This window comes from Mytilus galloprovincialis, chromosome 11 (genome assembly GCF_965363235.1).
Source record: "Mytilus galloprovincialis chromosome 11, xbMytGall1.hap1.1, whole genome shotgun sequence".
Classification (NCBI taxonomy): Eukaryota; Metazoa; Mollusca; class Bivalvia; order Mytilida; family Mytilidae; genus Mytilus; species Mytilus galloprovincialis.
The window spans coordinates 4284079-4345026 of record NC_134848.1 but is presented as its reverse complement, the minus strand read 5'-3'; the positions used below and the strand labels follow the sequence as shown (position 1 = coordinate 4345026).

Here is a 60948-nt window from a genome sequence, read left to right as displayed (position 1 = left end):
TTCCTGATGAAAAATTATTTTGTAAACATTTGATTTTAATAAGTTGATGAGAAAAAGTTGTAATAACTTCTGTAGTCAGATAATATTAATTCTACAGATCTAATGTAAAACATCTTTTAAAAATAACAAATATTTGACAGAATTATATAAAGTGGGGTCTTATTTTTCTTGTCTCTTCGTACTGAATCAGAAAATATAACTCGTTTTAATTTTTCTTGAATTTTTTTTTTTTTAACTTTTGATCATTGTACGTAATCATTGTTAATCAGACAGGTTTAATGGACAACAAATATTTGTTAAAATTAGATAAAGTGGGGTCTCATTTTAATTGTCTTGTCCAGCTGAGTCCATTGATATAAATATTGTTTATGTTTCTAGAAAAAAAGTTATTTTTTAACCTGACAGTTCTGATGAAAGTTCTGACATCTCACAATAAAACATGTTGTTTATTTGTTGTTTATGTAGAATATAAAAAAAAAGTGTGACTGGTCATTTTATTCAGTTTTGACCACTGATTCATGTGATATATATTTTGTTTATATTTATTACACAACATTGTCCAGTTTATGACACAAGTTTTGATGTCTGTTAAATGTTGATATTACAGGCTGGATTGACACCATTAATGTGGGCGGCTGGGGGAGGACACCTGGAGGTGATGACTTACCTAGTCACTCACGGCAGTCAGTTAGACGCTACATCCAAGGTAATGATAGATATAATCACCTTACTCTGACCAAACATCACTTTAAACAGAATCTACACAAAATCATTTTGTTAATCAGACATGTTTAATGGAAAACAAATATTTGTTAGAATTATATAAAGTGGGGTCTCATTTTATTCGTAACACAGAACTGAATCAGATAGTTAAGGTTTTATTTTGTTTCCTGACGAAAAATTATTTTGTTAACATCTGATTTTAATGAGAAGTTGATGAGAACAAGTTGTGTTAACATCATTAGTTGGATAATGTTAATTCTACAGATCTCATGTAAAACATCTTTTAAAAATAACAAATACTTGACAGAATTATATAAAGTGGGGTCTTATTTTTCTTGTCTCTTCGTACTGAATCAGAAAATATAACTCGTTTTAATGTTTCTTGAAAAAAAGTTTTTTTTTAACTTTGATCATTCTACTGAATCAACATAAAATCATGTTGTTGATCATACATGTTAAATGGTCAACAAATACTTGTTTGCCTTATATAAAGTGAGGGTTGCTATTATTTGACTTGTTACACTTATATAATTAAGAGTTTATTATTTTTTTACCTGTTTTGTTTCACTGAATTAGAAAATATGCATTGAATTTATATATCTTAATCTACCATTTAATAGTTTATACACTAATATAATTGGATATTTTCTTACCCGATGTTATATTTCTTACATTTGGTAAATTGTTTGACTCCTCTCATGATTTTGTTATCACACACCATAAACATGTTTATATTTTTATATTGTTATAGTATGGAGAAACAGCTTTACATCATGCTGCTGAGTTTGGACATATTGATGTAACAAAATGTTTAATAGATCAAGGATGCAGTCCTTGGGTGATATCATTGGAGGTAACATTCCGTTTTATTCTTATTAGATAGATATATATTTTATTCTCTAAAAACTTAATACAAGTCAACAGAGAAAGTACAATTACAGTATAAATACAAATACATGTCAATAGTTGAGGGTAAACAGCTGCAGATAATATATAATAAAGTACAACTTTATGATGAAATACCTGTATAATAAACAGGTTAAACTAAATATGAAGAAATCAGTCTGTGCTTAACGTTTACATGGAGGGACTAACCTTTTTATTAATACACTTAAAACTGATTGTTTTTTAGCTCACCTGGCTCAAAGGGCCAAGTGAGCTTTTCTCATCACTTGTCATCCGTAGTCCGTGGTCGTTAACTTTTACAAAAATCTTCTCCTCTGAAACTACTGGGCCAAATTAAACCAAACTTGGCCACAATCATCATTGGGGTATCTAGTTTAAAAAAATGTGTGGCGTGACCCGCCATACCAACCAAAATGGCCGCCATGGCTAAAAATAGAACATAGGGGTAAAATGCAGTTTTTGGCTTATAACTCAAAAACCAAAGCATTTAGAGCAAATCTGACATGGGGTAAAATTGTTAATCAGGTTAAGATCTATCTGCCCTGAAATTTTCAGATAAATCGGACAACCCGTTGTTGGGTTGCTGCCCCTGAATTGGTAATTTTAGGGAAATTTTGCTGTTTTTGGTTATTATCTTGAATATTATTATAGATAGAGATAAACTGTAAACAGCAATAATGTTCAGCAAAGTAAGATTTACAAATAAGTCAAAATGACCAAAATGGTCAGTTGACCCCTTTAGGAGTTATTACCCTTTAAAGTCAATTTTTAACCATTTTTGTAAATTTTAAATATCTTTTACAAAAATCTTCTTCTCTGAAACTGCTGGGCCAAATTAATCCAAACTTGGCCACAATCATCTTTAGGGTATCTAGTTTAAAAAATGTGTGGCGTGACCCGCTAAACTAACCAAGATGGCTACCATGGCTAAAAATAGAACATAGGGGTAAAATGCAGTTTTTGGCTTATAACTCAAAAACCAAAGCATTTAGAGCAAATCTGACATGGGGTAAATTTGTTTACCAGGTCAAGATCTATCTGCCCTGAAATTTTCAGATGAATCAGATAACATGTTGTTGGGTTGCTGCCCCTGAATTGGTGATTTTAGGGAAATTTTGCTGTTTTTGGTTATAGATTTGACCCCTTTAGGAGTTATTGCCCTTAAAAGTCAATGTTTAACCATTTTTCGTAAATTTTAAATATCTTTTACAAAAATCTTCTCCTCTGAAACTGCTGGGCCAAATTAATCCAAACTTGTCCACAATCATCTCTAGGGTATCATGTTTAAAAAATGTGTGGTGTGACCCGCCAAACCAACCAAGATGGCCACCATGGCTAAAAATAGAACATAGGGGTAAAATGCAGTTTTTGGCTTATAACTCAAAAACCAATGCATTTAGAGCAAATCTGACATGGGGTTAATTTGTTTACCAGGTCAAGATCTATCTGCCCTGAAATTTTCAGATGAATCATTTAACCATTTTTCGTAAATTTTAAATATCTTTTACAAAAATCTTCTCTGAAACTGCTGGGCCAAATTAATCCAAACTTGTCCACAATCATCTCTGGGGTACCTAGTTTAAAAAATGTGTGACGTGACCGCCAAACCAACCAATATGGCCACCATGGCTAAAAATAGAACATAGGGGTGAAATACAGCTTTTGGCTTATAGCTCAAAAACCAAAGCATTTAGAGCAAATCTGACACGAGTAAATTTGTTTATCAGGTCAAAATCTATCTGCCCTGAAATTTTCAGATGAATCAGAGAACCCGGTGTTGGGTTGCTGTCCCTGAATTGGTAATTTTAAGGAAATTTTGCTGTTTTTGGTTATTATCTTGAATATTATTATAAATAGAGATAAACTGTAAACACCAATAATGTACAGCAAAGTAAGATTTACAAATAAGTCAACATGACCAAAATGGTCAATGGACTCCCTAAGGAGTTATTGTCCTTTATAGTCAATTTTAAACAATTTTCATAAAATTTGTACATTTTTACTACTGGTAACATTTTCCACAGAAACTACTGGACCAAGTTCATTATAGATAGTGATAATTGTAAGCAGCAAGAATGTTCAGTAAAGTAAGATGTACAAACATATCACCATCACCAAAACACAATTTTGTCATGAATCCATCTGCTTCCTTTGTTTAATATTCACATAGACCAAGGTGAGCGACACAGGCTCTTTAGTGCCTCTAGTTTTATTAGGGGACAGCCTAGGCTACTAGACTTATATGTCAATAAATGGATTATGATAGTCTCCTGTCCTCAGTGAAATACTTAAAGGAATGAAAAACAAAAACAATGTTGGTAATGAAGAACCAAAAATTTTAAAAGACGAAGAAAAAAATATGAAGCATATTCAGGACCAAGGAAAACCCACATTTGTAAATATAAAATAGAAAGAGGAAATAGAAAAAAACAACTTGTTAATAATGAAAAGAACATTACATTTAATAAAGAAACAGATGCTCCAATAAAATACTCAGAAATAAAAAACGTCATTAGTAAGCTTAAAAAAAAAGCAATCATACACTACCGACCAACCTCCCACCAATTATATACTACAAACATACCTTCCACCAATCATACACTGCCAACATACCTTCCACCAATCATACACTACCAACCTACCTTCTACCAAGCATACACTACCAACCTACCTTCCACCAATCATACACTACCAACAAACCTTCCACCTATCATACACTCCCAACCAACATACCTTCCCCCAATCATCAACAACCAACATACCTTCTACCAATCATACACCACCAACATACCTTCCACCAATCATACACCACCAACATACCTTCCACCAATCATACACCACCAACATACCTTCCACCAATCATACACTACCAACATACCTTCTACCAATCATACACTACCAACCAACATACCTTCCCCCAATCATCAACAACCAACATGCCTTCCACCAAGCATACACCACCAACATACACTCGACCAATCAAACACTACAAACATACCTTCCACCAATCATACACCACCAACATACCTTCCACCAATCATACACTACCAACAAACCTTCCCCCAATCATCAACAACCAACATACCTTCCACCAATCATACACCACCAACATACCTTCCACCAATCATACACCACCAACATACCTTCCACCAATCATACACTACCAACATACATTCCACCAATCATACACTACCAACATACCTTCCAACAATCATACACTACCAACATACATTCCACCAATCATACACTACCAACATACCTTCCAACAATCATACACTACCAACATACCTTTCACCAAGACATACCACCAACATACCTTCCACCAATCATGCACTACCAACATACCTTCCACCAATCATACACCACCAACATACCTTCCACCAATCATACACCACCGACATACCTTCCACCAATCATACACCACCAACATACCTTCCACCAATCATGCACTACCAACATACCTTCCACCAATCATACACACTAACATACCTTCCACCAATCATACACTTCCAACATACCTTTCACAAATCATACACCACCAATATACCTTCCACCAATCATACACCACTAACATACCTTTCACCAAGACATACCACCAACATACCTTCCACCAATCATACACTACCAACATACCTTCCACCAATCATACACCACCAACATACCTTTCACCAATCATACACCACCAATATACCTTCCACCAATCATACACCTCCAATATACCTTCCACCAATAATACACTACCAACATACCTTCCACCAATCATACACCACCAACATACCTTCTACCAATCATACACCACCAACATACCTTTCACCAATCATACACCACCAATATACCTTCCACCAATCATACACCACCAACATACCTTCCACCAATCATACACCACCAACATACCTTTCACCAATCATACACCACCAATATACCTTCCACCAATCATACACCACCAACATACCTTCCACCAATCATGCACTACCAACATACCTTCCACACATCATACACTACCAACATACCTTCCATCAATCATACACCACCAACATACCTTCCACCAATCATACACCACCAACATACCTTCCACCAATCATACACCACCAACATACCTTCTACCAATCATACACTATAAACCAACATACCTTCCCCCAATCATCAACAACCAACATACCTTCCACCAATCATACACCACCAACATACCTTCCACCAATCATACACCACCAACATACCTTCCACCAATCATGCACTACTAACATACCTTCCACCAATCATACACTACCAACATACCTTCCACCAATCATACACCATTAACATACCTTCCACAATCATACACCACCAATATACCTTCAACCAATCATACACTACCAACATACTTTCCACCAACCATACACTACCAACCAACACACTTTCCCCAATCATACACTACCAACATACCTTTCACCAATCATACACCACCAACATACCTTCCACCAATCATACAACACCAACATACCTTCAACCAATCATACTCTACCAACATACCTTCCACCAATCATACACTACCAACAAACCTTCCACCTATCATAAACTACCAACCAACATACCTTCCCCCAATCATCAACAACCAACATACCTCCCCCCAATCATACACTACCAACATACCTTTCACCAATCATACACCACCAACATACCTTCCACCAATCATACAACACCAACATACCTTCCACCAATCATACACCACCAACATACCTTCCACCAATCATACACTACCAACATACCTTTCACCAATCATACACCACCAACATACCTTCCACCAATCATACACAACCAACCTACCTTCTACCAATCATACACTACCAACCTACCTTCCACCAATCATACACTACCAACATACCTTCCCCCAATCATACACTACCAACATACCTTTCACCAATCATACACCACCAACATACCTTCCACCAATCATACAACACCAACATACCTTCCACCAATCATACACCACCAACATACCTTCCACCAATCATACACTACCAACATACCTTTCACCAATCATACACCACCAACATACCTTCCACCAATCATACACAACCAACCTACCTTCTACCAATCATACACTACCAACCTACCTTCCACCAATCATACACTACCAACATACCTTTCACCAATCATACACCACCAACATACCTTCCACCAATCATACAACACCAACATACCTTCCACCAATCATACACCACCAACATACCTTCCACCAATCATACACTACCAACATTCCTTCCACCAATCATACACTACCAACATACCTTCTACCAATCATACACTACCAACATACCTTCCACCAATCATACACTGCCAACATACCTTCCACCAATCATATTCCACCAACATACCTTCCACCAATTATACACCACCAACATACCTTCCACCAATCATGCACTACCAACATAACTTCCACCAATCATACACCACCAACATACCTTCCACCAATCATACACCACCAACATACCTTCCACCAATCATACACCACCAACATACATTCAACCAATCATACACCACCAACATACCTTCCACCAATCATGCACTACCAACTTACCTTCCAACAATCATACACCACCAACATACCTTCCACCAATCATGCACTGCCAACTTACCTTCTACCAATCATACACTACCAACATACCTTCCACCAACCATACACTACCAACATACCTTCCCCCAATCATGAACAACCAACATACCTTTCACCAAACATACACAACCAACATACCTTCCACCAATCATACACTACCAACATACCTTCTACCAATGATACACTACCAACCAATATATCTTCCCCCAATCATCAACAACCAACATACCTTCCACCAAGCATACACCACCAACATACCCTCGACCAATCAAACACTACAAACATACCTTCCACCAATCATACATTACCAACAAACCTTCCCCCAATCATCAACAACCGACATACCTTCCACCAATCATACACCACCAACATACCTTCCACCAATCATACACCACCAACATACCTTCCACCAATTATACTCTATTAACATACCTTCCACCAATCAAACACTACCAACATACCTTCCACCAATCATACACCACCAACATACCTACCTTCCACCAATCATACACTACCAACATAGCTTCCACCAATCATACTCTACAAACATACCTACTGCCACTCATAATCTTTCAACAGACTTTCTACCAATCATATACTTCTTACATACTTTCCGCCAAGCATACACTACCAACCTACTTTCTACCAATCATACGCTGCCACCATACTATCAACCAAACATACCTTCTACCAAATTTACAAACATGCCTTCCACCAATCATATACTACTTACACACCTTCAACCAATTATACACAACCAACATACCTTCCACAAATCATACACCACCAACATACCTTCCACCAACACACCCTACACCAATCATACACTACTGACACAACTACCATCTCATCACACTCTACCAACACACCCTACACCAATCCTACACTTCTGCCACAACTACCATCTCATCATACTCCACCAAAATACCCTTAACCAATCATACACTACTGACACAACTACCATCTCATCATACACCACCAACACACCTAACACCAATCCTACATTACTGACACAACAAACATCTCATCATACTCTACCAACACACCCTACACCAATCATACACTTCTGCCACAACTACCATCTCATCAAATTCCACCAACACACCCTACACCAATCATACACTACTGACACAACTACCATTTCATCATACTCTACCAACACACCCTACACCAATCATACACTACTGACACAACTACCCTCTCAGCATACTCTACCAACACACTCTACACCAATCCTACAATACTGACACAACTACCATCTCATCATACATCACCAACACACCTAACACCAATCCTACACTACTGACACAACTACCATATCATCATACATCACCAACACACCTAACAACAATTCTACATTACTGACACAACTACCATCTCATCATACTCCACCAACACACCCTACACCAATCCTACACTACTGACACAACTACCATCTCATCATACATCACCAACACACCTAACACCAATCCTACACTACTGACACAACTACCATCTCATACTCCGCCAACACACCCTACACCAATCATACACTACTGACACAACTACCATCTCATCATACTCCACCAACACACCTAACACCAATCCTACACTACTGACACATTAACCATCTCATCATACTCTACCAACACACTTAACACCAATCATACACTACTGACACAACAACCATCTCATCATACTCCACCAACACACTTAACACCAATCCTACATTACTGACACAACTACCATCTCATCATACTCTGCCAACACACTTAACACCAATCGCACATTACTGACACAACTACCATCTTATACTCTACCAACACAACTAACACCAATCATACACTACTGACACAACTACCATCTCATCATACTCCACCAACACACCCTACACCAATCATACACTACTAACACAACAACCATCTCATCATACTCCACCAACACACCCACACCAATCCTACACTACTGGCACAACTTCCATCTCATCATACTCTACCAACACACCCTACACCAATCATACACTACTGACACAACAACCATTTCATTATAATCACCAACACACCTAACAACAATCCTACATTACTGACAAAACTCCAATCTCATTATACTCAACCAACACAGCTAACACTAATCAAACACTACTGGCACAACTACCATCTCATCATACTCTACCAACACACCCTACACCAATCATACACTACTGACACAACAACCATCTCATTATAATCACCAACACACCTAACACCAATCCTACACTACTGACAGAACTACCATCTCATCATACTCCACCAACACACCTAACACCAATCATACACTTCTGACACAACTAACATCTCATCATACTCCACCAACACACCTAACACCAATCCTACACTACTGACAGAACTACCATCTCATCATACTCCACCAACACACCTAACACCAATCATACACTTCTGACACAACTACCATCTCATCATGCTCCACCAACACACCTAACACCAATCCTACACTACTGGCACAACTACCATCTCATCATACTCTACCAACACACCCTACACCAATCATACACTACTGACACAACAACCATCTCATTATAATCACCAACACACCTAACACCAATCCTACACTACTGACAGAACTACCATGTCATCATACTCCACCAACACACCTAACACCAATCATACACTTCTGACACAACTACCATCTCATCATACTCCACCAACACACCTAACACCAATCCTACACTACTGGCACAATTACCATCTCGTCATACTCCACCAACACACATATCACCAATCCTACACTACTGACAAAACTCCAATCTCATTATACTCAACCAACACAGCTAACACCAATCGAACACTACTGACACAACTACCATCTCATCACATTCCATCAACAGATCTTACACCAATCATACACTATTAATAAAACAACCATCTAATTATACTCCAGCAACACATCTTACTACCATCTAATCACATTCCACTAACCCACCTCCCACCAATCATACACTACCAACATACCTGCAATTAATCATACACCACCAACATACCTCCCACCAACCATACACTACCAACATACCTGCAACCAATCATACACTACCAACATACTTTCAACCAATCAATGACATTCCACCAATACACCTTACACCAATCATACACTACCATCACAACTACCATCTAATCACATTCCACCAATACACCATACACCAATCATACACTACTAACAAAACTACCATCTAATTATACTCCAGCAACACATCTTACTACCATCTAATCACATTTAACTAACCACCTTACACTTATCATAAACTATTAACAAAACTATCATTTAATGACATTCCACCAATACACCTTACACCAATCATACATTATTAACAAAACTACCATCTAATCATACTCCACCAATACACCCTACACCAATCAAACACTATTAACAAAACTACCATCTAATCACATTCCACCAACACATCTTACATCAATCATACACTATTAACACAACTACCATTCAATTATACTCCAGCAACACATCTTACTACCATATAATCACATTCCACCAACACATCTTCATACACTATTAACACAACTACCATTTAATTATACTCCAGCAACACATCTTACACTACCATCCAACTACCAACTTATCATACTCCACCAACACATCTTACACCCGTCATTCAATAATTTTTTTAACAGCAAAATCTCAAATAGTATTCATTGAGCTCTTTATAATGACACTTCATATTTGTTGTTGGTTTAGGTTCACTGGTTTTTATTTCAAGTATATATAAATAAGACAACATTCTGCATTGTATAGGTAAAATTTATTCAACAGTTACCTTTTATTTAATGTTTTACAGTTTTTGAAATAAAAAATATATATGTGTATAATTAATGAAAGATTATTTGATTGTATTTCAGGGTAGGACTCCTTATGATCTGGTAAAAATAGAAAGCTATGATGATGAAGAGGTAAAAAGGAAGAAGGAAGAAGTGATGGATTTCCTTAAGGTAAATAGTCTTGTCTTACTTGAAAAGATATTCACAGATTATAAGAGACAAAACAGACTTGGTACAAAGAAATTACAATAAAACGGTTGCCTGTAGTTTTTAAGGTCATTGTAGTATTTGTTATCAGTTAACAATGTAAGTTGACAATTCCAAGTTTGTTGTCTAATACATGTTGGCATATGTGAAAGACAAATGTTTGAAATCTGTGTTCTCATCTGTTGGATGTCTCTTATTGTATGTGTCTTCTCCTAGGTTTATACATCAGATTATGTCCTTGTAGGTGTCATCAGTTTGGTATCTCCTAGGTTTATACATCACATGATCTCCTTTTATGTGTCATCAGTTTGGTATCTCCTAGGTATAAACATCACATCATGTCCTTGTATGTGTCATCAGCTTGCTATCTCCTAGGTATATACACCACATCATGTATGTGTCATCAGCTTGGTATCTCCTAGTATATACATCACATCATCTCCTTTTATGTGTCATCAGCGTGGTATCTCCTAGGTATATACATCACATCTTTTTTGTGTCATCAGCTTGCTATCTCCTAGGTATATACATCACATCATCTCCTTTTATGTGTCATCAGCGTGGTATCTCCTAGGTATATACATCACATCTTTTATGTGTCATCAGCGTCGTATCTCCTAGGTATATACATCACATCTTTTTTGTGTCATCAGCTTGCTATCTCCTAGGTATATACATCACATCATGTCCTTGTATGTGTCATCAACTTGACTTCTTTAAAGCTTTATATTTTAGAAGGTTGAAGACCTGGATGCTTCATACTTTGTATATGGATGCCTCATGTTACGAAGTTTCAGTTAGTCACATGTCCAATGTCCTTGACCTCATTTTCATGGTTCAGTGACTACTTGAAAAAAAGTTAAGACTTGTTGTAATGTTAATTTCTCTCTTATTGTAAATAATTGGATAACTATATATGGTATGTGCGTACCTTGCAAGGTTCTCATGCCCGTCAGACAGTTTTCACTTGACCTCAACCTCATTTCATGGATCAGTGAATAAGGTTAAGTTTTGTTGGTCAAGTCCATATCTCAGATACTATAAGCAATAGGTCTAATATATTCGGTGTATGGAAGGACTGTAAGGTGAACATGTCCAACTGGCAGGTGCCATCTGACCTTGACCGCATTTTCATGGTTCAGTGGTTATAGTTAAGTTTTTGTGTTTTTTGTCTGTTTTTCTTATACTGTATGCAATAGGTCTACTTTATTTGGTGTATGGAATGATTGTAAGGTGTACATGTCTAGCTGGCAGGTGTCATCTGACCTTGACCTCATTTTTCATGGTTTTGAGTTTTTGTCTTTTTTTCTAATACTATATGCAATAGGTCAACTATATTTGGTGTATGGAAATGTTTTATGATCTTTATGTCAGTAGCACAGGTTTTATTTGACAGTGACCTAATTTCACGTTTCATTGCTCAGTGTTAAGTTTGTGTGTTTTGGTCTGTTTTTCATAAACTAAAGCAATATGCGAATTATATTTGTTGTATGAAAGAATTGATAGCTGTACATGCCTGCCTGGCATGGTTCATGTGACCTTGACCTCATTTTCGTGGTTCATTGGTCGATGTTTAGTTTTCTAGGTTAATGTTAAGTTTATGTGACAGTTGTAATAAAGCTTTATATTTAGGACTATCAACATAATATAAATGATTAGTAAAGAAGGCGAGACATTTCAGCGTGTACACTCTTGTTAGACATAATTTACCTGCTCATGAGTTCGCATTGAAAGTTTAGGATTAATGCGCTCCATACTATATAAGTGAAAACATTAAACATGGATTAAAAGTTGGCAGATAGAAAGGTGATACATGTACATGTTTTAAACAAGGGAAATAACAATGAACATTCTGAAACTGATTATACTAATAAGGGAGACAACTACATATGACGAAGACTCAGGTAAATGTCATCGGTTCCTGGTCACACCTAAACTAAACCTTTTTAAATTACATACAAAAGAAATAAATCACATCATCATTAAATAAGCAGTGTGCGGTAAATTTTACTCTAGTGAGATATGGCATGGTGGTAAAGATGTCAGACCACCAATTAACTCACTCCAATTTAGAATGTAAAGTTCTATATTAAAATAGTCCTTCCCTAAAAAATATATAGTGCTTTTGATGTCATTGTTTACTTAAACTAACCAAAACATTTGCAAAAATGAAAGTTTTGGTGAAAGAGAAAAATATTTAAACCATTTTTATACTCCCGTCTTGTAGACGGGACGTATTATGCTATATGTTGTCCGTCTGTCCGTCCGTCGTCCACACTTCGGACAATAACTCAAAAACACTTTCACCAATTTCCATGAAACATAAGTGAATTGTTTATATCTATTGACGTAAGCTCCCTTTGTTTTTTTTTAATTTCAGATTTTAAGTTTTGGATTTATGGGGCTTTATTCATAAAAAAGGGGTGATTTTCAACACTTCGGACAATAACTCAAAAAGGCTTTCACCAATGTCCATGAAACTTTGGTGAATTGTTTATATCTATTGATATGTAAGCTCCCTTTCAATTTTTATAAATTTCAGATTTTACATTTCCGTGTTATGAATTTTTATGCTTAAAAAAGGGGGAGGTTTTCCAATTTTGGGACAATAACTAACACTTTCACAAAATTTTATGCAACTTTGATAAATTGTTTATATCTATTGACATAAGCTCCCTTTCCATTTTTATAAATTTTAGATTTTACGTTTTCTTAAGTAATGAATTTTTATACTTAAAAAAGGGTGATTTTATGAATCTTTGGTGAATATATTAATGTAACATCCCTTTTGATTTGTATATATATATTTCTAGTTGATCATACAAATTCATTTAAAGCATAAAAGACAAGTTAAAAGAGCAACGGGCGTATCATGCGCTAAAGCGCAGCCCTTAATTAGACATAATTTACTAGTTCATGAGTTTGCATTAAAAATTTAGGATTAATGCGCTCCATACTATATGTATTTAAGATTTCCAGAAAAATCAGGGACTATGTTTAGTAGTTACCTTCGGACCATTGGTATTTTACTACAAGTGAAAACATTAAACCTGGATTAAAAATTGGCAGATAGAAAGGTGATACATGTACATTTTAGGATATACCTGCTTTTTATGAAATTATGCTTAGGTAAAAAATTAAGAAAGCTGGGACAATTGAAAAATGAAAAATTTGTTGGAATAGGTAGGGATTTTGAATTGGTGGTCTGACACCTTTAGAGCAAGAAACTGTGAATCACAAAAATCAGAAAACTATTGATTTTTTAGCTCACCTGGTCTAAAAAGCCAAGTGAGCTTTTCTCATCACTTGGCATTCGTCCTCTGTCGTCCGTCATTGTTAACTTTTACAAAAATCTTCTACTCTGAAACTACTGGACCAAATTTAACCAAAATTGGCCACAATCATTAGGATATCTAGTTTAAAAAATGTGTCCGATGACCTCGCCTACCAACCAAATTGTCCGACATGGTTAAAAATAGAACATAGGGGTAAAATGCAAGTTTTGTCTATTATTTTTTGAAATGTTATAAATAGAGAAAATCTGAAAGGAACAAAAATGTTCAGAATGATGAGCTCTACCAATTGCCCATATACATCAAAACTGTTAGACATATTCTTATAGGAGTTATTGCCCATAAATGACAAATTTTCCCATTTTTTTTCATTTTTGCCAATTATCATGAAAACTATGATATTTAGAGAGAAACATTTTTTTTTCCGTTATGCCTTATATGATTTAAATTATAATATATACTTTAAATCACACAAATGATCAGCAAGGCAAGATCTATTTAAAAGTCAAATTTTGTCTCTATAGTTTATAGTAGACTGTCACTCTTCATACATGTAGGAGTGATTGCTCTTAAATGAGGATTTTTTTTACCTTTTGTGTTTTGAGCAAAAACTAAAGAAGATAGAGTGAAACTAAACAGACTAAAAAATCAGTAATACAAGATCAACAAAAATAGAGATTTTTGTCGTGAAGTCTTATCTCGTCTACAACGTTGGAGAGTGTCTTTTGTTTGATGTGCACATAGACCAAGGTGAGCGACACAGTCCCTTTAGAGCCTCTTGTTTTCTTAACTGATCATTTCAAATGAAGGTAGCCACATTACATGCATTACAACACATATTGCCAGATTGGAGCCTAAAACCTGAAAACTTGAATATGTGCTATTTTCTTGCAATTAAACAATGGGAGAAATAAAACATACTTTAAGAAATGATGCATTTTCTCCACTATGAGTTTGGTTGATAACACTACTGTTTTCGAAATTGGCAATGACTGCATGCACCTGAGAAAAAAAAAATATGAAATATTTGAAAAAGGACATCCCACTAAAAATCATTAGTAAAATTTTATTTTTCGTCCATTACTTGGGTATTAGGATTTATGACCGAAGTCACCATCACACAACTCAAGTGCCAGTAAGTGTGGGTTGTATCGTCAGCCTGGTCAAACCAACAACTTGAAAATATGTATTCCCAACTTCTCTGTAAAGAATAATGTGTCTGACGTATGTATTTCTTGATCTTTTATGCATTTTCTAAACATTTTGTGCAAATTATGGGCAAATTTGAAATTTTTCTAAAAATCATTAATTTCATTGACAAAAATGGGCCTTTAAAATTAAGCTTTTTACTTAATTTTGTAAATATCAAAATAAACCAATGAAATTTGGTTTTTTAAACAGTCATCTACAATTAGGGCAAAATAAAACAAAACATTTGATTGTATGTTCTTGCACGCCTGAGAAAACATTTTCTTATACTAAGAGGAATAACTCAATGTGTTCACTCACTAATTTTATTAAGTATAGTCTGTTTCACCAATTATCTAGCAAAGAACGAAATCATTTTCTTTGTAATTTTTTTATACCACCGAAAAAAATCTATCTTGTCAAATGTGTTTGGTGAATTTATATATTTGAAATTTCAAATTAAGACAAAATGGGGATGTGGAATTTTGTTTTTTCGTTTTCGTTAAGCAATTGAAAACCAATAAATTAAAGGGAGATTTGCATTCTTTACAACTTTCATTGGTTGGACTGTATACTTCAAACCTCAGACAATTCAGTGCAATTACACCAAACCAGTCATATAAAATGTATAGGCCTAAGTCTGTCAAAGGAGGTTATAAATGATTTGTGACAATGCAAATACTAAAATTTAGAATATAAATGAATTTCTTTAACCAATGAATTTCAAAATACTAATATCTATTCAATTTCACAAATATGTACTGAATAAGCATCATGTAAATAATTAAATAAAGAAACATGAAATTTATAGTTTTAAACAAGGGAAAAAACAATGAACATTCTGAAACTGATTACACTAGTGAGAGAGACAACTACATATGCACTTTCATATTTAGTCAACGTGCATCACTATGCATTATCTATAAATTATGTGGCGAAGAGAAATGATTTTGTTCAATACAATGACTTTACCTATTATAACAAATAGATGCAAACAACTGAATCAAAGTTGGAAATAAGCAAAGAATTACAGTCCATTCAAGATAATTGTCTGTGTCTAGTTAAAATAAGTTGTGATTGCATTGCGCATTTCAACTTCCTGTAAAATATAGAGTTATTGTCTTTTAAAACTACATTGTAGTGGCAGGTAAAAAGGCTATTAAAATATATATGTATTAAAACTATTTGACAAGTTTTCACATGGGACATGATAGTCTTTAGCATATATTTTTTTGTAGACTGTCATGTCAAAGACATCCCCAGAAGTAACTCCTGACACCCATTTACAGGAACCTGCAGCACCAGTAGTTGAAGGTAATCATCTAATGTTAATTATTCAGATACCACTGAAATGATTTATAATTACCTGTTTCTAATATACAGAAACATTGATATCTGCTTATAATGTGATAATGAAAAATGATGAAAAAAAACAACAAATTGATGGGAAAAGTGAAGTAGGCTATTGATGAAGATTGATTGATTACAGATCACCATGATCACATTAACTTTAAAATCATTCTCATCTAATTTATTCTTTCCTCAACGTGCTGAATATATTTTGGATAATCATTCTTATTAGTTCCTCTCACAAGGCATGTGCTGTAAAAATCATTCTTACTAGTTGCTGTCACAAGGCATGTGACGTCAACATAATCATAAAGGCAACAGTAGGATACCGCTGTTCGAAATTCATAAATCCATTGAGGAGGCCCTAATATGAACTGTATGTCTCAGACCTAATATGTATAAATCGTTAGACGAGTATGACCTCTTACTAATGACTTTTTAGGATACACATTTATTTATTTACATTTCAGACAGCAAAATACCAGAACAAATAAAAAAGATGGATCATGAGTCGATTGCCATTTATCTGAACGCCCTTGAATCGGGTTCAGAAAGAAGACGGGATATAAATTTAATAATTGTTGGAAAAAAATCTGTTGGAAAGACTTCCTTAGTACGAAGACTGTTCGGGGAGGAGTTACAAAGCGTAAAAAGCACAAACGGTATAGAAATTCATCGGCGGAGATGTAGAATAAATCTAAGTAACTGGGAATGGAATAAAGTGTTAGGTAAATATGCGATTTTTTTCTCACTTTAATTTTTACATGTTTTATTTATTGCAAAGTTATCATAGAAAAACTAAAACATAGTAAACATAATTTTAATTTTTTCTGTGTATGCTGTTTTTATGTATTTACTCTTTTTTTTATTTTTCTATTCTTGGAAACACATTTTTGCTAGACCCTAGTATGAACCGTATGTCTCAGACCTAATATGAATATTCAATATTTAATTAATGGAATTAAAGATAGACATGTTGGATGTAATTTAAACTAAATTACAGACTAATGATCTCTACTACATTATCGCAAAATATTACTATGATTATGTAAACTTATCCTCGCAGCCGTTTTATTATATGTAAAAATGTTATTTTTTTTTTATAATTATACTGTTTTCCAGTGTACTCTTTCAAACTTGAGACTTAAAATGCTGTGTAATTAGGATTTTTTTTAATAAATTTTTAGTTCCTGCATTTCATGTTTATATGATCTTCAACGTCTTATTAAAAATTGTTCTCAAGAATACAATCCAATCAGCGCAAAAAAAAACTAAATGAAAATATCTAATCAGATGGATGTCTAATCCGATGGATGTCAAATATGATGAATGTCTAATCAGATGAATGTCTAATCAGATGGATGTCTAATCAGATAGATGTCTAATCAGATGGATGTCTAATCAGATGGATGTCTAATCAGATGGATATCTAATCAGATGGATGTCTTATCAGATGGATGTGTAATCAGATGGATGTCTAATCAGATGGATGTCTAATCAGATGGATATCTAATCAGATGGATGTCTAATCAGATGGATACCTAATCAGATGGATGTCTAATCAGATGGATATCTAATCAGATGGATGTCTGGATTAAGTGTTGTATATGGCAATTTAATACTTTAGCAAATACTTTATGTCTACTGTAATTTCATTATTTCCGTTTTGAATTTTCCTCAGAGTTCGGTATTTTTGTTAATTAACTTTTTTCTTGATAATGAATGACCTGTTGCCTTAACAGAATATTGTATTATGTGTTTAGTTTCTGAGAAAGGTATGAACGTGGTTTTCTTTATTGTTTCTTTATTGTATAACATATGAAATCGGTGAAGTTTAATCATAACTTCCATAGATTTCTTCTATACTATGAACACTTTTTACTATTTTTTTTGTAGATACAAGATTAGTGAAAGAAACAAGTATCAACAATAGAATGTTGCAGTCAATTGTCAAAAAGTTACATCAAGATAAAGAAAAACCAAAGCATGACATATTGGAGATATCTTCATCAGATCAGATATCAACAGATGATAATAAGGGCACAATCACCAAAAATATTGAACATGACGAAGAACCTCAACCCAAACGTGCCAAAATGAATTATCAGTTTGCTTATCCGGAGATTACAGAATCTCCGTTGTCTAAACTGGCAAAGGATGAGCTGTTAAGTATAATCGGATCTGCTGTAGACTTACAAGACGAAGACGGCTATGCAAATTTAACAGTGTGGGATTTTGCTGGTGACATTGAGTATTACAACACACATCAAACGTTTTTGAATTCAGAAGCAATTTTTCTTGTCGTAGCAAATTTACATGACATAGATGACAAAGTAGCTTACGGTTTGTAAAGTCAATTTGTGCTTCCTTATCAAATTAAAAGATATAATTATATTAAACATAGATACGAATTATTCTTGATGTTCAGATCATATAAAAACAATGAATCTAAACATTTAAGACAGCAAATTTTAATACATTGCTTTTTTTGTTAAATGATTTTTATTATTTGCTCTAAACGACACTACTTTTCGTGTTTCATTTAATATAGCCATTTACTATCTTGACTTGCATCTAGAAATTGACAATGAGGATCGGATGAAGACAAAAGTTCGTGACAAAAGAGATGACTTCAGCTTCCCAATTGTTCTTTCATTTTCTATGTAGCAACATTCTAGCAGTGTCTTCCCATGAAGCATATATCTCCAAATTGATACAATATTCTAGGACTTGTATTTCCTATCATGATGTCCTGATAAGAAGGTTGCTGCTCACAAAAAAGCCATCAAGCCAAGTGTCAAAGAGGTGCAGTTGAAATTATCCCTTCTAAATATTTACAGACGCCATCAATAGTTGGTTTAACGTCATTGAATATCTGTTTTAAAGATGAAGACGGATATGTTCCAAAAGTCGTAACTACAATCCTGCCACTTTTTACCTACCGAATTATACTTATCACCAGGTTTTTAAATACACGAACAACACAAAAGGTGCATATGTAGAGGAAAATCTTCCCTGAGTGTATGAAATCACCCACGGATTTTGGTTGGGTTGTCTGTTGCCCAGTCTTAAGTTTTCTACTTTGTGTTTTGAATACTTTTGATTGTCGTTTTAGTCTTTGGCGTTCTTTGTCATGTCTTTGTCAGTTTATTTTCGTCTAATGATTATAAATGTTCCTTTGATATCTTTCCCTTCTCTTTTACACGTAAAATCGTGAAATATACTTGTAGCTAACCTATTTTATATAGACGTAAAATCGTGAAATATACTTGTAGCTAACCTATTTTATATAGACGTAAAATCGTGAAATATACTTGTAGCTAACCTATTTTATATCTTGCTTAAAAAGATATCACCACAAATGTTGTTTTCTTCTTATTTCATACAAACATCCTTTTTTATACGACTGCAAATATCTTGCGTTGTACGAAGACATTTGATTTCCAAACAATAGCTTACATATTAGTGATTGGAAATTCATGAAATGTTACCACAAGGTTTCATATAAAAAAAATGAAGGTTGGGATTGATTTTTGGGGCAATGGTCTGAACTGTTATGAAAAACGGAACAAAAACAAAACTTTTCTAATACAAATGTATCAATTGTTCCTTTCTTGACCATATTCAATGGGATTTAATTCAAAGTGTAGGACATAGTGGGTTCAAATTGAATTTAGTTTGATTTTAACAACATTTGAATTCAATGGTGTTTTCTTTTTATATGCTTAATCTAACTATGCAGAACTTCATGGTAGGTTTGTTTATAATTTTGTAAAAGATAATTTTTAGACAGCTATATATATGTGTCAAATATTTTAATAGAATCCAAATTCAGTTCTGTATCAAGCTTGCATGAATGAAGTGTCGATTTTAGCCCAAACTGTTTAGGGTTCGACCTCTTCGCTCGTATCAAGCTGCGCCTCGCAATGTGTTTTATTAATGTATAGCGTTTTGCTTTCTGTACATGGAAAATTTACGGACTCCATCATTAAACTGGCTTTACTACCACAGATTACAGTAGGCATGTTCCATTTGTAATTACCACAATATCGTTCTATTTACGTCGACTCTGACCTACAAGTGAGACTTATCGCCGAATTTGTACTTTCCACAAACAACAAGACGGGTGCTGAATGTGATATAGGATCTGCGTACCCTTCTTGAGCACCTTGATTCAACCCTGATTTATGCAAATTTAATTTTGTTCTCTCGATTGTGTTCTATATAAAGTTGTGCATACTTTTGTTTGTCTATTCTTTGGTTTTTTTTATCTGCCCGATCATTATCGCTTTCTTTTTGACTGATGAAAGTTGATTCGCCTGTGTGTAACTTTCGCCTCTTTTTAAACACTGATTTAATAAATTAAATTTAAAATAATTAGTTATAATTTTTAATTGCAATATTATAGTGGTCTGCAGGATAAATCATTATATATTTTTTTATTGAACGAAGTAATTATATTCTTAAGACACATTTCAAGTGCAGTCATCCACCGAAATATTTAGATATTAACTTGTCTTTAATCACAGGCACATTCAATTTCTGGATGGATACAATACATTGTTATGGAAGCATAAACGACAAAACTGAAGCTGTATTGCTCGAAGGAGCTCACAACCTTCTAGATCCACCAGTTATTGCAATTGGTACACACAAGGACAAATTTCAGGTATTTATATCAAAGTAACAATGGCGTAGACATGTTAATTAGGTACTGTTTATAAAAACTTGACGACTGAATTTGCGTCTTTGAAAATATTTAGGTAATGTTAACTTGTGTTCGTATAAAAACGGTATTCTAGTTAAGTTTAGACTATGGACATTGGAAATACTTCACCAATGTATTGGATACTATTAGATCAAGTTTTGTATAGATTAGTTGCAATTATCATGGACATTGCTAACCATAGACTATTCAAACCCGTATCGACTTCATCCAATAGTGAGGAAAAACGTTATTTTTTTAAGGTAGAATTCGCCAATAAAGGTTTAGATGCTATAAATATTAGCAATATTTTCCATCAAAAATCTGTACAAAAAACTATACCTGATTACTTCAAAAATAAAGCTACACCTGTTATTTCTTATACTTACACCAAGTCTATTGCATCCAAGATTTTCAACCACAAGAGAGTTTTAGAGGCTTTTAACCTCAAAGATACAAAATCCAAGCCTCCGGATTGCTCATGTGCATCGTCACAATACAATTACAGTCCAGCTGGTCATATTATTACTGGAGACCTTGGCATCGTTACCAATGAACAACTAAGAGAGTTGTTAGCTAAGGGACCAAAATATAGAATCCCCCAGCCCATCAACTGGAAAAAGAATTTCAAGTTACTGATGGATGCAGTTGAGGACTATGCAAGAAAATGGGTAAAGCGCGAACCAGACGAACCAGAACTGGACACTTTGTCTGAATGGATCAAAGCTATTCGATCATGCATTCAGAGGCGCATACAAAAACTACGATGTAATATGAGTACTAAAGTTTCTAACCCTTTCAAGAATCCGGAGGTTGTGGATGCTTTATCCTCTTTGCATGACAAATATGTCGTTGTTCCAGCAGATAAAGCCTCCAATAATATTGTCTTCATATGTAAAAAAACATTATTTGCAATGTCTCACTACAGAGCTTGGAATTGATAAAACTACTGGTAATCCTACATATTCTTTAACATCATTTACCAAGGACGAAATTTTACAAAATCATAAATCTGTCCTTCTTTCTTTTGGTATCAACATCAAAGAAAACGAAGAAAACTTGCCTTCATTATACTGGATACCCAAATTACACAAAACTCCATATAAAGAACGATACATAGCTGGGTCTTCAAAATGTTCAACCAAACATCTTTCTAAAGTACTGACTACTATTCTTTCGACAGTTAAAGATGGGCTTCAAAAATATTGTGAGGAGATATATTCTACCAGTGATGTTAACCAGATGTGGATTCTCAAAAATTCGAAAGATCTACTGCTTAACCTTCAATCACAATCTTTGCAATTTTGCAGCAACATAAAAACTTTTGATTTTTCTACGCTATATACTACTATTCCCCATGCTCAGTTGAAAGATCGACTACACCATCTCATAAAACAGAGCTTTTTCTATAAAAATGGAAATCGTAGATACAAATTTCTTGTTTTGGGTTACAATAATTCATATTTTGTGAAAAATCACACTGAATCTCCCAGAAAATATACAGAAGATGATATTATCAAAATGCTGGACTTTTTGATCGACAATATATTTGTTGAGTTTGGAGGATTTATATTTCAACAGACAGTCGGTATTCCAATGGGTACTAATTGTGCACCTCTGCTGGCTGATTTGTTTTTGTACTCGTATGAAGCAGAATTCATTCAGAACCTTCTAAAAGACAAAAAGAAAAAGCACCTTGCGAAATTCTTTAATTTTACTTTCCGATATATTGATGATGTTCTATCATTGAATAACCCATTTTTCAGCCAATACTTACATCTCATATATCCAAGTGAACTTGAAATTAAGGATACCACTGATACTAGAAGGACTGCTTCATACCTTGATCTTTTCCTCAATATTGACGTAGATGGACGACTTCACACGAAAATCTATGATAAACGGGACGATTTCAACTTCCCAATTATCAATTTCCCATTTCTCAGCAGTAACATACCCTCTGCCCCTTCGTATGGTGTTTACATATCACAATTGATACGTTATTCACGTGCTTGTTCACACTATACGGACTTCATATACAGGAGTGTGCTCCTTACGCAGAAACTGCTCCAACAAAGTTATGAGGAGGACAGATTAAAATTGACACTCCGTAAATTTTATGGACACCATCACGATTTGGTGGATCCATACGATGTTTCGTTGACCAAACTAGCTAAGGACATTTTTACCACATGGTAGATTGTGTTTTGTCATAATGTCGTCTAATCTTTTACTTACCAAACGTGACTTATTCCCGATTGTGACTGTTTTGCCGAGTGTGAACTCGCATTACTATAAGACGTGGTACGGTACTTATCCATCCCAAATTCATGTATTTAGTTTAAATGTTTAATGTTATATTTGTAATTCTCATCGGATTTTGTCAAATGTGTTGACGTCTTTTCTATTATATTTATGTGTTATGGTAAAGAAAATTAATCACCCCCTTCATTTATCAGATTTGATTTCGTTCAAAGTAATCAGTACGATATTTTACGTTTGAAGTTAGATTCATAACAAACCTGACATAGTTTTATAATATAGTTAATTGCTACCTCAGTTTTATATTAATAAGAATTAAAATGTGCTTTGTTATTAAATGCAATATCAGTATTTAGTTCAAATATATAATCTTAAATTAATCTTAATTCTACCTTATTCATTCTTATGTGACGTCATTTTTCATTTTTTGATGCTCTGTTTTACTAATTCAAATGACGTCATTTTTTCGTCATTTTTCAGTTTCAAATAGGACGTCACTTGGCGTAGAGGTTTAAACGTATTCGGATGTGTCTACTTTTGTGTTTCAAATGTCTGGTTATGTAAATGAATTTCAGTTGTTTCCTGTAGTTAGTTAATACTTCAGCTTTATCATGTACATCTTTTGAATATTCATTTTATTAAATTTACTGTTTGCAAAAGTATAAATTACTCTAAATTATAGGGATTTTCTGGTAACTTAACAGAAAACCCTTGCCGTTTTTGGCACAACCTTTTTGATCTTTTGGTCCTCGATGCTGTTCAACTTTGTACTCGTTTCGGCTTTCAAACTTTTGTATCTGTGCGTCACACATAGGTCTTGTGTGGACAAAATACACTTCTGGCGTATTAAAAATTTTGAACTTGTTGCCTTTTGTTGGCTGTTTTTTGTGTGATTCTTTGTCAATTGTGTTCTCCAATTTATTTATATTGTAGTCCTGTGTTGTCATTTTGATGTTATATTTCACATGGCCATAAAAGTGCGAGGTTTGGCATGCCACAAAACCAGGTTCAACCCACCATTTTTTCCTTTAAAAATGCCCTGTACCAAGTCAGGAATATGGTCATTGTTATATTATAGTTCGTTTCTATGTGTGTTACATTATAACGTTGTGTCGTTTGTTTTCTCTTATTTTTGAGTGTAAATTCACATTGCGATAAGACGTGTCACGGTACTTGTCTATCCCAAATTCATGTATTTGGTTTTGATGTTATATATATATGTTATATTTGTTATTCTCGTGGGATTTTGTCTATATGTGTTACATTTTAGTGTTATGTCGTTGTTCTCCTCTTATATTTAATGCGTTTCCCTCGGTTTTGGTTTGTTATCCCGATTTTGTTTTTTGTCCATGGATTTATGAGTTTTGAACAGCGGTATACTACTGTTGCCTTTATTTACCACGACGGGTTGTTAATGAATCGCTGATTCACTGTTACGTTAGAGCACAGTTTAAATAGAGACTATGGAAATTGTTTCAGTCTAGATTTTATAATATCTATTTCATTTTACTGTACGAATATGTACCTTTGTCATATTGATAACAATGTATATCTGTTTCTGTCCTGACGGTCAAGCTTGTCAATGCTGATTGTCGTTTTTGTTTTGAAAGTTGTGCTTGATCTTTCTACTTGATGATTTTACATCTCAAGGACATTTTTTGAATGAAGTGTGAATGAGATGCTAGAAGTACTGGGGTTTTCTTTGATTAAAGAAAACTATTAAAATATAAGCTATGTTTATTTATCATCGAAGACATTTCTCAGATATATCGACCGCCGCCGATTTGTATTGATTGAACTAACTAGTAGACATTTCTCAGATATATCGACCGCCGCTGATTTGTATTGATTGAACTAACTAGTAGACATTTCTCAGATATATCGACTGCCGCTGATTTGTATTGATTGAACTAACTAGTAGCCCTAAGCTTTATTGAAAACTTAAAAGCAAAATTATTTTTGATGTGCTTTTCAAAAATTTGTGTCGGACCATTGAGTTTGTCGTTAAATGAATGTGTTTGTAAAAGATATCATTCATTAAATGTTATTGTATTTTTTTTAAGACTGACTAAACATAAACGTATTTGTTTCTAGTTGCCAGAAAATGAAAAGAGAATAAAGGAGTGCTACAATATCAACTCAAAGTTTAAAAAATGTTTTTATGTGTACCCACACTACTCGAAGATGTTATTACTATAACAGTGTAAGCAAATAAGGAGATGTGGTATGACAATGAGACAACTACCGACCAGATAAAAATGATAAGCACTCATACAATGTAGGTAACCGTACAACAACGAGAATAATACACACCGTATAGTCCGTGAAATGAAAAATTTGAAACAACGGAAAAACTTATGGCCTTATTTATAGTGATACAATTTATTAAATACTTATTGACAGACATGCTTGAATTATAGGCTACTGACGTCGGACAGACACATAGACACATTAAGAATGTTGTGGGGTTAAGCATGTTTGTGAACACGCGACCCTCCCCATTGGATCGGTACAAAGCACAAACCAATCAGCATAAAAACAAAAGACTCAAAGCCGGCTTAAAAACATCCTGATTGGAAACATATGAAACAATTCAATGCGAAAACTAACAACCTAACTTATATCATAACAATTTACGAAAGCCAGAGTATTTATACATCCTCTCTAGAAAAAAAGACACAGAAAAGTACAGATATGAGAATAGTAATAGTTACAGCCAAAAACATCTTATAACAAATCATGTATCTAAGACTGTTACGTTAAATGATAATGAATTAATACAATATCACGGTTTTTGTTTTTGCGAAAGGACGAAGAACAATGCAGAAAACGTCTCCAATCCTACATTGATAAAATCTTTAAAGATTCCAAGCTTCACCTGAGATCAATTCACCTGATCTCCAACACAGAGGATGTAGACGATGCTTTTGAAAAATTGAGGAATGATATATTTGCCACAGCAAAGAGTACCGCAAATTGGAATCGAGAATATCCTGTTAAATTTATTCAGATGGAAAAAGCCATCAACTCTGAACTTACGATTGGAAAACAAATAATTTCTTTTGAAAGATTAAAAGAACTAGGTGAGAAAATACCACTTCCGATAACTGATAACAAGGAGCTTCATCTCTTTCTCAGGTATCAACATGAAATTGGTAACGTGATATTTTTTGAAGACATTCCGTCATACATCATACTTGATCCCCAATGGTTAGCAAATGCCTTTAAATGCATTGTTACAGCCCAGCAGTTTCAATTTGAATTACCACACTTACAATGGGACAACTTCAAGAAAACAGGAAAGATGGATCCTAAACTATTGGAAGAAATATTCAAGAAACAATCAGCAGACATGAGAATTCATAAAGAGCATATACTGGAAGTAATTGAAAAGTTTGACATTATCATCTATCCATTGCTACTGACAGAAAGTGGAACTGTACAAAGGGAGCATAGTTTTTATGTTCCATGCATGCTTCAAACATTAAAAATTAAGGATATTGATGTATTGTTTAACGTTCCAAATGCTAGCAAATCTACATGTTTGTGTTTTGTCTTTAGTTTTTTACCGCCGTATCTAATCAGCAATCTGATTGTCTCTTGTCTACGAGAATATCCTCTAGCAGTGGTAAAGGGCGAGATAGGTCTCTTCAAGGATTGTTGTGTATTCAATATTGACAGAGCTGGCTGTGCAAAATTTGTATTAGCAAAGAGTAGCCATATGATTCAGCTGCAAGTATGGCAATGGGTTGAAGTAGATACAGAGGTAAACCAAGCTGTTTTAAAAGTTGTCGAAAGAGAAATCAACAGAATTGTCAACACGCGATACAAGTTGAAAACGGTATCTTTCGAGAAAAAATGGAAGTGTGAGACCACCAGTTTCTCCTTTGACACAGGATTCCTTGAATTTGATCAAGTAAATGATGGGAAAAATTATTATTGCGAAGAACATGCGACAGTTCATAAATATAAAAACTATTGGTCTAATGAGAAATCAAAGGTAATGTTTCTATTTGCTTTAGATTATTTTCATTTAGTGGGCATATATTTGTGACATGATGAAATCCAATTATTGGTAATTTGTATATTTATTCCTTTGAAGTGTATTCGTTGCCAATGTCAGTATCAGTGTGGACTGGTTGTGATAAAGACAAAAGTATTGGGTCCATTCGCAATTAATATGCGCGACTGTACAAAGTTGAAGAGCATTAAGGATCCAAAATTCCAAAAAGTTGTGTCAAATATGACTAAGGTTTTTTATAAATGTGTCAAATAAAGGCAACAGTAGTATATAAACTCATAATAGATACCAAGACTAAATTTTATATATACGGCAGACGCGCGTTTCGTCTACAAAAGACTCATCAGTGAAGCTCGAATCCAAAAAAGTAAAAAAAAAAAGCCAAATAAAGTACGAAGTTGAAGAGCATTGAGATCCCAAATTCCTAAAAGATTTGCCAAATACAGCTAAGGTAAGCTATGCCTGAAGTGGAAAAGCCTTAGTATTTAGAAAAATTCAAATTTTTGTAAACAGTAAATTTATAAATGTAACAATATCAATGATAATTCATGTCAGCACAGAAAGTGCTGACTAATGGGCTTGTGATACCCTCGGGGAAATAAATCTCTACCGGCAGTGGTTGTAAATAAACTCTTCATAGATACCAGGACTAACTTTTATATATACCACTGTTCGAAAGTCATAGAACTATTGAGGGAAAACAGATCCGTGTTACAAACTAAAACAGAGGTAAACACATCAACTGTAAGAGGAAAACCACAAAACTTTTGTTTTACAGGAAATGTGAGCAAAACCCGACCAACTTCAAACATTTGCGTAATTCACACTATAACTTATAATTTAAAGCTCACCTAACCGTATTCCGATCAGAGACAGAGTTTTCATTAATAAACTTGAAAAAGTCTTGTGAGGTTCTTATGTGTCTTCTTTTTCTGTTTGTTCAGAAGGATTTGTTCAACCTGTTCATTCACTATTGAGGGTTATAATTCATATTCAGACACAACACATAAAAAGTTACCAAAAAGGTATCGCATGAGAAAAGCTAAAAAACATACACACTTTTTACATTTTTTGTGGGACCTTCATATAAAATTAATGCATTGTAAATGTATGAAAAGCTTTTCATAGATCAAAATACAATTTGCGAAAAAAATACAGATTACCCTAGGGTCTTCATCGATTCATATTTCTGTTCTGGGTTGAAAAACAACATGACACGAAAAATATCACGAAAAGCGAAAGTAAAAGTTGAGTTATATCTATTTAAATGTTTGAAATTATAAATAAACTTTCCTAAAATTAATGTGATCGTCTACAGAATTAACGCTGTATAGCGAAAATATTAATACGATTTTTAAGCAAAGTATCCATCCTATTTCACTTGTTTATGATCGTATCATACTATGCTATATGAAAAATAAAGAAATGTTACTGACCGGTATGTTGCTATTATATTCTGAGTTGTTTTATGCATGTTCAAGGTAATGAAATACATGTAATAATGCATCTTCAATCAATTGAAAAGAACGCCATGTTTATTTGGTTGCGTTGAATATCATAGCATTTTGAATAGCCCCTAAATATCTATCTTTCTCGAACAACATACTAGGTAGCTTGCTCATTTAAAAAAAATGCTCCACTGTAAAATTATTGTTGAATGGAAATACTTCTAGCAAATCTTTAAGAACATTGTGTCATGCTTTGTACAGATCTCGCATGCTTGCATTGATATATGTATATCTTTTTTGTAGTTTTTTAATTATTCAAATAAATTTGACGTAATTTTGAATATTCTGACGTCAACATGAATTTTCTGGCTAGCATTAATTCTGTGTTCTATCATTTTTCACTGTCCCGGTGTATTTACTGTCTTGACTATATTTGGAGGTCTACCTACCTGTTAATAGATGGCAATTATATAGCATAAGTTTGTACCATTACATATTTCATTGATATTTTAGGCTTCCCGTAGAATAAGTAGTGATCAACAGAATTACGTCAGAATGTCAATGATAGTTCTAGAGGTATTATCAGGCGTTTTATACGATCGCTTATACATAGATACAAAGACTGGAGAAATACTTGATCGTGATAAGTTGGACATAACAGAAATGTGTAGGAAATATTGTGCTTTAAAAATAAACTTTCCAAGTAAAGGCTTTAGGAAAATAGAAAGGGTTGACGAGATTTCTACCATTGAAGATACTATTGGTGACGACATTCAACGGATACGTGTGATCAGAAATGAAATGCAGCATTCTTCTGTCTTTGGATTAGATGACACACGATACCAAACACTAATCACTATAGTTCATGATATGCTAACTAGATTTGACCAGCGTAACAATCCAGCAGGTGAATCCTACGTAAAACGATTAGACGAAATCAGGACAATGGAATTAGAGACAAGGAGTTTTGAAGAGATAAAAGAACGAATGAAAGCAGGTAACTTAAGTGATATCTTTTTCATGTTTGAAGTACAGGAATAAATCCTAAATATTGAAAGACAGATAACACCACGCCCAAATAGAAATCGATGGAAAAGAGTACAACAGTAAAAAATCACTACACTAAACAGTAAAACCAATGCTTTGAAGCCAACAAAAAAACGTTCCCCTTCGTTCTCGACTATTGACGATTACGATCAGAAAACGTGAATTCAAAAGTTTATTCTGTTTTCATTTCCTTGTTAATAAAGGTAGATAAACTACAACTTTCAATTAACAAGTCTCGTCAGATGATATCATACTTTTCTAAAACTATTAGAAAAATACTTGCTTTTTATACAGAAAAGAAAAATAGGAATGCAAGTATACAAAACCAAATATATCAACCCCAAATTTAGAACACCTAACCCTTTGTTTGCACGATGTGCTTGTTATTTTTGTCACGTTTTGTATAATATATTGGGCAATGAAGAAAGTGTCCATTAAAATACCTCCTAATCAAAACAAATGTTCTTAAACAGCTATTAGATATATTTAGACTGAATTGTCAAAGTGAAAACAAATCAATATTTACCACTTGTGTTTTATACCTTGTTGATCTATTGAACAACTTGAAATGAACAAATCATCTGGATAAAGCGACAACAACTAAGTTAGTCTTCATGTTTAAGTTAAGGTAAACGAATAAAGATATGTTGCTCTAATTAGGTACATTATATTATCTCAGTATCGGATGCAAACACGTTTTGCAAATGATTTTTTGACAGAATTTCTTTTAAATTTTTCAGGATTCCTAGAAAAGATGTATGCAGTTTTCGATAGTGTGGTATCTGATGCTTTGAACGATATTTGTTAACTCATTTTTGTATTCACCATTTGCGGTCAATGGGATAAATATTGAATATGTGAAAAATTCGCATATTAGAAAAATGTAATGAACTACTCAAACTATAATTTACTAATTAAATTGACAAAAAAGTCAATGGTAAACAATAAATATAAACAAGAAGATGTGATTTGAACACGTTCCATTAGAGTCCCAATGTAATAAAAGTTAACTATAGATCAAAGTACGAAGCCTCGGCGCACACCAATCAGCAAACTTTAAATTATAGTTAAAACCATTCATACAGGACGACTGAGGACTTATAACAGAGAAACACATATGAACCAAACCAACAAACCACATCCATCGAACAATACGTTACTGACTTAGGACAAATGCAGAATGTGTTTGATATATTATAACTAGTATTTCAAGTTAAAACATAGTTGTTAATCATAAAGTTAAATCATCAATATGTTTTATTATTAAAAGAAAGCTTTCTGTCGAAAGTTGTGAAATCAAGGATCTATGACATAAAATTGCTATTGAAGGCATTTTGATTTTTTTTTTTGTATAATTACATTCTTAATTTCAAGCTAGAGATGTCCATCAGAAACCAAAGATTACGTCAATGCTTCATGAAGGTCTTTATAACAACGTCTAAATTCAACTATGTGAAGATAGTCGAGGATAAATACGTTACACAATGTGTTATTGACCAGACACTATATACACGGGGTCGTTTATGGCATTAACCGATACTGATTTTATCGCTTAAGGTCAAAAGCACACTGTATCTGATTATATTCTCAGTTAATGCAGTTTGTGTATTGATTCTGTATACCTATTATTGTTTATTCTGTATACCTATTATTATTGATTCTGTATACCTATTATTATTGATTCTGTTTACCTGTTATTATTGATTCTGTATACCTATTACTATTGATTCTGTATACCTATTATTGTTTATTCTGTATACCTATTATTGTTGATTCTGTATACCTATTATTGTTTATTCTGCTTACCTATTATTGTTGATTCTGTATACCTATTATTATTGATTCTGTATACCTATCATTATTACTTTTACCTTTAACTGTTTAGCTTTTTCTGTTTTGTAATTGTTTCATCATTAGTATTATTGATATGAGTATACCACATCAATCATGTTACAGTTATAGTATCATCAATTGTGTCATCAGACAACATCTTTTCTCGTTCAGTTTGACTGTTATTGAAGGAAATGTTTAATGTTAAGTGAAGCAGTTTCTGAAAAGTCAATAAATACACCACGTGCACTTGAGTGTATTGATAACAAATTTGATTTCCTACACTTTTACAGATGAATAAGAAAATAAGAGTACAAAAGTTTCAATAAAAATAACAAAGTCCAATTTATAGCCAGTCATTAGAAAATAGAGTAAATGTTATTTGTATAGATATATACATAGTATACATGATTACAATTTTATTTAGATAGACCTGTAAACTATATATATACATACACACTATATATTTGTAAATATATCATATATCAGCTCATAATTCAAGTATAGAAACAAGCAGATGTCATAGTGTTGATAAAATAATAGACTATGTACTAAGTGTAACACTAACGCTATTGAAGATGAATACCATTTTATATTTGAATGTCAAATATATAATGAAATCCCAGAAAAGTAAATTAAAAAGCATTATTAAAGAAATCCATCTAAAAAACAGAATTAGAGGTGAACAATTGTTCAGGGAAATATCCTTTTGGGTAAATAAAGGCAACAGTAGTATACCGCTGTTCAAAACTCATAAATCCATGGACAAAAAACAAAATCGGGGTAACAAACTAAAACCGAGGGAAACGCATTAAATATAAGAGGAGAACAACGACATAACACAGAAACGGACCAAGCATCAGACAAAACACCACGAGAATAACAAATATAACATGAAAACCAAATACATGAATTTGGGATAGACAAGTACCGTGCCACGTCTTATCTTAATTTCTCAAAAATAAGAGAAAACACAAACGACTCAACGTTAAAATGCAACACACACAGAAACGAACAATAATATAACAATGGCCAGCTTCCTGACTTGGTACAGGACACTTTTAAAGGGGAATAAAAGTGGTGGGTTGAACCTGGTTTTGTGGCATGCCAAACCTCGCACTTTAATGGCAAAGTTAAATATAACATTGAAATGACAACATAATATTACAGGACTACAATACAAATTAATAGAACATATTAGACAAAGAAAAACATGATTAATAGATAACAAAAAGCATCAGGTTTAAAATCCACACAAGACTTACAAGTGACGCCCAGATATAAAAGATCGAAAGTGAAAAAAGTACAAAGTTGTACAACACTGAAGATCAAAAGTTGAAAAGGTTTCGCCAAATACGGCATTGTTTTTATGCCCGGGATAAGAACATTCTTATTATATAGAACAATTCATGCTATTGCAAACAGTAAATTTTATCAAATGAATATGAAAGAGATATACATAAAGAAACTGAAGTATTAACTAATTACAGAAAACTAAACCCGAATACATAACGCCCAGATATAAAAGATCGAAAGTGAAAAAGGTACAAAGTTGTACAGCACTGAAGATAAAAAGTTGAAAAGGTTTTGCCAAATACGGCATTGTTTTTATGCCCGGGATAAGAACATCCTTATTATATAGAACAATTCATGCTATTGCAAACAGTAAATGTTAACAAATGAATATGAAAGAGATATACATAATGAAACTGAAGTATTAACTAATTACAGAAAACTAAACCCGAATACTGTAAGACTGTTGTTCATGTTTACTATACAATATGGGTTTTGCCCATTTTGAAGGCCATACAGTGACCTCTAGATGCTTACATTTACTCAATTTGTTTTTTGGTTCATAGTTGACTCATTGACTATCATACCACATCTTCTTATCTTTAATTTGTCTTGCACTTCAATAATGCAATATAGGTATAACTGGTTAATTATAAAGCCAGTTATTTTGTTACGTCAAATTGATTAACACGTTTTATTAATTTGTTTCACTGATGCAATGATTATTTTTGAAATGTTAGCTGTTTCAACTAACGAGATATTTGATTCTTATTTGTCCTGACATATTTTTCTAGGTGGTCATGAATATCGATTTCTCCATGTTCAATATATAAGTCTTGGGATACATTTAATTTCACGGTTTTCAAATTTGCATTGCTCTTGCAAGTTTTCTTCAAATATACTTACAATAATATATTGTTATTGCGTCTATGACAGATTAAAATGTTTGTCAATTTTAGAGGATTCGCTATTGGTAAGTGATTTTAATTGGAATCGCTTTTTGAAAATTGATGAATTTGGCATGCAGCTGAATAAGTATTGGCAGGTCTCATTTCCATCAGTTTAAAAAAAAAACCACTTATGGTATGGTAATTATATTTGGTATGCAGTTGTAATTACATTTACAAATCTAATTTGAATGGTTGCATGTGGATTCGTTTCCCCCTCCTCCGCTCACTTTAATGGACTAGTGTGTAGGTAATTTGTCAGTTAAAGAGAAACCAATCGTGGTATAACGTCAATAATGTTGTTTTGCAGTTGTATAAAAAAAAATTGTCACTTCTCATGTCCTTGGAGATTTGTTTGTCACTCTTGAGTACATTGACTTTGAACGTTTTGCAAAATTAAAACATTAAAGTGTTGAGTTTAATTTAATTTTGCATTATTGTACGAAGATCCGACACAGGTGAGGCATATTAAATTATCTCTGTGTAAACAGTTCATATGTTTAATAGTTAACTTGTGTATCTATTATACAAAAAAGTTTTATGTAATTTGTGGTTACAAAAGCACGACTTAATTATAAACTTAATATGAATTACAGTCATTTGAGTCTTAAATGCATTTTACCCATAATTTTGTTTTAAGTCGTAAGTCTTAGTTTTAAACGTAGGTGTGTTTCCAGTATTAAATTTCTTTTAAACTTGGTTTAAATCAAACTGATCAATTTATTACGTTTGCAAGATAAATACATGAGATCTCTTTTTTTTTTTTTTTTTTACCTTGAGTGCTTGTGTGTCTCATAAGTCTTTATAAGCTTGGTTCTGATTTTTTTATGTGATTTTACTTGTAAATATTTAGTTTTGTGTAAGATCAACATGTGACACTTTAATAAAATAAATTTTTCTGATCTTTATCTATCTTTTCATTTGAGTCTTAAATGTCACAATGCACACTGACATGGCTAACGTAAGTGAAAAGTAAAATCACAAAAATACTGAACTTAGAGGAAAATAAATTCGGAAAGTCCGTAATCACATGGCAAAATCAAATAACAAAACGCATCAAAAACGGATGGACAAGAACTGTCATATTTCTGACTTGATACAGGCATTTTCAAATGTAGAAATTGGTGGATTAAACCTGGTTCCATAGCGCTAACCCTCTCACTTTGATGACAGTTTCATCAAATTCCGTTATATTTACAATGATGCGTTAACTGAACAGACACAATAAATAAAATAGTCAAAATATGGGTACAGCAGTCATCATCGTGTAACAGTTTTAAAAGGAACAATTTAACAGAACACAAAAACATCTATCTACAAACACATTCATTGATTTGAGAGTCTGACGTCAGAAAATTTTATACGTCACATATATTTGTCGTTCAATGTACATTCCATCAATTTTAAAATTTCACATAGGCAATGTTAGCATACAGGGTTAAAAAATCAAAAGTATGTAAGAATAAATTTCAGAAATAGACCGAGATTTAAAATAGTCCCAAAGTTATATAGAATTTATAAGAATCCACAAATAGTTAATTCCACTACGCTATTAAATAATTTGGCGTTTGTGGTTCAACGTATTTTGTGTTGTTTATTCTATAGTTTTCTATGTTGTGTCATGTGTACTATTGTTTTTCTGTTTGTCTTTTTCATTTTTAGCCATGGCGTTGTCAGTTTGTTTTAGATTTATGAGTTTGACTGTCCCTTTTGGTATCTTTCGTCCCTCTTTTAACGAAATAAGCCTGATGAAATCCCAAAGTAATATATTTATAGCGTATGCTAACATTTTTATGTTGAAAGGTATTGTGGATTAGTGATAAACACATACCTTTAGATGGCTTGGAAGTATTCCTCCATCTTAGATTTTGAACAATAGCAGATATTAATTGGTCTAGATCATTAATGTAATTTCCAAATTTTGAGAGGAGTATGCAATTCATCTGTAAGACTTTAAATGTTGTGAAACATATTCTGTGTTTTGTCATATTTACGACTGTTTTTTTTTTTCTTTAAAAACACAATATTGTTGTTAGAGTCATTTGTTTTCAACTTTGCCAAATAAGGAAAGATAACTCAAAAATAGGGGAGATAACTAAGATAAAGTAATTTTTATACCAGAAAATGTTGTGAATTTACTTAATTTACTATGTAGGAAGAAAACAAGTCAGATGACCACCTTTTTTTCTTATCTGAATGCATGTTATGAGAGTTATTTGTTAAATCTTCTCACATCACTCAAAGTGCTCCAAGAAAACCTCTTTCTAAATAATAAACATCTGTTTTATCAGCGATCATAGACGGCCTGCAGAGTTATTGTGAAACTGCCAATTCTAGAGGTGGCGTGAATCAGATGTGGATACTAAACAATCCAAAGATCTTTTATACTACATACAATCTAAAAAAATTTCCTCTTGCAATAGTATTAAAATATTTGACTTTTCTACACTTTACACAAGTATTCCCCAATCCAAACCAAAAGATATTTGAAAGAGTTGGTATTGCTTTGATTAATAAAAAAGAATGGCCAACGTAGATACAAGTATCTTGTCTAAGGGAGGGATACAATCTACTTTGTAAAGGATCACTTTGATTCAAACAAAAAATGCTCATTATCAAGATATTTATATTTTTGAAAAAATCATGATAAAAACTTAATATTGACAGATTATTAAAAAATTATAAGGTTTTGAATCAAAACACCCCTGCCACCTTTACTAGGATCAAAATAAGCTTTATCGATCATACAAAATAGCAATGGGCATACAAAAAATATCTTTTGTCGTTTATATATTTAAAGATATCACGTGTCAAATTTTCAATTTGTAGATTTTTTGAAAGAGTTTTTTTAAGTTTGGACATGAACTGAAATTAATCACAGCACACAGTAGGTTTGACAGGAGATTGACGTATTTCGTGAACTTCTGAATGCCTAGAAGAGTATTTTACGGTTGAATCTTTATTATCGTCACACTGAAAAAAATACCTAGTAATCTCTACTAGGTAAACAAGTAAACTTACTGTCCACGAGATTACTAGGCCAGAAGTACATTTACAAGCCTACTTAGTAACTATACTAGGCCATCAGAGTAAATTTACTGGGCTACTTAGTAATTACACTAGGAGTCACTAGTAATTTTGCTAGACTGCTTGGTGACTTTACTAGTCTGAATAAGTAATTTTACTACCTTTTAGTAACATAACTAGGTCCTCCTAGTGGCAAATACATGGTAAGACTAGTGATTCTACTAGTTTCAAGTAACTTTGCAAACATTACCTAGTAGGAATACCTCCTTCAGCTAGTAACTTTACTAGCTACATGTATAAGTACTGGTACCAGGTCATCCTCATGTGGTACTTTTTCGTACCTAGCAATGATATTGGATTAAGGATTCTTTTTTTATTTTGGTTTGTATGCATAGTTTCATAGCAGTGCAATTTCTTATAGCTATTTCCCTAATGTTCTGGAACAAAGTTCAAAAAGTTAAATCCAGAATTTTTTAATAAGGGTGACTGCCATAAAAGGGGGCTCACTCAAGTCATAGTTCAATTTTTCACTGTATAATCAATTACATTTTGCCCATGAAAGGGGCTTTAGAGCCCCTAAATCCATCACTAAAATCAACAGTAAGCTTTTAAGTAGCTATGTGTTTGTGATCTTTCAATTCAGGAAACAAAATGACAATAGTTGTGAAAAATATAGAACCAACAATGACCGAAAGACAACCAGCAAAAACATCAGCAATAGGTCACAATATCCTCAATATGATTTGACTTAAAATGAATGCAGATAAAAAAAATAGTTTCATCTGTAGTGACAATTGACTTTCAATGTCAATAAAGACAAAACTATTTCCTTTCACTCCTTGTTCTTGTTGTTTTCTCTTTCACACATTCTCCTCAAATTTGGCCATACTAGGCCTGAAAGCTTTACAGTTACCGAACCAAATTTGTCAGTGTGTGAGGTTCAGCATAATAATTTTTAAGATATATCCTTCATATTTTATTTACATAATATGAATACCATCAGAAATGTACAATACATTTAAGTAGACAATACAAAGTAGTTAATTTCAATTATAAAAAAGGTGTACAACAAAAACAAACAAATAGGTTAAATGTCATCAATTTACTTCAAAGTAACCATTTAAATTCATATTTCAAAACCATTCATAATCAATCAATATTAATCAATATTAACAATATTTCATTTATGTATTTAGAATATTCAGTTTACAATTCTAAAGTTATTTCGATGAAAAAAAATTTAAAATGTCAGTTTGATAAATGATAACCTACATTACCTATCTAGTTATTGCACGGCCCCTGTTTAAATCAATCAGCTCTCCCTGCAAAACCAAAATGAATAAACTAAACTAAAATATTTAATGTCTTCCTACTTCAAGTTTACATTTCAAATCACTTAGGAGTAAAAATAAAATTGTCAGGAAGTTAGAATACAGACTGTACCTAACAGTTTATAACTTTATAAAGCATGATTACATCTTATTTTATTTTTATTTAAAGCACTGTAAATTTTAGTTTGAGCAAACAGATGCAACTCAATGTCACCCTTCTAGAGCACCAGGATCTAAATACATGTCACCCACCTCATATTGCACTAGGATCTAAATCATTTTCACGGTTTGCTCCTACAGTGATATTTTATATTATGAAACTTTGTTTTATCTTATTTTGACCTTAATAAACTTGAACAGGCCTAGGTCAAATCATGAAGTGATTTTATAGTCTTAATCTATTAATTCTAATATTGACTTGTGTCAGTTTTTAGATGAATGAATAAATTGACACAAAAGTTTGTTAACATTTTCATGGAACTGTCATATATACAGATAACACTTTCTCAAAATTGTTTATACAATATGTCATAGATCACAACAAAAACAAATAATCATACTTGTATTGAAATATCTATAGATGTTAATATACATGTTCATTATATAAAACTTTTCATGCTATATGTATCTGCATTGTTACATCGAAGGTACCAATTCTAGCTTTAACTTGACGGGAGAGCGGACTCCATTTGACGGCCTTGGTGATCTGTATTGAAGCTCTCAACTGACTTGTCGCACACTACGTCTTCTTTCAATGAATCACAGTTTTGACGAAGAATTTGTTTTCAAATTGCTTTTTTTCACAGTTGTTTTATTCAATCATGTCAATAGCCTTAACCAAATTTATAAATTATCACTTTCAAAGTCTGCAAAGCTTGTCGGCTTGATGTTCCTTTTGGTAAAGATTACTTTTTACCAATAATTTGTCAAGTTTGATAGCTGGGACCATACTCTCAACCACTTTGTCCAGAAATACTAGTCTTTGGCTTTCTTGTGAATTTCAGGTTTTCATGTTCCAGTAAGAGTAGCATGTTGGTGATTGAACCTTCTTCTCTAAATTTATCATCTCCTGTGATTTTTTTCTGAACCTGAAATTATACAGAAATCTTTAATAACACTACATGTACATTTGTACATGTTGTTAATAATGATTAATATAGATTAACTAGAACTCTACTGTCAATATATTCAATACATTGTATTTAAAAAAACTATATTTCACTTTGTTTCTTATGTCTGATAGCTGAGTTATCATGTCAGACATATATATACACACTGAACATTTATGTGCTTTTTTTTTTAGCTTTTTAATGCATACATGTAGTATTTCAAGTACATCAATGAGTGTCATATGTATGCTTTAATATAACAATCTACAATTATACTGCTATACAGAGTTAAAATACTGGCAAAAACATAATTATCCCAGAGCAATGTTTAATAAAATTAACAGTACCAATTTTCTTGCACCAGATGCGCATTTCTACAATACATGTCTCTTCAGTGATGCTCGTGGCCAAAATATTTGAAATCCAAAGCTTATATAAAAGATGAAGAGCTATAATCCAAAAGGTCAAAAAAGTATAGCCAAATCCGTGAAAGGAATCAGAGCTTTGCATGAGGGAGATACATTTAAAATATACTTTAAGTTATAAATATTTTCATATTTAATTAAAAAAAAAGAGTTAAGGCATCGCTACTTCTAATCCAGTGTTGGTAAATTATCCCAAAAAACATTCCTGAATTAGGAAAAATTGTACTAGCCTTCATATATATTTTAACACAGCTAAGAGACGGCTGGCTTTTTGAAAAGCTATTACTTGTGTGAAATTTGAATGTATTTGTGCACTCAAGATGCAAGTGTACACCTACAGTGGCGGATCCAGAAAATTGCATAAGTGGGGGCCCACTGACTGACCTAAGAGGGGCCCGCTCCAGTCACGCTTCAATGATTCCCTATATAAGCAACCAAATTTGTTTCCCAAAAAGGGGGGGTCCGGTCCCCCTGCCCCCCCTAAATCCGCCTCTGACCTACATGGTGCATGTATATCATCAAGTACATTCTGTGGTGCTTTCAAATGTTTCTCAGTTTAAATTTGATATGAAAATATTGAAGATATACCATGTATTGACTGTGTTACTTTTGGCAGGTACATATTTTTACAATACATGGGCGCAGCCATATTAATTTCATAACGAGGCGCACTTTAATTATATAATCATAAAAACGTTTCTGATTTACGTTACGGTTTTCTGTGGTGAAATAGAAGGATTATTAATTATTTTTCGTATCTAAAAAGAAGAAAAGGTGTTAAAATTAGAATAACCAACGCTGCATCTTGTGGAACTTAACCATGCATCTCGTTCCAAAATATGGGTCATCAAATTGTCGCCCCGGCTACGAGGGCCGTGTCAGACTAATAATGGTAAATTTATTGCACATTTAATACACTTTTTAATAAAATTGAAGCATATAACACTGACGATTGAAAAATTCATTGATAAAAATACATTCAAATCAAACAAATTAACTTAAATAGATAAAAGAGGGACGAAAGATACCAAAGGGACAGTCAAACTCATAAATCTAAAACAAACTGACAATGCCATGGCTAAAAATAAAAAAGACAAACAGAAAAACAATAGTACACATGACACAACATAGAACACTAAAGAATAAACAACACGAACCCCACCAAAAACTAGGGGTGATCTCAGGTGCTCCGGAAGGGTAAGCAGATCCTGCTCCACAATGGGCCCCCGTCGTGTTGCTTATGTGATTACAAATCCGGTAAATAGTCTAATTCGGTAGGTCAAATTCATGAAAGGGAAGGGGATTGTAGTTACGACGTAAGGAACATATCCGATATCATTTGTGAAACGGTTATTCCATAACGGTCAACCAACTCGTGATAGCGTCCGTAAAATTTACGAAGGGATGATTTCAACTTCATTATTTGAAACTCTTGGTTTAATAGTTTTAGTTTGTGAGCAGTAACCCTCTATCAAGAAAATCATGATAGGAAATGCAAGCACGTGAATATCGTATCAATTGGGAGATATATACCCCGTATGCAGGTGCTGCTTGAAGGTTGCTACTTAGAAATGGAAAGTTCACAATTGGAAAGGTGAAATCATCTCTTTTGTCGTAAGACCCTCATTGTCAATTTCTAGATGTAAGTCAAGATATGAAGCCGACTTAACTGTATCTGTAGTATCCTTTATCTCCAATTCGATGGGATAGATGCGTTCCACATAGTCACAAAATTTTGAATTGTTTAGTGAAAGAACGTCATTTATATAGCGGAAAGTAGAGTTAAAGGATATTGCTAACTTCTTATCTTTCTTCCTAAGAAGTTCATGCATGAAGTCAGCCTCATAATAATAAAGAAACAAGTCGGCAAGTAGAGGGGCACAGTTTGTTCCCATTGGGATGCCGACAGTCTGTTGAAAAACACGTCCTCCGAACGTTACAAATATGTTGTCAATCAAGAAATCAAGCATCTTAATAATATCGGTTTCAGAGAATTTTTTGTTTGAATCAGAGTGATTCTTTACAAAGTTCGATTTATCCCTCCCTATGACAAGATACTTTTATCTACGTTGGCCATTCTTTTTTATGAAGCAAAGTAATACCAACTCTTTCAATTTGTCTTTTAGTTCGGAATGTGGAATACTTGTGTAAAGAGTAGAAAAGTCAAATGTTTTAATACTGTTACAAGATGAAAGAGAGTTAGATTGTATGTACTCTAAAAGATCTTTGGAATTTTTAAGTATCCACATCTGATTCACACCACCTCTAGAATAGGCAGTTTCACAATAACTTTGAAGCTCGTCTTTGATTGCTGATAAAATAGATGTTTATAATTTAGAAAGAGGTTTCGTGGAGCACTTGGAAGACCCAGCAATATACCGTTGTTTGTAGGGACACTTAAAGTTTGTTCCACGTGTCACAAGGTTAACTTGACCATCTTCTGTAGTAAATTTAACGTGAAAGGCGAGATGATGTGATTCTTTTTTTTTTTCTGTGTAAAATAAGTTAAGACGGTAAAATAAAACACAAACTAGTTACAATACTTACAGCTTTTCAATGAATCAGACCAAAAAACACTCAGGTTCTTTATTCTTTTGATTGCGGCCATCACTTCATGTACAACAGAAGCCACGCGAATATGATATCGTCCGGCGGGAAATCCTGTTTTCAGTTGAACAGCTGGTTCCTGGTAATACGATGCATCCAGGATAGTAAACATACTAGTCTAATTAATTCTTTGATAATCAACTAGGGACTTTTAATGAAGTACTAGCCAAACTAGTAATCTTTACTAGGTATTTTTTTTTCAGTGCACGTTTATCAATCTTTTCTGTTTTTGGTTCCTCACCCAATTGCGTCGGTACAACTGAATTATAAATATCTGTCATACAAGTGGAACGTATAGCTAGCTATAAAAGCAGGTTCAACATAACATTTCCTTCTGAAAATGCCTGTCCAAGGTACGGACTATGACAGGTGTTTTCAATTTGTACTGTTGGTTTGTATATTCGAGCGTTTGATTTTGAAGGTTTTAAGGACGTTCAAGGAACTTACTTTAAATAAATCAAATTTAAGCCGTTATAATTGTTCATTTCTAGATTTAGATATTTCGGTTTTTAAACGGAAAACTCCACACTAAAATTTACGACAAAAAGGACGATTTTTCGTTCCCTTTGGATATTTTCCGATTTTTAAATGGAGATGTTCCTTTTGCACCATCTTACGGTGTTTATATTTTAAAGCTCGTTCGCTATTCCCGTGTCTGTTGTGTTGTTTTTGATTTTAACGAACATAATCAAAGTATGACTGATAAATTATCAAACCAGTGATATCGTTACCATGAATTACTTTAAACCTTTTCTAATTTTTTCCATGGGTATAAAGAGTTTGTCTTGAAGTTTGGTTGTATCGGTAGAAAACTTATTTCAAACGGGAAAGCACAACCTCATTTTACGGAAATGTTGTGAACCATATCCGGAAATTTAGAAATGATCCTCGTAAACTTATCGCTCCTTCAAATAAACTTTTTCTAAAAGGTTACCAATTATACACTGTAATAAGATCATTTAATATTGTTTCATTGGTATGAATATTGTTTTTGTTATCAGTAAATTAAAAGCAAAATAGACCGTTGGTTTTCCCGTTTGAATGGTTTTACACTTATGTGAAACAGTAAGCCAAGGCTCAGTGTTGAAGGCCGTACATTGACCTATAATGGTTTACTTTTATAAATTGTTATTTGGATGGAGAGTTGTCTCATTGACACTCACACCACATCTTCTTATATTTAAATACTACTACTGTGTTAAATTCTCACTCCTAAATTCGTCCGAATTTTATACATTTCTAATCTATCTACATGGCTAAATAAGAGGGAAGTCAAAATGTAGGCTTGGTTTGCTCGCAGTAACTTAATATTTTCTGTGCGATACAAGATTTAATAAAGATAATAACACATTACAATTATCTCTCAAGAAATACAAATCTAGCTTTTCTAAACCAAACCATTATAAATTAATGCAAATAATATACTCTGCAGAACGTGTCGTACTTTAAAGTTACTGTGAGCACCTCGATACATATTAACCAACTTATATGGGACTATATGGGACTATATAACCCGACCCGTATTCTCGCCTAAGAAATGCCCTTGCAGTACTAACTAAAGACTTATATGTAGATACCATCGAACCAGTTCTTCCAACTTGTTTTACAAACTTTATCTACAAACCACAGTTACTAAATATAGAAATAGATAAGGAAAAATCTAAATATAACGGAATAGAAATAAATGTATATACATATACACATTCATGGATATTCAATCAGTCAAAACCTGTATCTTGGCATTGCACAATGTCAGGTTTTTCTCTGACTGTTTATGACGTCGTTACACTAAATCCATTGGATGTTGGATGTGTACGGATTGATAATTTATTCTTAGATGCATTATATTTTTATTAGTTGTTAGTGGCTCTGAACTAGCTGTCAGTGAACTGCGAGTACTCTCATATCTGTTGTTGGGATGTACAAGTACCCGGCCACGTCTGCTTGTATTTTTGTCCATCTGATGAGTTAAGCCTTTTTCAACTGATTGTTATAGTTCGTTCTTATGATGTATTGTTATACAACTGTCCAAGGTAAGAGGACGGGTTGGGATCCCGCAAGCATGTTAATACCCGCCTAATTCTGTATGCAGTGCCTGTCCCAAGTCATGAGCCTGTAATTTAGTGGTTGTCGTTTGTTTATGTGTTTCATATTTTGTTTTCCGTTCAATTTTTGTACATAAATTACGCCGTTAGTTTTCTTGTTTGTATTGCTTTTCATTGTCATGTTTAGGCCTTTTATACTGGATTATGCTGTATGGACTTTGCTCGTTGCTGAAAATCTTAGTGATCTTTTACAAAAATCTTCTCCTCTGAAACTACTAGGCTAAATTAATCCAAACTTGGCCACAATCATCTTTGGGGTAGGTTGTTTAAAAAATGTGTCCGATGACTTGGCTATCCAACAAAGATGGCCGCCACGGCTTAATATAGAACATAAGGGTAAAATGCAGTTTTTGGCTAATAACTCAAAAATCAAAGCATTCGGTGCAAATCTGACGGAGTTAAATTGTTTATCATGTCAAGATTTAATTGCCCTGAAATTTTCAGATGGATCCGACAACCGGTTGTTGGGTTGCTGCCCCTACATGTACATTGGTAATTTTAAGGAAATTTTGTCGTTTTTTGTTATTATCTTGAATATTATTATAGATAGAGATAAACTGTAAACAGCAATAATGTACAGCAAAGTAAGACCTAAAAATAAGTGACCATGACTAAAACGGTCAATTGACCCCCTAAGGAGTTATTGTCCTTTATAGTCAATTTTTAACAATTTTCATAAAATTTGTAAATTTTTAAAAACATTTTCCACTGAAACTACTGGGCCAAGATCATTATAGAAAGATAATTGTAAGCAGCAAGAATGTTCAGTAAAGTAAGATCTACAAACTCATCACCATCACCAAAACACAATTTTGTCATGAATCCATCTGTGTGTCCTTCGTTTATGATATGCACATAGACCAAGGTGAGCGACACAGGGTCTTTAGAGCCTCTAGTTATTTTAAATTTCGAAAATTATGTTAAAAGCTAACATTTCTAAAAATCAGTTTTGTAATTGAATAGTATCAATATTTAATCAAATTTTAAACATAACGTGTATTTTTATTAATTTGAATTTTTGACAAAACCCAGTTATGTACTAGCGAACTTTAAACTTTATAGAAATTATGTTTTGTTGTAGTTTGCCTTTTACGATGCAATAAGTTATGGGTGCGAATTTACTTTGTTCATATTTAATTGCGCCTATATTTTGTCACGTGATGGTAGCAGCAAACAATGGTCAGCTCGTAGTCAGAATCATAAGTTCAGAAATAACTTTATACGGTTACGTTGTGAATCAGCAGGCCTATGGATGGAGAGTTGTCTCATTGGCACTCACACCACATCTTCTTATATCTAAGCTGTTAAATCTAGTTTAAACCATTTATTTTCGAATACAAGAACTCGTAATTTGCAAAAGATAAATGCAACAGTAGTATTCCGCTGTTTGAAAGTCATAAATCGATTGAGAGAAATTAAATCCAGATTACAAACTAAAACTATAAAAGAAATGACAAATTAAATCCAGATTACAAACTAAAACTATAAAAGAAATGACAAAGGAACAGGAGAAACACTTAAGTGCAAAAAATAAATAAAAAGACAATACAACACACACAGAAACGAACTGTAAGATAACAATTGCCATTTTCCTTGGTAGAAAAGAAAAATTGTGGTTTGAACCTGGTTTTGCGGCTATCCAAACCTTCAGTTTGTATGGCAATGTTAAATACATGTATAACACTAAAATGACAGTCTAACATGATTGGACTTCAATGCATTTAAATGGAAGAACATTCAGGACAGAGAAATACACAAATTCAAGTCATAGTACTCAAACGTCGATAACCAAAGAGTTAAAACTTCTCTTTCATTCTCTGTAGCACATGTTATTCACATGTAATTTGGTTTTTCCATTGAAATAATTTAATTCATTACATACAACTCTCCTATTCACATATTAATTGTCCCTGTTAGATCAGTACATTTCTGTCAATATAAAAAGGAAGATGTGGTATGACTGCCAACGAGACAACTCTCCACAAGAGAACAAAATGACACAGAAATTAACAACTATAGGTCACCGTACGGCCTTCAACAATGATCAGCATGATCAGCTATAAAAGGCCCTTAAATGACAATGTTAAACAATTCAAACTAGGAAACTAACGGTCTCATTTCTATAAAAAAAAAAAAAACGAAAAACAAATATGTCACACATAAACAAACGACAACCACTGAATTACAGGTTCCTGACTTGAGACAAGCAAATGCATATTGTCAGATCAATTTCAGAAACTATGTACAAGTTTTGCTTCATTTCGGTTTTATTAACGTCACTTGGGGATAGTCTTATAATTGAAAAAAATCAAGCTCAATAAAGAAACTAACCGTGAGAAGTTTCAGATTCTAATTTATTCAGGGATAGTGCATAAAGTGATGTCATACAAATAAATTGTATCTCCATACTTTTTAACGTCACTTGGGGAAAATGTTTTTGGTGAACACAATCAACTCCAATAAAAAAAGCTAAGAGTCTAATATTTATTTAGAACTATTGGATGTTTTTCCGATAAAATGTAAACTGAAGTCACAAAAATAAGTTGGATCCACGTTGTCAGAGATACATGACGTCTAAATAGCACCTATTAAAAGATTTCGTTATCTAGCACCTGTGTCTATTCTTTTTTTTTTTATTGAAAACATAACCTAAAGTTATAAAGTCAAATGCAGAAATGCACGTTACTCGTACATAAAATTTCAAAAACTTCAGGTTTATATTATCATAAAAGATCATATAATGCCTTGTGCAATTGACAATTAACTGCTAGTGCCAGATAAACAGTAAAATGTTTTTGGTGAATTAAATTTTTGTCTTTTCGACCTTCGAATTTTCTTTGAGACTTCATTCTGACATTTTACATCCATATGCTGCTGGTAGAATTGACCTTGATTATTTTGTTACATATGTTCTTGAAGACTCCATCCTGACAATTTTCATCCATATGCTTCTGGTGGAATTGACCTTGACAATTTATTTACATAATGCTTGTGGCGAATTTGATCTTGATACTCAACTTACAAATGTTTTGGTAGATTTAATTAAAATAATGTTCGACCTTGCGTGAACTTTGATATATATACTAATTAGATTTTGATCGTAATAATTATTTTTTGACAAAATATTGTAACAATATCTTCACTTAATGGTATTTTCTCTTGTATGGTAAACTTATTTGCTTAATTTTGACAAAATGTGTAGAACATATAGCTAACGAAAGTCAAGATTGAAATAAAAAAGGAACATGTTGACAGCTTTGAGTGGGTTTGCTCTATAATTGTTTATGCAGTAATGAAATTTCATCAATTGCCCCCCAACGCAATGCTTTCATAATGTGAATACTCACGGAAGTCTATGATAAATCGAGCTGGTTATTTTGTCACATTCATTTTGTTTAAATTTTAACTAATGTTGGAACTGTAGCCTAATTCGTCGTTTCAGAATCTAATGCATTCTGGGTAATATTTCAAACGTGTACACCAAAACGTCGTGATTGGTTACAATTTCATAAACAATGGAAATATAACCAATGACGTGACGTTATTTTAATCTTGGGGTAGGAAGAATAAAATTACCCATGATGCTTTAGATTCTGAAACGACGAACTAAGTTTTCCCTACGGAACATTTTTGTATTTCCAAACATACAGTTGTATCAAAGTAGTTATCGTAATTTCAAGATAAAAATCATTCTTAAATATAAATTATCATTTTGATAATTGAAGATAATATAAAAAAAAGAAGATGTGGTATGATTGCCAATGACACAACTATCCACAAAAGACCAAAATGACACAGACATTAACAAATATAGGTCATTGTACGGCCTTCAACAATGAGCAAAGCCCATACCGCACAGTCAGCTATAAAAGGCCCCGATAAGACAATGTAAAACAACGAGAAAACTAACGGTTTTATTTATGTAAAACAAAAATCAACGAAAATCAAATATGTAACACATAAACAAACTACAACCACTGAATTACAGGCTCCTGACTTGGGACAGGCACATACATAAATAATGTGGAGGGGTTTAAAATGTTAGCGGGATCTCATATAAGAAAAGAATGAATGACTCCCATAATCATTAATCAGACGCATAGCAAAAAAAGCCAGTTGGTAAGTGCTATTGTACAGTAATGAAACGGTCCGCTTGAGCAGATGGAAAGCTTTTCGCTAAAAGAGAAAGAGACTACTACTTTCAATGTTTTTGAATTGAAACATCATGTTCCGTTTGTCCTTATCAATAGTTTTCATGTTAGTTTGGAGATTATGTGAAATAGTTGTTATCAAAAAACAAAAAGATAAGATATATAGATGCCACGTGTTGTCGGAGGTTTATATGCCGATGTGGTCGAAATGTGCACAACTTTGCTAAACAATTGAAGTATGCAATTCTAATAACTGTATAGCATGGAAAAATACGTGTCAGATAAATGATGCTGAACCAATGAGAAACGAGGATGGATTCATTGAGAATGTCTGAACCAATGGGAAACGAGGATGGACTCATTGACAGTGTTGGAAATAGCTGTGTTGCGGCCTCGACTCTTCCAAAGGTAAGTACGAAAAAAAATTGGTTAAAAACTGTAATGTCAGTTTTAGTTACACTATACATATCACAACTATAGATATATTTCGAATGGTCGTTTAATTTGACATAACTCTTTCCCATATTCACAATTTTACTTTCCAAAAAATAATGAATATTTTTCATAACCATCTTTTTCTATCTTATACGATGATCATGATGATGTTGAGTAACAGTAACTTGTATATATACTTCAATAAATGAAAATTTAAACAAATACAGCATGTGTCAAAGTTTAAATTAGGGTCTGCTTAAATTATATGCTGTTACCATGGTAACTGTCGTTGACTGTCTGGTGTGACCAATATTTGCAACCTGAGAATAATCATTATAGAAAAATTAAGTGAAGAATTCAAATATAGAAAAAATATTGAACGAGTGACTTAACTACACAAGAATTCACAAATGCGAGTAGCGCAAGAGATATGAACAGTGTTGTTCGGTCACGAGTTGAATCTTTTTCATTATTTAAATTCTTTGATAAATTATTATTATCAGGACATTGGCAAATAGCGTTTTCAGGAAATAAAAGTAAAACATATAAGGAACTATATCTTTTTGTACGCATTCACATTTTGTTTTGATGCGACGTTATTGAAAACGTCCTTACCAAGCGTCTTGTTGTATAATGTCAGAGGAGTGAACTAACCACGTTTATTTCAATTGTGAAATCGCTTTTTATTTACCGGGAAATCAATGTTATTCATTACAACCAATATAATATCCTGAAACAACTTACGACAACTTTCAGTATGAATGCAATCTGTTCATTCAACGCTCCTCACAAACCCCGTCCCCGTGCCAGGCAAATTAATTTGTACCGACAAAACTAAAATACATTGTAATAAAGATTGTATTAAGATTCAACATTTGTTTGTTCAAAGTGAAGTAAAACAAAACTATGAATAAACTTAATAAATGCATGTTCTTGTAATCAGATTTGCTTCCTGCTGTATATGGCATATATTAAAATCAGTATAACAATGAGGAGATGTCGTATTTTTATTAATGGAGCATCTTACCACCAGACCAAATATCGCTGAAGTTACTACTATAGGTCAAGGTACGGCCTTCAAAAATGAGCAAAAGCCATACCGAATCATAAACTAGAAAAGGTCCGAAAGGACAAGTGTAGAACAATTGAAACCAAAAAATAACGGCCTGTTTGATGTACAAAACAATTATCGAAAACAATTATTCATAATGATTGAAAATACATGAGGTGAACTGCCTGGTACAGAATGAACACAACTTTTATTCAGGCTACTATTGTTTTTTCTTATACAATGAAACGTTAAGTCGTATCCTCATGAAGGTAAATTAAAACAATTGATAGTGATTCAGACAATTTATCAAGTGTAATAGTCACATTAAAAAAGAAGAAACAGTAATATAAAATGCTCAGTCATTCTTAGATTGATTAAATTAATATGCAATAATCACAATGTAATAAGTGATAGTATCTTTCATAGGTCAAATTAAAAGTTTAAACGAAAATTGGGATTATAACATTAAAAATATGGTGACATTTGTAATATGCCATATGCTATACTTCACGTTAAAATGCCATATTTTGATTGGCTAATACGGGTGTTAATTTACCCTATCACATGGCTGAGCGGTGACACTTGTTTTAATGTCATCCTATCGACATATACAAATTAGTTTGTTGATATGTGACTTATTTATCATGTTTATTTTTCGTTTATTTTTGTACATAATTTAGGCCGTCAGTTTTCTTGTTTGAATTGTTTTACTTTTGTCATTTCGAGACCTTTTAAAGCTTACTATGGGGTATGGGCTTCGATCATTGTTGAAGGCTGTACGATGACCTATATTTGTTAATTTCTGTGTTTATTTTGTGGAAAGTTGTGTCATTTACAATGAAAGCCCATATTTTTTTTATATAATAGGTAAAATGCAAGAATAAGCAGTAAACATTGTGCTATAATCAAAATCACTTTAAAAAGAAACAAATAAACAAAAATGTAACACAGAAACGCAATTAGGCATATAAAGAAGGTACATTAGCAAAAAGGAAAGGCAAGAATACAAAAATGTACTCATACGTAAACTATTTTACCTATCATGTATGTTAGGTTCACGCATCGTTGTAAATATATGGAAATTGATGCGACTGTCATACAAGTGAGAGCGCTATAAAACCAGGTTTAATCAATTTCTACATTATATACCAAGTCAGGAATATGACAGTTGTTGTCCATTCGTTTTTACCATTGCACACTTACAAAGACTGGAAGTTTAAGTACTGAGCAACGTCAAAATTAAAATAATAAAAATACTGACATCCGAGGAAAATTCAAAACGGAAAGTCTCTAATCAAATGGCAAAATCAAAGGATAAAACACGTCAAACGAATGGACAACAACTGTCATATTCCTGACTTGGTACAGGCATTTTCAAATGTAGAGAATGGCGGACTGTACGACAGTCCCATCCAAGTTTCTCCATATACCTGATGTGCAATTAAATATTTGATCATAATGTTGGTTAGTCCGATTAAAAAGTTATTCATGTGCTACAAGTTTTGTGTTTATTTTAATACTTTGTGTAAATAATCTTTTTTTGTTAAGATTATAGTGATGTATCTGTACTTCTTTTTCCAAAACGTTGTTACTTTCAACTGTTCTTTTAGTATAAAAGTATTGCATGTCCATTGGATAATGAAATGCATTCTTCTTGAAGTGTTTTCTATCAGAAGGAATATCGAATTTCATAATTTGCAAGTTTCAAAATATCTCTTGCTAGAAAATGAGACATCATACTGATAAAATATAGTAACATAGTCATGTATGAGATATATCATTGTTAAATAATTATGTATGTAAAACATTGACGTATTCTGTGAAAATAGGAGATTGAACAGTATATTTCTCATCTGTCAATGTGTAGCTCTTATTGTGCTAAACATTTTTGCGATTGAATTTTATTTCTATCAGCTGTAAAATAAAACGATTAAAAACATAAATATGAACGGCAGTAACTCCTATAAGTGATCAATTTTCAATTTCCGTCATGTTGCGTAGCTTTCTTTGGCTGATCGTTGTTGTTGTTTAAAGTTTCTATCTTTCTATCATAGTTATTTATACAAATGAAAAATTTTATTCTGCAAACCCATCTACATTTTGTTCGACTACGTATAGGAAAAAAGCTAAACGCTTATTAAATAGTCCTTAAAACAGAAACAATTAAACTGTACTAAAAATTAAAAAAAAATATCGTAAGGGAATAGAAACAGCAACTTATTTTGCCCATTAAAAGGAAAATCAGCGTTCCAGTTAACAAAGGGGAGTATCCCGTTCAGAACATTGAAAGTCACTTGAGCGTTTTAAAATCGACGATTTAACAGGAATAATGACGACCCATACAGTCATACAGTTGAGTGCAGACAGAGTATTACATGAAGACGGTCAGAACATATTAACGCGGCGTATACTCGCGTGCACTTGATCATGTTCATGTAAACGCGGCGTTAAATCTGCGTTAAACTCCGAAATTTTAGTAGACATACATAGTAAACGGGCATTTACCTTCGCGTTTACCTCCGCGTTCACGCGAAAACGGCGCGTCTTCCAATTTTTGACAGAGTAAACGGGCGTTTACTTCTACAGTTTATTCCACGTTTATGTGAAACAAGGCTCGTCTTTTATTTTTATGAAAAGCCATCGTATTTTTGACATACTGAACTAATATATAACAAGATAAGGTACATCACAATAGCTGACTGTCCATTTTATCTCTGCGTTTGACAATCCCTCTTGTATCATTCGTTCCTCTTCGATTGCCAGATTGACGATTACAGTAAAAGAGGGACAAAAAAAACCAGAGGGACATTCAAACTCATAAATCGAAAGTACACTGACAACGCCTGGCTAAAAATGAAAGAAGACAAGCAGACAATAATTAAACACATGACACAACATAGAAAACTAAAGAATAAGCAACATGAACCCCACCAGAAACTACGGGTAATCTCAGGTACTTCGGGAGGGTAAGCAAATCCTGCTCCACATGTGGCACTCGTCGTGTTGCTTATGTTATAACATCTGTTACAGTGACTAGTCTAATTCGGTAGGTCACATTCATGAAAGGGAAGGGGATTTTAGTTACGACGTAATGAACATATCCGATATCATTTGTAACACGGTTATTCCATAATGGTCAACTAAATCGTAATGGCGTCCGTAAAATTTACGAAGGGATGATTTCAACTTTACAATTTAATAGCTTCCTTGTAAGTAGAAACCTTTTATCAAGAAAATCATGATAGGAAATGCAAGCACGGGAATATCGTATCCATTGGGAGATATATACCCCGTATGAAGGTGCTGCTGGAATGTAGCTACTTAGAAATTGAAAGTTCATAATTGGAAAGCTGATATCATCTCTTTTAGAGTAAAGTTTTGTTTTCAACCGATCCTCATTGTCAATTTCTAGATGTAGGTCAAGATATGAGACCGACTTAACCGTATCTGTTGTATCCTTTATATCTAGTTCGATGGCATAGATGCGTTCAACATAGTCATCAAATTTTGAATTATTTAGTGAAAGAACGTAATCTATATAGCGGAAAGTAGAGTTAAAGGATATTTCTAACTTCTTATCTTTCTTCCTAAGAAGTTCCTGTATGAAGTCAGTCTCATAATAATAAAGGAACAAGTCGGCAAGAAGAGGGGCACAATTGGTTCCCATTGGAATGCCGACAGTCTGTTGAAAAACACTTCCTCCGAACGTAACAAATATATTGTTAATCAATCAAGCATCTTGATAATGTCTGTTTCAGATAATTTTTTGTTTGATTCAGAGTGATTCTTTACAAAGTAGGATTTATCACTCCCTAATAACTCAAAAAACAAAACTTTACGACAAAAGAGATGATTTCAGCTTTCCAATTGTGAACTTTCCATTTCTAAGTAGCAACATTCCAGCAGCACCTGCATACGGGGTATATATCTCCCAATTGATACGATATTCCCGTGCTTGCATTTCCTTTCATGATTTTCTTGATAGAGGTTTGCTGCTCACAAGGAAGCTATTAAACCAAGAGTTCCAAATGGTGAAGTTGAAATCATCCCTTCGTAATTTTTACGGACGCCATCACGAGTTGGTTGACCGTTATGGAATAACCGTTTCACAAATGATATCGGATATGTTCCTTACGTTGTAACTACAATCCCCTTCCCTTTCATGAATATGACCTACCGAATTAGACTATTTACCGGATTTGTTATCACATAAGCAACACGACGGGTGCCACATGTGGAGCAGGATCTGCTTATCCTTCCGGAGCACCTGAGATCACCCCTAGTTTTTGGTGGGGTTCGTGTTGTATATTCTTAGTTTTTTATGTTGTGTCGTGTGTACTATTGTTTTTCTGTTTGTCTTTTTCATTTTTAGCCATGGCGTTGTCAGTTTGTTTTAGATTTATGAGTTTGACTGTCCCTTTGGTATCTTTCGTCCCTCTTTTATATTGTATGTACTCTAAAAGATCTTTGTAAATTGTAAGTATCCACATCTGATTCAAGCAAGAGGTGGAGCACTTGGATGACCTAGCAATATACCGTTGTTTGTAAGGACACTTATGTAGTTTAGGTATCCAATACATTGATGGACGATCCAGTTCTTCATCTTTGGTTGAAATTCCAAAGGAACATAGAATAGATCTATGATTATCCAGGATTTCCTCTTTGGTAAGTGTCGTGAGGGTATATGTTGAGTTTCCAAGCGAAGTGTCAATACCTAATTCGTTTATCAAGCAGTTAATGTAATGTGTTTCATACGCAAAAACGATGTTGTTTTGGACTTTATCTGCGGAAACAACAACATATTTGTCATGGAGGTAGTATAAATGTTTTGCAACCTTTGGGACCTTAAAGATTGACGTATCATGGACATTAATAGACCCATTCAGTTTCTTAATTCTGATTTGTACCAATGACCTTACCGCCTTTATCCATGCGGAAAGAGTGTCTATGTAATATATGTCTATCTCGTGTATTTTCGATTGAATATATCGATCGCTATGCATTTTCATGTTTATACAACATCTTGTATTGTGACGTTATAGCATTATTGATAAAAAGGACAACTTTATTGTAAAGGAAAACATGGCATAACGTTGGTGAATTTCCTTACACCAGAAATGAACATATGTATATACCGAGGGGGCTTGATTCAGTAACACACCCAGAGACATTGTAGCGTAAGCAACTGTGTTGAAAAGAGGGAACCATTTGGTAACTTGATCTTGAGATATTTATTCAACATAACAAGAATACTTGATAAATTTGTTACAATTGTAACTTCATGGCAAACAAAAGAAATGGAATATTTTTTTTATTTTTCGATTCCGCATGATAGATTCAAGCTAGGTCATTATGATTACAACTCTTCCCTAGTTGGCGTGAGGGTATGCGCCTTCAACATGTTTAAGTAATGTAACCAAGCCTTGTGCATTATGTATGTGCCTGTCCCTAGTCATGAGCCTGTAATTCTGTGGTTGCTGTATAAAATATTTGTTTCTCATAATTGTATAATTAGTTATCAGAGGTACCAGGATTATAATTTCATACGTGAGACGCACATTCTGTTTCGTCTACACAAGACTCATCAGTGACGTTCAGATCAAAATAGCTAGAAAGCCTAAAAAGTAAAAAGTTAAATAGCATTGAGGATAACAGTTTTCATTTCCTGGCCTTTCTAGCTGACTTTGCGCTTGTATTTAGCTCATTGTTGAATGCCGTACAATGACCTATTGTTGTAAATTTCTATAACATTTGGTCTCGTGTGGGAAAGTGTGTCATTTGCAATTAAATCATATATTCTTATTGTTATATTATATGCACATGAATCATCTTTTTGTATATGCATGTATATCCAAGTAGGGCTTTATTATGATGTGACGGAGAATGTGGGTAGTCCTTATTGATGCCATATGTCACTGTTTTAATGACTTCGGTTGATTATGGGGTCTTCATTGCCATGGTTTCCAGTCAACAGCATATCAGCTACCTTGGTGGTCTAATCGTTTATGGTAATGCGTTGTGCCTGAATACAAGAGGTGCTGCATTTAACAATTGCCGGCTTGAAAATTAGTCTTTGCTGCTCCGCCACTCATCATTTACCTTTAACATGTTTAAGAGTAAGTATTGAACGCCCCAGCTGTATTATTCGTCATAATAGATTGTTGTCAGAAAAACTATTCTACAACGTCAATTGGTGTGCCGAAACATATTAAAAATGTGCCTTGGCTTATAATGAACACCAACGGAAACTTTTTGGCGTTTCAAAGCATTAGGGTATTTGTATGGCGTATACACATAGTCAGTTTTGAGGTTAAAAGAATGCATGTAAATATTAGCATAATAAAGATAAGGAATACCAGACAAAATAACACTAACAAATGCAATTACAGACAGACATATGAATAAATAGACAGACGGATGGCTACACAGTATGGTAGACATATAGACCGACTGTTAGACAGGTAAAGACAGACTGTTGGGAACATAAACAGACTGTTGGAAACGTAAACTGGCTGATAAACATGTAGTATACTTAATAATTGTTCACCAAAGAGACAAAATGATACACATGTAAACAGAATATTAAACACCATGACGGACTAGTGAATATATATTCAGACTATTGAACATGCACACATAGACAATCCGGTGAAACTGTAAACGGACTAGCTAGTGGACAAAGACAGACTTGTAAACACTTAACCAGACTGTTGAGAATGTAGACAGACTAGGGTACTATTCAAAAGACTGATGAAAATGAAAACACACGTTTGGACACATAGACAGAATGATGAACATGTAGACAGACTTGTGTTAATGCAATTGGACAAAACATATTTGCCAGTGTATAAATTTTATTCTAGATCTTTCCAAAATTGAAACTATTGATAATACTTTGGATCTACTAAAAAACGACCATGTTTACCTGAATAATATTAATGATACTGTATAGGATAGTGGTGATATATTTTTCAAAGCCACAAACCATACGTTTGGAACTTTAAATCCCAAAAAATCTGATAAAGATAAAATTGAGAATGGAAATGGGGAATGTGTCAAAGAGACAACAGCCCGACCATAGAAAAAACAACAGCAGAAGGTCACCAACAGGTCTTCAATGTAGCGAGAAATTCCCTCACCCGGATGCGTCTTTCAGCTGGCACCTAAACAAATGACCTACAATGCGCAAAAACGGAAATGGAATGAACCATGGTTTGACAACAAATGCAGGCACAAATCAAAAAGACAAGGCGCACTCAAAGACTATACAGACTATGTAAGTCATAATTTTGTACTTTTAAAATATCTTACTGTATTTGTTTACCTTAACTATTGTATTTGAATTTGTATTTATATTATATGTTTCTCTGTAAACTTGTATCTAGTTTTTAGAGAATAACGTATCTATCTATCTATCTAACTCTGTTGGGTTTAATTTTCAGACTAAAATATAGTAAAACCAATATTAAGGGGGAAAATATTGACATGGCGGAAAATGACTATATGTATACGTATCACCAAATTTTCGTGGGAGAAGAATGGCAACTATCGTAAATTTCCCCTAGGGACGAATTTGTTCATACTAGTTTCCCCGGGGGGGGGGGGGGGGGAATTGGCATGGGCTCAGAATGTCTAAATAACATCGGCTCAATGAAAGTTAGTATTTGCTGTTCCACTACTCAACATACATCTTTGAGGAGTAAGGGTAAAGACAGATAGGTTCAGGGTCGAAACAGTGTATCTGTGCGAAATGACAAGTCTTCCTGTGGACTGTTTACATTGTGAATTAGCATTTTTAAAATTCATGCATAGCTTGTCTGTCTTTAGTGTGTATATGCGTATAATGCCGTGCCCTGAAAATACACTGAATGCGCCATTGGACGTTAATACCCAGCCATCGACAGCAAATCTGATGGAAAATAAATTCCTAATGCTATATTGGATGTATACTACTGATTTTATCTATACATGTATTATATTATCTTTCCACTATGTGTTTTACTGTACGGTATTGACAAAGATTGTTATAATTAATAGAGCATATAAAATAATGTTTGTGATGGTCTGTCCAATACCGTGGATGATTGTTTGACTCTTTACACTAAACTATCGCACAATATTGACGTTTCTAACAAATGTTAATTTTCCATTTAGGTAAAACTTCTTTTTATTTTTTTACAGATTTTGTTGTTGCCACAAATATACAGAAATACGATGTATACAAACTTGAACTGCTATTAGATGATTAAATCATTAGATTCCTGACATAATGCATATACAAAAAAGAAGATGTGGTATATAAAGGTTACAAGACATTTCTTGACAAGAGACTAAATGACACATGAATTAAAAACTAAAGGTAACCGTGCGGCCTTCAACAATGAAAACTAACACATCCCGTATAGTCAGCTATACAAGGCCCAGAAAAGAATCATGTAAAACTATGCAAACGATAAAAGTAACGGCTGAGTTTATGAACAAAAAATGTACCTGTATTTTATGATACATATAATATAGAAAACAAAAATTCACAGAGGAAAACATATATTTCGATTAATGTAATATATATTTTCAAATGTCCTCAAATACATATATTAAGGGAAGTAACTCTAAGTAATTTATATTTTGACTAACCAGCCACCCCTTGAAAGTGGCCGTTTTCTGTGGTCCGACGAGCGGCCAGTTTTTGAGACGTTTCACTGTTATAATTTTTTTCCCCACATTTTTCCTTTTATGTTTGTTTGTTTTGCTCACAGATTGTTGTCAATATAGTTGAATTATATGCAAATGTCACACAAATGAAAGGTTTAGCAAGGTAGCAAACCAGGTTTAATAAACCATTTTCTAAACAAGGAAACGTCTGTAATAAATAAGGAATATAACAGTTGATTTATAGTCTTTTTGTGTGTTAAAGGTTTGGATTTTGTAATTTGATAAAAAAAAAAAAAACTTTCCGTGTTGAATTTTCCTATGAGTTCAGTAGTTTAATTATTTTATATTTTGACAGTGCGCACGATTCGGATGAATACATACAAAGACTGTTTGCACCTGTAACCATATCATATTTTCTTTTTTAAATACCTAAGGTAAAATATAACCAGAGACATTGTATGTGTGTTCAAGCGGATATCTGTTAAATAAAAAGACAAATAGCGTGTGTTTTATCGTTACTCAGTAACTACACGTGACGTTATGTAGAATGAAGTTTAAATTTTAAAATGGGATAGAAGTGAACTGTTTTATAGTGAATAACTCGCATATTGATATTTGACGGATATTAAAGACAGTTTGAGGTAAGAACATGTTTTTCTGTCTTCAGACAATAGTGTGCGTGTCTTTAACAATTAACTTCTTAATATTTAACAGTTGAAAGTCATCTATATTTAAATGAGATATGTAATTTGATTTTTTTTCTAAAAGTAAAAGGTCAGGTTTATAAAAACTTCGCTATCAAACTCTCCTTTAAGTTTCATAACATCATTCGGTCAGTCAGAATTTTTTGCTGATCGTCGATTGTTCTCTTTTTATATAAACATTTTATAATTTCTTAGTTTTTAAGGTTCTATGTATAAAAAAAACATGATTCATTGTTGCATCCTCAGTGTATGTCTATCTATGTCGAAAAATCAGTTCCACAACCGACACCCTCTAATTAATGTAAATGCAAAGAAATGTCTAGAAGGTTTTTAGGATGTATGGTATAGTCTAAAATGTTGATGTTACATTGTAGTAATAAACAAAGCAATGTCAATCAACTAACATATATACAAGGATTTTAATTGTATATTTTCACCAGACGCGCGTTTCGTCTACAAAAGACTCATCAGACTGTTTTAACAAAAGGCCAAATGAAGTACGAAGTTGAAACGGAATGATGAGATAAATAAAACAACAGAAACAATTACAAATCAATATAACACAAAAGAATATATATATATGTAAATAAGGATATGTGAAATGATTCCACAGTTCAAAAGAAGTGGATGTTTTCAATTATATCCCTATTGTATGCCAACTTTGCAAGTACCATGGATAGTTGAAGTGGCACTACAATATAGATAGCAATACCTTATTTTGAGGGGAAAAGGTCT

At 33.3% G+C, this 60948-nt stretch overlaps 1 protein-coding gene across 1 annotated transcript; it reads left to right on the top strand.

The window, feature by feature from the left end:
• Window positions 1-658: 658 nt before the first annotated feature.
• On the top strand, window positions 659-33623 carry LOC143052014 (uncharacterized). Its single transcript, XM_076224988.1, has 9 exons — window positions 659-706; window positions 1475-1576; window positions 11107-11196; window positions 16952-17027; window positions 17534-17791; window positions 18960-19406; window positions 21593-21732; window positions 30013-30496; window positions 31287-33623. Exons 1-9 carry the CDS (start codon window positions 659-661, stop codon window positions 31352-31354), a joined length of 1713 nt encoding a protein of 570 aa, XP_076081103.1. The 3' UTR covers window positions 31355-33623.
• Window positions 33624-60948: the final 27325 nt, after the last annotated feature.

Excerpts from the sequence above, each read along its gene's own strand:
- LOC143052014 (XM_076224988.1), top strand. The coding sequence starts at position 659 with ATGACTTACCTAGTCACTCACGGCAGTCAGTTAGACGCTACATCCAAG. Across the intron at positions 707-1,474 it reads AGTTAGACGCTACATCCAAG|TATGGAGAAACAGCTTTACA; the intron begins GTAATGATAGAT and ends ATATTGTTATAG. Across the intron at positions 21,733-30,012 it reads CACACAAGGACAAATTTCAG|GCTTCCCGTAGAATAAGTAG; the intron begins GTATTTATATCA and ends TTGATATTTTAG.